Source organism: Stegostoma tigrinum, chromosome 2 (assembly GCF_030684315.1).
Source record: "Stegostoma tigrinum isolate sSteTig4 chromosome 2, sSteTig4.hap1, whole genome shotgun sequence".
Lineage (NCBI taxonomy): Eukaryota > Metazoa > Chordata > Chondrichthyes > Orectolobiformes > Stegostomatidae > Stegostoma > Stegostoma tigrinum.
This window is the reverse complement of record NC_081355.1, coordinates 161,809,978-161,882,066: the sequence shown is the minus strand read 5'-3', so window position 1 is coordinate 161,882,066 and position 72,089 is coordinate 161,809,978. Positions and strand designations below refer to the sequence as shown.

At 46.6% G+C, this 72,089-nt stretch overlaps 2 protein-coding genes across 5 annotated transcripts in view; both read right to left on the bottom strand.

Moving 5' to 3' along the window:
* Positions 1 to 12,204, bottom strand: part of LOC125463111 (nuclear receptor-binding protein 2-like) — a 91,945-nt gene extending 79,741 nt beyond the window's left edge. For all 4 annotated transcript variants that reach the window (XM_059641004.1, XM_059641012.1, XM_059641014.1 and 1 more), the window contains exon 1: positions 12,001 to 12,204. In XM_059641004.1, coding sequence (XP_059496987.1) covers positions 12,001 to 12,138 — 138 coding nt within the window. In that variant the 5' untranslated portion in view covers positions 12,139 to 12,204. The remainder of the gene's footprint in view (positions 1 to 12,000) is intronic.
* Positions 12,205 to 37,735: 25,531 nt separating this feature from the next.
* LOC125466645 (plectin-like) lies at positions 37,736 to 69,212 on the bottom strand. Its single transcript, XM_048561447.2, has 2 exons — positions 69,088 to 69,212; positions 37,736 to 41,767 (listed from the first exon to the last, which is right to left on the bottom strand). Exon 2 carries the CDS (start codon positions 41,705 to 41,707, stop codon positions 37,772 to 37,774), a length of 3,936 nt encoding a protein of 1,311 aa, XP_048417404.2. The 5' UTR covers positions 41,708 to 41,767; positions 69,088 to 69,212; the 3' UTR covers positions 37,736 to 37,771.
* Positions 69,213 to 72,089: the final 2,877 nt, after the last annotated feature.

The window sequence follows — 72,089 nt, the reverse complement described above, 5'->3', positions numbered from 1 at the left end:
AGTGCCTGATTTTAACATCCCTAACAGGGACTGGGGCTCCCTTAGTGCCAGAGGCTTGGAAGGGACAGAATTTGTTCTGTGCATCTGGAAGCATTTCTTGAAGCAATCTGTAGGTAACTGAACTAGGGAAGGGGCCATGCTGTACCTTGTACTGGGGAACGAGCCCAAATATTCACTTGTGAACATATATAAATGATTTGGATGAAAATGTAGGAGGTCGAATTAACATATTTGCATATGACATGAAAATTGATGGAGTTGTGGATAGTGAGGAAGATTGTCAATGGATATAGCCGGGTATAGATTTGTTGGAGAAATGGCAGAGGTTGTTTAATCCAGACACGTGTGAGATAATGCATCTTGGGCAGTCAAATGCAAGAGGAAAGGATTCAATAAATAGCAGGACCCTGTGGAGCATTGATACACAGAAGGATCTTGGGGCGTAAGTCTACACCCCTGAAAGTGGCAACACAAGTGGATATGGTGGTAAAGAAGGTGTATGCTTGTCTTCATCAATCAGGGAATTGAGTATAAAAACTGGCTTACAAGTTGGGGGAGGTGATGCCTGGTGGTATTACTGGTAGAACACCAAGCTGGAGACCTTGGTAATGTTCTGAGAACCTGGGTTTGAATCTTACCATGGTAGATAGTGGAATTTGAATTCAATAAACATGTGGAATTAGGAGTTTAACGATGACTCTGAAAGCATTGTCAATTGGTAGGAGATAAACAACCCATCTGGGTCACTAATGTCCATTAGGGAAGAAAACTGCCATCCTCACCTGAAGTGGTCTACATGTGACTCCAGACCCACAGCAATGTGACTGGGTAATTAGGGATGGGCAATAGATGCTGCCTGGCCAGTGATACCCTTATCCCCTGAAAGAATATTGCAGCTGTATAAAAATGTACATGGGCCACATTTGGAGAAGAGTGTAGAGTTCTGGTCCTGGAAGAGGAAGCACTGGAGAAGGTACCTGGAAGCTGCCTGGATTGGAGTGTGTTAGCTGTAAGGAGAGGGTGAACAAACGTGGATTGTCACCTGATAAAATTATGAGAGGCATGGATAGGGTGGGTAGTCAGAGTCTTTTTCCCAGGGTGGAAATGTCAATTATTAGGGGAAATAGGTTTAAGGTGAGGTGCGGGGGGGGGAGTTTAAAGGGGATGTGGAGGTGCCAGTGTTAGACTGGGCTGAACAAAGTCAGAAATTACACAACAACAGGTTATAGTCCAACAGATTTATTTAAAAACACAGGCTTTCAGAGCCTCAGCACACAGATGGTGGTAGGTACCTGGAATGTGCTACCAGAAGGGGTGGTAAAAGCAGAGGCAATAGGAAAGTTTAAGAGGCATTTAGGCTGAGGGATGAAGAGGTAGTGAATAGAAGGATAGGGACCATATGCAGGACAATAGGATTAGTTTAGAATGGTGTAGACATGGTGGGCTGAACGGCCTGTTCTATTATCCCCACTTCCTGGATGTGTGCTCTCTATCAATACTAAATAAGCTCGACACCATCCAGGAGAAAGCAGCTGCCTGGGCACCTTCAGGCTAACATTTAACTTCAGATATTTAAAGAAATTTAGTTCTAACATCTGCCGCAGTGAAATTCCACTGAGCGTGGAAATGTTCAAAGGGGCACTTGAAGAGTCCAGCATGGAGTCAGTGGCTATGTACGGCGATATTGGGACTGTGGGGGTCTAAGGGGGTTGAAGGATTTATCCAGGGGGCCTGTGAGAAGCTGGGGGTCAACAGGTTTTGTGTTGTTGGGAGAGGGTTGCTCTCTGCAGATGGTTTCAGAGCCTGTGTCCAGGCTCTGGATCAGGGATCACCCAGGGTGAAGGAACATACTGGCATTTTCTGTCGTCAGTCAGTAGGAGGTTTTGAGCTTACTGAGTCGGGGACAGGACACTGACCTTCAGCGACACAAGCACTGCCTCCCATTCTGAGTCTCTCTCTCTCTCGCTCTCTCTGGGGGGGCTTGATTCAAACTCCTTTCTTCCAGAGCACATTACCCAAGCATCTGCATGCAGAGGGCCTGAACAGCCTGATTCTGCATTGTCAAAGGCTGGAAGCGGTGCAGGTGAAATTATGTTCTCACATATTTATAGTTACTGGCAAGAGTAAGTAAGGCGAGTGTTGGTCTCTAAAGAATGAGAATATAACATAGAACATAGAACATAGACCAGTACAGCACAGTACAGGCCCTTCGGCCCACAATGTTGTGCTGAACTTTTACCCTAAACTAAGGTCTATCTAACCTCCACCCCTACCTTATACTATCAGCCATATGCCTGTCTAATAGCTGCTTAAATGCCCCTAATGAGGCTGTCTCCACTACACTCTCCGGCAATGCATTCCACACCCCGACCACTCTCTGAGTAAAGAACCTACCTCTGACGTCTCCCCGATATCTACCTCCACTCAATTTAAAACTATGTCCCCTCGTAATCGCTACCTCCACCCGAGGAAAAAGTCTCTGGCTGCCCAATCTATCTATACCCCTGATCATTTTGTAAACCTCTATCAAGCCACCTCTCATATCCTTCGTCACTCTAAAGAGAAAAGCCCTAGCTCTCTCAACCTTTCCCCGTAAGACCTTCTCTCCATTCCAGGTAACATCCCGATAAAATAGAAGTTAACAGCAGATAACAAGGAAATGGGGGACGAAAAGAACAAATATTTTCCTTCTGACTTCACTACAGAAGGTACTGAGGTGATAACTTTGGAAGAGGGAATGAATCAAGGGAGTACTTAATGAATGGCAGGACACTGGGAAGCTCAGGAGGACAGAAGGATCTTGGACTGTTTATCCAGAGATCCCTGAAGGAGACATGACAGATTAATAGTTCAGATGGAAAACAGGAGTTTATCAGTCCAAGCATTGATTGTGAGAGCAAGTAGGTTATGTTGGAGTGTAAAGGTCACAGCCAGGGCACTGTGTGCAGCTCTGGTCAGTGCACTGTCGGAGGGGTCTGATTGCACTGGAGGGGATACAGAGGAGATTCACCAGGATGTTGCCTGGGACGGAACATTTCAGCATAAACAGACGCTGGGCAAGCTCAGGTTGTTTTCTTTGGGGTAGAGAAGGTTGAGAGGGGACCTGATTATGAGGGGCATGGATGGGAGGGATAGGAAGCAGATGTTCCCCTTAGTTTAAGGCCAATAACAAGGGGTCATAATTTTAAAGTGAAGGGCAGGAGTTTCAGGGCATAGAATTTGAGCAAAAAGGCTTTTCACCCAGAGGAGAGTAAGGGTCTGGAATGCACTGCCTCGGAGGGGAGTTGAGGCAGGAAACCTCACAATTTGTAAAAAGTGCCTGCATAGGCAATTGCGATGTAATAACTTTCAAGACTATGGGCGTAGTGTGGGAAAGAGGGAAGAATAGATTTAGCATTACTTTAGTGGTACAAATCTGATGGGCTGAAAGGCATCTTCTGTACTTTTTGATTCTATGACTGTAGGATTCAAAAACCATTCCAGTACAGGCTGTACATCAGGTGGGCAAGAGAGAGGAGATAACAAGGTGTAGAGCTGGATGAACATAGCAGGCCAAGCAGCATCAAAGGAGCAGGAAGGCTGACGTTTTGGGCCTAGACCAGAGAGGAACTGGGTGAATCAGAAGGGAAGTGGACCATAACAAACTGATGAAGCTCCAGGTCTAGAAGGACTCCATCATCGGGTTTTAAAAGAGCTGCTAATGAGGGAGTAAATTCTTCGGGAACAATTTTCTGAAAATTCACTCAATTCTGGAAAAGTTCAATCAGATTGGAAAGGAGCAAATACAGTAACAGAGATCGAGTCTGTGTCAACCGAAAACAACAGCCTCAGTATTCCAAGATAATAAAATGTGAGGCTGGATGAACACAGCAGGCCAAGCAGCATCTCAGGAGCACAAAAGCTGACGTTTCGGGCCTAGACCCTTCATCAGAGAGGGGGATGGGGGGAGGGAACTGGAATAAATAGGGAGAGAGGGGGAGGCGGACCGAAGATGGAGAGTAAAGAAGATAGGTGGAGAAGGTGTGGGTGGGGAGGTAGGGAGGGGATAGGTCAGTCCAGGGAAGACGGACAGGTCAAGGAGGTGGGATGAGGTTAGTAGGTAGCTGGGGGTGCGGCTTGGGGTGGGAGGAAGGGATGGGTGAGAGGAAGAACCGGTTAGGGAGGCAGAGACAGGTTGGACTGGTTTTGGGATGCAGTGGGTGGGGGGGAAGAGCTGGGCTGGTTGTGTGGTGCAGTGGGGGGAGGGGATGAACTGGGCTGGTTTAGGGATGCAGTAGGGGAAGGGGAGATTTTGAAACTGGTGAAGTCCACATTGATACCATATGGCTGCAGGGTTCCCAGGCGGAATATGAGTTGCTGTTCCTGCAACCTTCGGGTGGCATCATTGTGGCAGTGCAGGAGGCCCATGATGGACATGTCATCAAGAGAATGGGAGGGGGAGTGGAAATGGTTTGCGACTGGGAGGTGCAGTTGTTTGTTGCGAACTGAGCGGAGGTGTTCTGCAAAGCGGTCCCCAAGCCTCCGCTTGGTTTCCCCAATGTAGAGAAAGCCGCACCGGGTACAGTGGATGCAGTATACCACATTGGCAGATGTGCAGGTGAACCTCTGCTTAATGTGGAATGTCATCTTGGGGCCTGGGATGGGGGTGAGGGAGGAGGTGTGGGGACAAGTGTAGCATTTCCTGCGGTTGCAGGGGAAGGTGCCGGGTGTGGTGGGGTTGGAGGGCAGTGTGGAGCGAACAAGGGAGTCACGGAGAGAGTGGTCTCTCCGGAAAGCAGACAGGGGTGGGGATGGAAAAATGTCTTGGGTGGTGGGGTCGGATTGTAAATGGCGGAAGTGTCGGAGGATAATGCGTTGTATCCGGAGGTTGGTAGGGTGGTGTGTGAGAACGAGGGGGATCCTCTTGGGGCGGTTGTGGCGGGGGCGGGGTGTGAGGGATGTGTCGCGGGAAATGCGGGAGACGCGGTCAAGGGCGTTCTCAATCACCGTGGGGGGGAAGTTGCGGTCCTTAAAGAACTTGGACATCTGGGATGTGCGGGAGTGGAATGTCTTATCATGGGAGCAGATGCGGCGGAGGCGGAGGAATTGGGAATAGGGGATGGAATTTTTGCAGGAGGGTGGGTGGGAGGAGGTGTATTCTAGGTAGCTGTGGGAGTCGGTGGGCTTGAAATGGACATCAGTTACAAGCTGGTTGCCTGAGATGGAGACTGAGAGGTCCAGGAAGGTGAGGGATGTGCTGGAGATGGCCCAGGTGAACTGAAGGTTGGGGTGGAAGGTGTTGGTGAAGTGGATGAACTGTTCGAGCTCCTCTGGGGAGCAAGAGGCGGCGCCGATACAGTCATCAATGTACCGGAGGAAGAGGTGGGGTTTGGGGCCTGTGTAGGTGCGGAAGATGGACTGTTCCACGTAACCTACAAAGAGGCAGGTATAGCTGGGGCCCATGCGGGTGCCCATGGCCACCCCCTTAGTCTGTAGGAAGTGGGAGGAGTCAAAAGAGAAGTTGTTGAGTGTGAGGACGAGTTCCGCTAGGCGGATGAGAGTGTCGGTGGAGGGGGCCACAGCTACCTAGAATACACCTCCTCCCACCCACCCTCCTGCAAAAATTCCATCCCCTATTCCCAATTCCTCCGCCTCCGCCGCATCTGCTCCCATGATAAGACATTCCACTCCCGCACATCCCAGATGTCCAAGTTCTTTAAGGACCGCAACTTCCCCCCCACGGTGATTGAGAACGCCCTTGACCGCGTCTCCCGCATTTCCCGCGACACATCCCTCACACCCCGCCCCCGCCACAACCGCCCCAAGAGGATCCCCCTCGTTCTCACACACCACCCTACCAACCTCCGGATACAACGCATTATCCTCCGACACTTCCGCCATTTACAATCCGACCCCACCACCCAAGACATTTTTCCATCCCCTCCCCTGTCTGCTTTCCGGAGAGACCACTCTCTCCGTGACTCCCTTGTTCGCTCCACACTGCCCTCCAACCCCACCACACCCGGCACCTTCCCCTGCAACCGCAGGAAATGCTACACTTGTCCCCACACCTCCTCCCTCACCCCCATCCCAGGCCCCAAGATGACATTCCACATTAAGCAGAGGTTCACCTGCACATCTGCCAATGTGGTATACTGCATCCACTGTACCCGGTGCGGCTTTCTCTACATTGGGGAAACCAAGCGGAGGCTTGGGGACCGCTTTGCAGAACACCTCCGCTCAGTTCGCAACAAACAACTGCACCTCCCAGTCGCAAACCATTTCCACTCCCCCTCCCATTCTCTTGATGACATGTCCATCATGGGCCTCCTGCACTGCCACAATGATGCCACCCGAAGGTTGCAGGAACAGCAACTCATATTCCGCCTGGGAACCCTGCAGCCATATGGTATCAATGTGGACTTCACCAGTTTCAAAATCTCCCCTTCCCCCACTGCATCCCTAAACCAGCCCAGTTCATCCCCTCCCCCCACTGCACCACACAACCAGCCCAGCTCTTCCCCCCCACCCACTGCATCCCAAAACCAGTCCAACCTGTCTCTGCCTCCCTAACCGGTTCTTCCTCTCACCCATCCCTTCCTCCCACCCCAAGCCGCACCCCCAGCTACCTACTAACCTCATCCCACCTCCTTGACCTGTCCGTCTTCCCTGGACTGACCTATCCCCTCCCTACCTCCCCACCCACACCTTCTCCACCTATCTTCTTTACTCTCCATCTTCGGTCCGCCTCCCCCTCTCTCCCTATTTATTCCAGTTCCCTCCCCCCATCCCCCTCTCTGATGAAGGGTCTAGGCCCGAAACGTCAGCTTTTGTGCTCCTGAGATGCTGCTTGGCCTGCTGTGTTCATCCAGCCTCACATTTTATTATCTTGGAATCTCCAGCATCTGCAGTTCCCATTATCTCTGATACTATTTTAGCCTCAGTATTCCAATCCCATTTTCCAGCACATGACCCATCGCCTTGTTTAGCTTGGCATCACAGTGCAAATCTAAACACTTCCTACAGGTAGTGAGCTCCAGACACTTCCCAACTCTTTGGGTGAAAACATTTATCCTCACGTCCCCACTAAACCTCCTGCCCCTTCCCGTAAATCATAGCACCCCACACCGCACACCTCCCCCTCCCTAGTCATTCATCCCTCTTTCCTGTCTGCCCTGTCTGTGACCCTCATAATTTTATCCATCTCAATCACATCCCCTCTCAGTCTCCTCTGCTCAGGAAAACGACCCCAGTTTGTCCAGTCTCTCTTCATCACTGAAACTCTCCAATCCAGGAGACACCCTGGTAAATCTCCCTCTGCACCCCCTCCAGTGCTATCACACCCCTCTGATAGCATGGGTTCCAGAACTGCACACAATACTCCAGCTGTGGCTTAACTGATGTTTTGTACAGTTCCAGGATAACATCACTGCTCCTTAAACTTATCCCTCAGCTAATAAAAGCGTCTAGGCCTGAAACGTCAGCTTTTGTGCTCCTGAGATGCTGCTTGGCCTGCTGTGTTCGTCCAGCCTCACATTTTATTATCTTGGAATCTCCAGCATCTGCAGTTCCCATTATCTCTGATATCATATCCTTCTTCACTTTATCCACTTGCCCTGAGACCAGAAGGGACTGTTGTACATGCACACCAGGGTCCCTCTGATCCTTGGGGCTTCTCAGGGTCCTGCTGTTCATCATGTGTTCCCTTGCCTTGTCTGTCCTGCCAACGTGCATCATCACCTCACATTTATCCGGATTGAATCCCATTGGATACTGACCAGTCCATCCATACCCTCCTGTAATCTAACACTGTCCTCCTCACTATTTACCTCCCCATCCATTCATCTATCACCAATGAACTTATTAATCAACCCTACTACATTCAGTCTAAATCATTTACACAAACCCCAGCACTTACCCCAGTGACTGGACACAGGCTTCCAGCCTCAGAAACACCCTTCAACCATCATCTCCTGCTTCCTGCTGCTCAGCCAATTGTGAAACCAATTTGCTAAATTTCCTTAGCTCCCACAGGCTCTTACCTTTGAGTCTCCCATGTGGGGCCTGATCAGAAGCCTTGCTGAAATCCAAGCAGAAAACATCGAATGTTGCTGAACATTGACCAAAGAGAGGTTTGAAGTATATAAAGAACAGACTGGACAGTGAAGGTTAACCAGATCAGCCTTTGAAGGAAGAGCAGATTTGAGGGGCAGAATGGCCTATTCCTAATTAGAGTTATACGATCATAGGGATATACAGCATGGAAACAGACCCTTTGGCCCAACTCGTCCATGCCGACCAGATATCCTCATATTCCCATCCAGCTGCCTGTTAAATATTGTCATTGTACCGGCCTCCACCACTTCCTCAGGCAGCTCATTCCGTACACACACCACCCTCTGTGTGAAAAAGTTCTGATCCCTTTTGAATCTTTCCCCTTTTACCTTAAACCCTCTAATTTTGGACTCCCCCACTCTGGAGAAAAGACCTTAGCTATTCACCCTATCCATGACCCTCACGATTTTAAACCCCTATAAGGTCTCCCGCTTCCTCCAACACTCCAGGGAAAATAGCTACAGCCTATTCAGCCCCTCCCTGTAGCTCAAACCCTCCAATCCTGGCCACATCTTTGTAAATCTTTTCTGAACCCTTTCAAGTTTCACAACATCTTTCCTGTAGAAGGGAGACCAGAATTGCACACTGAATTCCAAAAGTGGCCTAACCAATGTCCTGTACAGCTGCAACATGACCTCCCAACTCCTATACTCAACACACTGACCAATAAGACAAGTGGACCTGATCCCTTCCTCACCGCCCTGTCTACCTGTGAATCCACTTACAAGGAACTATGAACCTGCCCCCCGAGGTCTCTGTGTTCAGCAACTACCCCCAGGGCCTTATTATCAAGTGTATCCATCCTGCCCTGATATACCTTTCCAAAATGCAGCACCTCATTTATCTAAATTAAACTCCATCTACCATTCCTCAGCCCATTGGCCCAACAGATTAAGGTCCCGTTGTACTCTGGGGTAACCGCCTTTACTGTCCACTACACCACTAATTTTGGCATCATCTGCAAAGTTACTAACCCTAACTCCTATGTTCACATCCAAATCATTTATATCAATGACAAAAAGCAGTGAACTCAGCTCTGAAATAATGGGAACTGCAGATGCTGTAGAATCCAAGATAATAAAGTGTGAAGCTGGATGAACACAGCAGGCCCAGCAGCATCTCAGGAGCACCTCTCTGATGAAGGGTCTTGGCCCGAAACGTCAGCTTTTGTGCTGCTGAGATGCTGCTTGGCCTGCTGTGTTCATCCAGCTTCACACTTTATTAACTCAGCTCTGATCCTTTTGGCACACCACTGGTCACAGGCCTCCAATCTGAAAAGCAACCCTCCACCACCACCCTCTGCCTTCTACCTTCGAGCCAGTTCTATATCCAAATGGCTCATTCTCCCTGTATTCCATGTGACCTAAACCTTGCTATCCAGTCTACCATGAGGAACTTTGTCAAATGCCTTACTAATATCTGTATAGATCATGTCCAATGCTCTGCTCTCATCAATCCACTTCATTACTTCTTCAAAAAGCTCAATCTAGTTAATGAGACATAATCTCCCATGCACAGAGCCATGCTGACTATCCTAATAAGTCCTTGCATTTCCAAATCCATGTAAATCCTGTCCCAAAGGAATCCCCCCAACAACTTACCCACCACCGATGTCAGCCTCACCGGTCTGTCATTCCCTGGCTTTTCCTTACCCCCGCCTTTCTTAAATAGAGGCAACACGTCAGCTAAACTCCAGTCTTTCACAACCTCACCTATAGATATTGGTGATACAAATATCTCAGCGAGGGACCCAGCAATCACTTACATAGCTTCCCACAGAGTTTTAGGGTACACCTGATCACGTTTATCAGCTCAAATCACCATGCTGACCAGGTCTTGCCGCATGTGTGTGGAAGATATAACCAGGATTTAAACTTTAAGGGCATTGAAATGGTCATTGGACAAGCATATGGACGTACATGGAATAGTGTAGGTTAGATGGGCTTGAGATTGGTATGACAGGTCGGCGCAACATCGAGGGCCGAAGGGCCTGTTCTGTGCTGTAACGTTCGATGTTCCAAATGTGGTCACATTTGTTGTGCCTGTGTGAGTGCAGGCTGGTTCTGTGCAGCTTGTTCCACACGGCTGTCTGTATGCCCTGTCCTTGACAGTTGCTGCTAAACCTGGTTGATCCTCTGCCAAACTGTCTTTGCAGTCTCCCCTCCACCCCATCACAGTGACAGCAGTCTCTGTGTTGAAGTATTAAACATGATTACAGTAATCACGGGGGCAGCACCACTCTGGGTCACAACCTTGATTCAGAGTCAGGGTCAACCCTCAGAATCCAGGCAGCCAGGATCAAATGCAAACAGTAGTCAATGTTTATAAGCTGCTTTCCCATGTTCAAACATTGCTCTGAGGTTTCACCACCAGTTTGAGTAAAGTGCAACGCCAAACACAAACCACTTCTGCAAATAACCAAAGGGCTTGGTTAAAAAGGTAGCTTTCAAGGAGTGTCTTAACGGAAAGGTGAGAAGTGAAGGGATTTCAGGAGAATTCTGGAGCTCAGACACCAGGAGCTGATGGCATGGCATGACTGGCAGAACAAAGGCATTTGTGGGGGTGAGCTAGAGACCGGAATTGGAGGGGCACAGGGATCTTGGAGGATTGTGGGGCTGTCGGAGCTTGCAGGAATAGGGAGAAGTGATGGCATGGAGGAACAAGAAATGGCAATGCAAATATAAATATTGAAGTGTTGCCAAACAGAGAACTGATGGCAGGCTGCGAGCGCACTATGTGAGGGTAGGCAACAATTTCAGATGATCCCAAGTTTACATGGAAACAGAGAATGAACAAAGAGAGAAATGTATCCAGTAAGATCCTGGCTGCATGTGAGGGGAATGGTCTGTGTGAGTGTCGATATGTCCAGGATATTGCCAGCTAATGAGCATTTAAATAAAAGCAAGGTAAGGGATGCTGGCAATCTTCCCCAACACTTTGTGTTTTTATGCATTATTTATTTTGCATTGTTGAAATAATTATCAATGATGTGACTGTTCTGTCCTTTGCATTATTTTATGGCATGTAAATGGTTTGCTGAGGAACAATGTGTTTTGTGGTAGCACTAACATGGAAGGAGGAATGTTTTTCTGACTGAGGAGCTGCAGGATGGGAAATTCATTCAAGACAGATTTGTTGGGATCAACAATCTGCAAATGATATAAATCTGTCTCTATGTACCTCTATAGATGGGGGGCTTGACTTATGAAAGCAAATTGTGCAGTTTAGGTCAATGCTCTTATTTTTATAAATTAGAAGAATGACAGGAGATCTAACGGAGAGATAGAAGATGCTAAAGGGGATTGACAAAGTAAATGTGTGGCAACGTGTAACGAGAGGTCAAAGTCTGAGGATAATGGCTCCCAGATTTAAAACAGAGTTAAGGAGAATTGACTTCTCATGTTGTAAACTGCTAGAGCTGACAGAGAGAAGGGGGTCCCCTAGTGAGTTTGTTTATACCATAAAGATGTCTCCTTCACTCCAGACTGCAGGATGATAACAGTGTCAAGAGGCCTACCTGTGAGTGTTCAGGCATACCCCTCAGACTGGAGCTCAGCCTGGGGCAGGACATTAATGTGTATCAGACGGTGAGTGTGCATGCACACTTATCTATCAGCATGTGCACACTGATTACAGAATGAATGTATTAGAGTACGTGTTGATGTGTGTTAGCGAGTGCATTCCTCCTCTCTCTTTCCCCTTCCCTCTCTTTCTCTCCCTCCATCTCTCCCTCCCTGCACACTCCCTACGGTCAATCTCCCCCTCCCTCCCTCACTCTCCCCTGCTCAATCCCTCCCTTCTCCCTCCGGTTACTTTACTGTTCTCTTCATTTCTGCACTGACTCTCTCCCTCTCAATCCCTCACTCCGTCTACGCCTCTAACTCCCACGGTCTCTCTCTGGCTGACCTGCTCGGGCCGTTTCTGCCAGCGGCCGCACGGACTCTCCTCCAGGATCTCGGCTTCCTCCTCCTCCTCCTCCTCCTCGCTGTCCTGCCCCAGCTTCCCAGCCACAGGCTCCGTGCTGCCTCTCTCCGCCTGAGACATTGCATCTGCTCCCGGGATCCGCCTGTTACTGACATACCCAGCCACAGGGATCCACCCACACGCTGATCTACTCGCTCAGCCGCACTCAATGTCACCCGATCACAGGGAGGAATCTAATGCGGCAGTGAACCAGTGGGAGATGTGATCGCTTCAGCAGATCGCAGCCAGGCTATCCCGATTTGTCACTGGAGCAGCAAGACCGGATCCCACTGTGTGATCAAGTCACTGTGGGATCAGAGGTGTTTTACTCTCAGTTTCACAGGGGATCAGCCGGAGAGTGGATACCTCCAGCTGATGTAATGTCACCTCTCAGTGGAACAGTGTACCGTTCATCCTGTCCACACGCAAAGGGTCTGTGAACTTGAACAAAATCCTCTCATTTGCCTGCGCTGTTGGCCCAGGCTGGCAGAATGCACTGACTGGGTTTCTGCACCCAACAAACATCACTGCTTATTGCAAACAGGTAACAGTCTGACTGTAGGCCAGCCCAGGTCCCTGCTACTCTGAGGCACGGAGTCAGCCAGCTGCCCTTTTTCAACCTGCCCTTTCTGCTAGACCCACAATAACCTTAGGGATGGAATTCCAGGATTTTGGCTCAGCCGCCCCACACCAAGGGAACAGCAAAATATTTCCAAGTTGGGTTGATGAGTGGCTTGGAGGGGAGGTTGCAGGGTGTGGTGTTCCCATGTATCTGCACCCTGTGGCAGGTGGAGTTTAATTCAGATAAATGTGAGGTGTTGCATTTTGGAAAGGCACATCAGGGCAGGACTTCCACATTTCATGCTAAGGTCCTGGGGAGTGTTTGTGACATCAGTGGTGGGGAAGCTACTGGAGAAGAGACTGAGGGATAGGATCTATTCCCATTTGGAAGAAAATGGGCTTATCAGTAATAGGCAACATGGTTTTGTGCAGGGAAGATCATGTCTTACCAACTTGATAGAATTCTTTGAGGACGTGACAAAGTTGATTGAGGGAAAGGCTGTAGATATCATATACATGGACTTCAGTAAGGCGTTTGATAAGGTTCCCCATGGCAGGCTGATGGAGAAAGTGGAGTCGCATGGGGTCCAGGGTGTGCTAGCTCGATGGATAAAAAACTGGCTAGGCAACAGGAGACCGAGGGTAGTATTAGAAGGGAGTTTCTCAAATTGGAGACCTGTGACCAGTGGTGTTCCACAGGGATCTGTGCTGGGACCACTGTTGTTTGTGATATATGTAAATGATCTGGAGGAAGGTACAGATGATCTGATCAGCAAGTTTGCAGATGATATAAGATTGGTGGAGTAGCAAATAGTGAAGGGGACTGTCGGAGAATGCAGCAGAATATAGATAGATTGGAGAGTTGAGCGGAGAAATTTGCAGAGGAGGTTCACCAGGATGTTGCCTGGTATGGAGGGTGCTAGCTATGAAGAAAGGTTGAATAGATTAGGATTATTTTCATTAGAAAGATGGAGATTGAGGGGAAACCTGATTGAGGTCTACAAAATCATGAGGGGTATAGACAGGGTGGATAGCAAGAAGCTTTTTCCCAGAGTGGGGGTCTCAATTACTAGGGGTCATGAGTTCAAAGTGAGAGGAGGAAAGTTTAAGGGAGATATGCATGGAAAGTTCTTTACACAGAGGGTGGTGGGTGCCTGGAACACGTTGCCAGCGGAGGTGGTAGACGCAGACACGATAGTGTCTTTTAAGATGTATCTGGACAGGTACATGGATGGGCAGGGAGCAAAGGGATATAGAACCTTAGAAAATAGATGACAGGTTTAGACAGAGCATCTCGATCGGCACAGGCTTGGAGGGCCGAAGGGCTTGTTCCTGTGCTGTAATTTTTTTTGTACTTTGTTCTTCTTTGAAATGGCAGATGGAGTTCAATCCGGGCAAATGTGAGGTGATGCATTTTGGAAGATCAAATTCAAGGGCGAACTATACAGTAAATGGAAAAGTCCTGGGGAAAATGATGAACAGAGAGATCTGGGTGTTCAGGTCCATTGTTCCCTGAAGGTGACAACGCAGGTCAATAGGGTGGTCAAGAAGGCATATGGCATGCTTTCCTTCATCGGACGGGGTATTGAGTACAAGAGTTGGCAGGTCATGTTGCAGTTGTATAGGACTTTGGTTCGGCCACATTTGGAGTACTGTGTGCAGTTCTGGTCGCCACATCACCAAAAGGATGTGGATGCTTTGGATGGGTGCAGAGGAGGTTCACCAGGACATTGCCTGGTATGGAGGGTGCTAGCTATGAAGAGAGGTTGAGTAGATTAGGATTATTTTCATTAGAAAGACAGAGATTGAGGGGGGACCTGATTGAGGTCTACAAAATCATGAGGGGTATAGACTCGTTGGATAGCAAGAAGCTTTTTCCCAGAGTGGGGGCATCAATTACTAGGGGTCATGAGTTCAAATTGAGAGGAGGAAAGTTTAAGGGAGATATGCGTGGAAAGTTCTTTACACAGAGGGTGGTGGGTGCCTGGAACGCATTGCCAGCGGAGGTGGTAGACGCAGACATGTTAGCATCATTGAAGATGTATCTAGACAGATACATGAATGGGCGGGGAGCAGAGGGATACAGATCCTTGGAAAATAGGTGACAGGTTTAGATAGTGAATCTGGGTCAGCTCAGGCTTGGAGGGCTGAAGGGCCTGTTCCTGTGCTGTAATTTTCTTTATTCTTTGTTCTTTGTTTTTTTGTTGCTGAACAGAGATACCTTGGAGTGCAAGTTCCTTGAAAGTGGAGTCGCACCTAGTCAGGGTAGTGAAGAAGACATGTGCTACACTGCCTTTATTGGTCTGTGCATTGAGTATAGCAGTTGGGAGGTCATGTCATGGCTGTACAGGATGTTGATGACGCCACTTCTGGAATACTGTGTGCTATAAGAAGGGTGTTGTGAAACTTGAAAGGGTTCAAAAAAGACAGGAGGATGGTGCCAGGGTTGGAAAGTTTTCAGCTACAGGGAGAGGCTGGATAGGCTGGGGCTATTTTCCCCGGAGGGTCCGAGGCTGAGGGGTGGCCTTATCGAGGTTTATAGAGGAGCATGCATTGGGTGAATAGTCAAGGTCTTTTCCCAGGGTAGTGGGGTGCAAAAACCAAGCAGCGTAGGTTTAAGGTGAGAGGAGAATGATTTTCACGCAGAGGGTGGTGCGTGTATGGAATGAGCTGCCCGAGGAAGTGGTGGAGGCTGGTACAGTTACAGCATTTAACAGGCATCTGGAGTCATACGTGGCATGTAGGAAGATGGTTGTGTTTGATGTAGGTCCCAGACTGATCCCTCTGGTCCACTGCTAATCACAGGTTTCCACTCAGAAAAACAACCACCAGCCATGCAGTTCCCATTATCTCTGATACTATTTGAACCATCACCTTTTGTCTCTTTTCTGTGAGCCCAGTTTAGATCCAGTTTGCCAACTTGCCGCGGATCCCATGGGCTCTTACCGCTTGGACCAGCCTTCCATGCGGGACCTTGTCAAAGGCCCTACTGCAGTCCACGTAAAACACATCGACTGCACTATCCTCATCAACATATTCCGTCACCTTCTCAAACACACAGACTCAAACTTAGTCAGTCAGGGTCTCTCTCCAACAAACCTCTGCTGACTAGCCTTGATCAATGCCGGCCTTTTCACCTATTGTTATCGGATCCTTCGGAATCTTCTCCAATGATTTCCCTGTCACTGATGTCAGACTAATTGGTCTGCAATTACCTGGCCGATTCCTGCTCTCTTTGTGAACAAAGGAGCCACATTAGCCATCCTCCAGTCATCGTGGCAATTTACCTTTAACCAGCAAAGCCTTAAATGTCTCTGCTCCAGGCCCCAGCAATCTCCTCCCTTGCCTCCAAAAGCTCCCTGGGGTGCATCTCCTCAGGCCCTGGGGATTGATGCACTTTTATGGCTCCTTAAACATTTATTCCTCTGACTTATTAATCGTAACATGATTTAGAACCTCACCGTCCCAAATTATGGGCTTCAGATCGGTATGACAGGTCAGCACAACATCGAGGGTAGAAGGGCCTGTACTGTGCTGTAATGTTCTATGTTCTATGTTCTATGAAATCCCTGGCTATAATGTCTTTCACCTCTGCGAAAACAGGTGAGAAATACTCCCTTAAAACCTCACCTACATCCACTGCCTACATGCGCAGACTGCCCCTTTTGCCTGTTTCCATGGTAATCTTCTTAATCTTACCATATTTATAAAATGCCTTGGGATTTCCTTAATCCTGTTTAGCAAAGATATTTTGTGGCCCCTCTTCTCCCTCCTCATTTCTTTCATCAGCAACTTGCTACACTCTCTGTACTAAGATAACAAAGTGTGAAGCTGGATGAACACAGCAGGCGAAGCAGCATCTCAGGAGCACAAAAGCTGACGTTTCGGGCCTAGACCCTTCATCAGAGAGGGGGATGGGGAGAGGGTTCTGGAATAACATAGAACATTACAGCACAGTACAGGCCCTTCGGCCCTCGATGTTGTGCCGACCTGTCATACCGATCTCAAGCCCATCTAACCTACTCTATTCCATGTACGTCCATATGCTTATCTTAAATAGGGAGAGAGGGGGAGACGAAGACGGAGAGAAAAGAAGATTGGTGGAGAGGAGAGTATAGGTGGGGAGGTGGGGAGGGGATAGGTCAGTCCAGGGAAGACGGACATTTCAAGGAGGTGGGATGAGGTTAGTAGGTAGGAAATGGAGGTGCGGCTTGATGGGGGAGGAAGGGATGGGTGAGAGGAAGAACAGGTTAGGGAGGCAGAGACAATCTGGACTGGTTTTGGGATGCAGTGGGTGGAGGGGAAGAGCTGGGCTGGTTGTGTGGTGCAGTGGGGGGAGGGGATGAACTGGGCTGGTTTTGGGATGCGGTGGGGGAAGGGGAGATTTTGAAGCTGGTGAAGTCCACATTGATACCATTGGGCTGCAGGGTTCCCAAGCGGAATATGAGTCGCTGTTCCTGCAACCTTCGGGTGGCATCATTGTGGCACTGCAGGAGGCCCATGATGGACATGTCATCTAAAGAATGGGAGGGGGAGTTGAAATGGTTCGCGACTGGGAGGTGCAGTTGTTTGTTGCGAACTGAGCGGAGGTGTTCTGCAAAGCGGTCCCCAAGCGTCCTCTTGGTTTCCCCAATGTAGAGGAAGCCACACCGGGTACAGTGGATGCAGTATACCACATTGGCAGATGTGCAGGTGAACCTCTGCTTAATGTGGAATGTCATCTTGGGGCCTGGGATAGGGGTGTGGGGGGAAGTGTGCGGGCAAGTGTAGCACTTCCTGTGGTTGCAGGGGAAGGTGCCGGGTGTGGTGGGGTTGGAGGGGAGTGTGGAGCGAACAAGGGAGTCACGGAGAGAGTGGTCTCTCTGGAAGGCAGACAAGGGTGGGGATGGAAAAATGTCTTGGGTGGTGGGATCGGATTGTAGATGGCGGAAGTGTCGGAGGATGATGCGTTGTATCCGGAGGTTGGTGGGGTGGTATGTGAGGACGAGGGGGATTCTCTTAGGGCGGTTGTTGCAGGGGAGGGGTGTGAGGGATGTGTTGCAGGAAATGCGGGAGACGCGGTCAACGGCGCTCTCGACCACTGTGGGGGGAAAGTTGCGGTCCTTGAACAACTTGGACATCTGGGATGTGCAGGAGTGGAATGCCTCATCCTGGGAGCAGATGCGGCGGAGGCAGAGGAATTGGGAATAGGGGATGGAATTTTTGCAGGAGGGTGGGTGGGAGGAGGTGTATTCTAGGTAGCTGTGGGAGTCTGTAGGCTTGAAATGGACATCAGTTACTGGCTGGTTGCCTGAGATGGAGACTGAGAGGTCCAGGAAGGTGAGGGATGTGCTGGAAATGGCCCAGGTGAACTTGAGGTTGGTGTGGAAGGTGTTGGTGAAGTGGATGAACTGTTCGAGCTCCTCTGGGGAGCAAGAGGCGGCGCCGATACAGTCATCAATGTACCGGAGGAAGAGGTGGGGTTTGGGGCTTGTGTAGGTGCGGAAGAGGGACGGTTCCACGTAACCTACGAAGAGGCAGGCATAGCTGGGGCCCATGCGGGTGCCCATGGCCACCCCCTTTGTCTGTAGGAAGTGGGAGGAGTCAAAAGAGAAGTTGTTGTGGGTGAGGACGAGTTCGGCTAGGCGGATGAGGGTGTCGGTGGAGGGGGACTGGTCAGGCCTGCGGGACAGGAAGAAACGGAGGGCCTTGAGGTCATCTGCATGAGGAATACAGGTGTATAGGGACTGGACGTCCATGGTGAAAATGAGGTGTTGGGGGCCAGGGAATTGGAAGTCCTGGAGGAGGTGGAGGGTGTGGGTGGTGTCACGGACGTAGGTAGGGAGTTCCTAGACCAAAGGGGAGAAAATGGAGTCCAGATAGGTGGAGGTGAGTTCGGTGGGGCAGGAACAGGCTGAGGCAATGGGTCGACCAGGGCAGGCAGATTTGTGGTTGTTGGGAAGGAGATAGAAATGGGCCGTGCGGGGTTGGGGAACAATGAGGTTGGAGGCTGTGGTTGGGAGGTCTCCTGAGGTGATGAGGTTGTGAGTGGTGTTGGAGATGATGGTTTGGTGCTTGGGGTTGGGGTCATGATCGAGGGGGCGGTAGGAGGTGGTGTCAGAGAGTTGGCGTCTGGCCTCGGCGATGTAGAGGTCAGTGCGCCATACTACTGCTGTGCCACCCTTGTCTGCGGGTTTGATGGTGAGGTTGGGGTTGGAGCAGAGGGAGCGGAGGGCAGCCCGTTCTGCGGGAGAGAGGTTGGAGTGGGTGAGAGGGGTGGAGAGGTTGAGGCGGTTAATGTCTCGACGGCAGTTGGAGATGAAGAGGTCGAGGGAGGGTAGGAGGCCTGGGGGTGGTGTCCAGGAGGAGGACTTGTGTTGGAAGAGGGTGAAGGGGTCAGTGGAGGGAGGGTTAGGTTCCCGGTTGAAGAAGTAGGCATGGAGGCGAAGACGGCGGAAAAACTGCTCTATGTCCAATCGTGACTGGTATTCGTTGATGTGTGGTTGTAGGGGGACAAAGGTGAGCCCCTTACTGTGGACTGACCGTTCGTCCTCAGTCAGTGGGAGGTCTGGGGGGAAGGTGAAGATGTGGCAGGGCTCAGTGTGGCTGTAATCACTGGGGTTGCTGGCTGTGGAGGCTGTGGGCGGGGCGATGAGGTCGACGGCTGTGGGCGGGTTCGGTCGGCGTCAACCGTGGGCGGGGTTGCGTCGGCCGTGGGCGGGGCTCCGTCGGAGGTGGGAGGAGCGGGGTGGGCGGTAGCAGCTGCTGCGGTTCGGGTGGTGTGTGAGGTGTTGTCGCTGGAAGTGGAGCCGGTGACTGCAGCAGCGGGTCCCCGAAGTACTTCTCTGTTTTTAATGTGCTGTACCTGACATATTTTTCCTTCTTTTTTTAAAAATCAAGCTCCCAATATCTCTTAACATCCAAGGTTCCTGGACTAGCAGGCTTTGCCATTCACTCGTACAGGAACATGCTGACCCTGAATTCTCACTATACTATTAAAAAACTCTCACTTTCCAAATGCAGACTTACAAGCAAATAACTGTTGTCAGTTAGTATTAGCTAGACCCTGTCTAATGATATTGAGATTGGCTTTCCCATTTTTAGTCACTTCCCTGCTGGACTGTCCTTATCCTTTTCCATTGACTTGAAATTTACAGGATTATGATCACAGACCCCAAAATGTTTGCCACTGAAAATTCAACCACTTGAGCTGCTTCATTCCCTAGGATTAGGTCTAGCACTGCTCCATCTCTAGAAGGACCGTCTACATACTGGCACAGAAAGCTCTCTTGGATGTACTTTAAAGAACCCACCCTGTCTAATCATTTCACACTAAGGCAAGATAACAAAGTGTGGAGCTGGATGAACACAACAGGCCAAGCAGCATCTCAGGAGCACAAAAGCAATTTTTCGGGCCTAGACCCTTCATCAGAGAGGTGGTCCTCTGATGCTGCTTGGCCTGCTGTGTTCATCCAGCTCCACACTTTGTTAGTGATAATGGGAACTGCAGATGCTGGAGAATCCAAGATAATAAAATGTGAGGCTGGATGAACACAGCAGGCCCAGCAGCATCTCAGGAGCACAAGAGCTGATGTTTTGGGCCTAGACACCCTCTCTGATGAAGGGTTTAGGCCCGAAACGTCAGCTTTTCTGCTCCTGAGATGCTGCTGGGCCTGCTGTGTTCATCCAGCCTCACATTTTATTATCCACACTTTGTTATCTTGGATTCTCCAGCATCTGCACTTCCCATTATCTCTGATGACACTAAGGAAATCCTGTTAATGTTAACAAAATTGAAATATCCTCCAGCTATAACCCTATTTCTCTCACACCTCTCTGTGATTTGCCTTCATATCTGCTCCTGTATCTCCATCTGGCTGTTTGGATGCCTGTAGTATAATCCCAGCAAAGTAATCACCCCTTTTCTATTTCTAACCGCTACCCAGAAAATCTCATTTGAAGAACCTTCAAGAACATAGTCCTTTGAAATTGCAGTGATGGTTTCCTTTATCAATGATACAAGGCCCCACCTCTCTTGCAGCCCCACCGCCACTCCTGAAGCTTCTATAATCTGGAATGTTGAGCTGCCAGTCCTGTCCTTCCTTCAACAATGTCTCAGTAATTGTAACAATATCATATTCCTACATGCTGATCAACACTCTTAAGTTCATCCACCTTACCTGTCTGGCTCCTTGCATTAAAATAGACTTGTGCTCCAGAACTTGCTGCTCCTGCGATCCGAGCCAAAACTGTTCCAGTACAGTTACAGCACTGGCATCTATCCAACAATGTGGTAAATTGCCCAGGTCTGCCCTGTGCACAAGAAGCAGGATAAATCCAACCCGGCCAGTTACCGCCCCATTAGCCTCCTCTTGATCATCAGTAAAGTGTTGGAAGGTGTCAGTAACAGGGCTGTCAAGCAGCACAGCTGAAGAATACAGTTGAGAGAAACCTCTTTTAAATATTTAATATCCAAATTAAATAGCCAGGGCATTGAGCAGGTGTTTAGTGTCGGTCTTCACAGTGAAGGAAATGAATGACCTGCCAGTAATTGGTGACAAGGAGACGAAGGTAGGTGAGGACCTAGGAACGATTGGTATCACTGAAGAGGTCATGTTGGACAAGCTCATGGGACTAAAGGTAGACAAGCCCCCTGGTCCCGATGGAATGCATCCCAGGCGACTAAAAGAGATGGCAGGGGAAATAGCAAATGCGCTCGTGGTAATTTACCAAAATTCGCTGGACTCTGGCGCAGTTCCAGCAGATTGGAAAACAGCAAATGTGAGGTGACTGTTTAAACAAAGTGTTAGACAAAAGGCAGTTAAGTATAGGCCTGTTAGCTTAACTTCGGTAGTGGGGAAAATGCTTGAATCTATCATCAAGGAAGAAATAGTAAGACATCTGGATAGAAATTGGGCAGAAGCAGCATGAGGGCAGGCACAGCTTGGGTTCATGAAGGGCAGGTCATGTTTAACCAACTTGCTGAAATTCTATGAAGACATTACGAATGTGGTAGACAACAGGGACCCAGTAGATATAGCATACTTGGATTTCCAAAAGGCATTCGACAAGGTGCAGCACAAAAGTCTGCTACATAAGGTAAAGGTGCACAGTGTTGCAGGCAATGTATAGAAGATTGGTAAGGTTACAGGAAGCAAAGAGTGGGGATAAATGGGTGTTTTTCTGGATGGCGATCAGTGGCTAGTGGTCTGCCTCAGGGATCAGTGTTGAGACCATAATTGTTTACAATTTACATCGATGATTTAGAATTGGGACCAAGTGTAAGTTCACAGATCACACTAAGATGAGTGGTAGAGCAAAGAGTGCAGAGGGAGATGGATAGGCTGAGTGAGTGGGGCAGGGTCTAGCAGGTGGTGCACAATGTTGGTAGATGTGAGGTCATCCATTTTGGTAGAATAACAATAAATGGACTATTATTTACATTGTGAAAAATTGCAGCATGTTGCTGTGCAGAGGGACTGGTGCGTGAATTGTTAAAAGTTAGTTTGCATGTACAACAGGTAAATTAGATTCCCTACAGTGTGGAAACAGGCCCTCCCATTGAAGCATCCCACCCAGACCCATCCCCCTATAACACACATACCCCTGAACACTACGGGCAATTTGGCATGGCTAATCCACCTAGCCTGCACATCTTTGGACTGTGGGAGGAAACCGGAGCATCCGGAGGAAACCCAGACAGACACGGGGAGAATGTGCAAACTCCACACAGACAGTCGCCGAAGGCGGGAATTGAACCCGGGTCCCTGGCGCTGTGAGGCTGCAGTGCTAACCGCTGAACTAACATGCCACCCTAAAGGCAATTAAGGCAAATGGAATATTATCCTTCATTGCTAGAGAGATAGAGTTTAAAAACAGGGAGGATATGCTGCAGCTGTATAGGGTCCTGGTGAGGCCACACCTGGAGTACTGTGTGCGGTTTTGGTCTCCTTACTCGAGAAGAGCTATACTAGCACTGGAGGGGGTGCCGAGGAGGTTCACTAGGTTGATTGGAATTGAGAAGGTTGGATCATGAGGAGATTTTGAGTAGAAAGGGACTGTATTCATTGGAATTTAGAAGAACGAGGGAGGATCTTACAGAAACACATAAAATTATGAAGGGAATCAGTAAGATAGAAGTGGGGAGGTTATTTCCACTGGTGGATGAGACCAGAACTAGGGAGATAGCCTCAAAATAAGAGGCAGCAGATTTAGGACCGACCTGAAGTTAAAAATCTTCACCTAAAGAGTTGTGAATCTGTGGAATTCCTTACCCGGTGAAGCAGTGGAGGCTATCTCGTTGAATGTTTGTAAGGAAAAGGTTGGTAGATCTTTGGACAGTAAAGGAATAAGGGTTATGGTGAGAGGGTGGGTAAGTGGCACTGAGGCAGTGGAAACATCCACTTTGAAAGGAACTTGGGAATTTACAAATACAAATTCAGGAATTCACTTATACATATTAATATGTGAAACCTTCTAACTGACGAAAGATTTAACAGCATCTGAGGTTTGTTTAATACATCCTCCTCAATGGTGTGACCCTTTGATTTTTTACTGACAACTTCTGTGTGTGATACCACTTCTCTCACTAACACCTGAAGGAAGCGTGAGGCTAATAGAGATCAAAGGGGAAATCTGTGTGTGGAGCCAGACAACGTGGGTGAGGTTTTAAATAAATAATTTTCATCTGTATTCATAAAGGAAAAAGTCTTGTAGCTGGAGATTTCATGTGGGGCGGTGAGGTTCTAGATCATGTTACGATTAATAAGTCAGAGGAATAAATGTTTAAGGGAGCATAAAAGTACATCAATCCCCAGGGCCTGAGGAGATGCACCCCAGGGAGCTTTTGGAGGCGAGGGAGGAGATTGCTGGGGCCTGGAGCAGAGACATTTAAGGCTTTGCTGGTTAAAGGTAAATTGCCACGATGACTGGAGGATGGCTAATGTGGCTCCTTTGTTCACAAAGAGAGCAGGAATCGGCCAGGTAATTGCAGACCAATTAGTCTGACATCAGTGACAGGGAAATCATTGGAGAAGATTCCGAAGGATCCGATAACAATAGTTGTAAAGGCCGGCATTGATCAAGGCTAGTCAGCAGAGGTTTGTTGGAGAGAGACCCTGTCTGACTAATTTAGAACATAGAACATAGAACGGTACAGTACAGTACAGTACTGCGAGAAGTGTAGTAGATAAGGCAGATGAACGTAGGGCTTGGATTAGTACCTTGCATTATGATGTTACTCCAATACTGAGACTTGGGAAGGGCAAGATTGGCCACTAGATGTCCCAGGATATAGATGCTTCAGGCAGGATAGAGACAGAGGTAAAAGGGGTGAAGTTGCATTACTGGTCAAAGAGGATATCACAGCTCTGCTGAAGGAGAGCTCTATAGGGAGGAACATAGAACATAGAACATAGAAAAGTATAGTACAGGCCTTTCGGCCCACAATGTTGTGCCGTGGAATAATCCTAATCCAAAATTAAATTAACCTAACCTACATTCCCCTCAATTCACTGCTGTCCATGTGCATGTTCCCCTGTCCAAGAAGGGGAGTAGAGACAACCCTGGTAATTATAGACCAGTGAGCCTTACATCAGTTGTTGGTAAAGTGTTGGAAAAGGTTATAAGGGATAGGATTTATAATCATCTAGAAAAGAATAAATTGATTAAGGATAGTCAGCACGGTTTTGTGAAGGGAAGGTCGTGTCTCACAAACCTTATTGAGTTCTTTGAGAAGGTGACCAAACAGGTAGATGAGAGTAAACCGGTTAATGTGGTGTATATGGATTTCAGCAAGGCGCTCGATAAGGTTCCCCACAATAGGCTATTGTACAAAATGCGGAGGAATGGAATTGTGGGAGATATAGCAGTTTGGATCGGAAATTGGCTTGCTGAAAGAAGACAGAGGGTGGTGGGTGATGGGAAATGTTCATCCTGAAGACCAGTTACTAGTGGTGTACCGCAAGGGTCGGTGTTGGGTCCACTGCTGTTTGTCATTTTTATAAATGACCTGGATGAGGGCGTAGAAGGATGGGTTAGTAAATTTGCAGACGACACTAAGGTCGGTGGAGTTGTGGATAGTGACGAAGGATGCTGTAGGTTGCAGAGAGACATAGATAAGCTGCAGAGCTGGGCTGAGAGGTCATTGAAAGTTGCCACCCAGGTTGACAGGGCTGTTAAGAAGGCATACAGTGTTTTAGCTTTTATTAAAAGAGGGATCGAGTTCTGGAACCAAGAGGTTATGGTGTAGCTGTAAAAAACTCTGGTGCGGCTGCACTTGGAGTATTGTGTACAGTTCTGCTCACCGCATTATAAGAAGGATGTGGAAGCTTTGGAAAGGTTGCAGAGGAGATTTACTGGGATGTTGCCTGGTATGGAGGGAAGGTCTTACGAGCAAAGGCTGAGGGACTTGAGGCTGTTTTCATTAGAGAAGAAGTTGAGAGGTGACTTAACTGAGACTTATAAAATAATCAGAGGTTTAGATAGGGTGGATAGGGAGAGTCTTCTTCCTAGGTTGGTGACAGCGAGCACAAGGGGGCATAGCTTTAAATTGAGGGGTGAAAGATATAGGACAGATGTCAGAGGTAGTTTCTTTACTCAGAGAGTATAAGGGAATGGAACGCTTTGCCTGCAACGGTAGTAGATTCGCCAACTTTAGGTACATTGAAGTCGTCATTGGATAAGCATATGGACGTACATGGAATAGTGTAGGTTAGATGGGCTTGAGATCGGTATGACAGGTCAGCACAACATCGAGGGCCGAAGGGCCTGTACTGTGCTGTAATGTTCTATGTTCTATGTCCAGCAGTCGCTTAAATGTCACTAATGACTCCACTTCCACGACTACCACTGGTAAACTATTCCATGCGCTCACAACTCTCTGGGTGAAGAACCTCCCTCTGATGTCTCCTCTATACCTTCCTCCTAACACCTTAAAACTATGACCCCTCGTGGCAGTCAATCCTGCCCTGGGGAAAAGTCTCTGGCTGTCGACTCTATCCATGCTTCTCATTACCTTGTACACCTCATCAGGCCACCTCTCTTCCTCCTTCTCTCCAGAGAGAAAAGTCTGAGCTCAGTCAACCTCTCCTCATAAGACAAGCCCTCCAGTCCAGGCAGCATCCTGGTAAACCTCCTTTGCACCCTCTCCAAAGCCTCCACATCTTTCCTATAATAGGCCGACAGGAACTGGAGACAATATTCCAAGTGTGGCCTCACCAGGGTTTTGTAGAGCTGCAGCATAACTTCGCGGCTCTTAAACTTGATCCCCCTGTCAATGAAAGCTAAAACACCACATGCTTTCTTAACAACCTTATCCACCTGGATGGCAACGTTGAGGGAGCTATGCACTGAACACCAAGATCCCGCTGTTCCTCCACAGTGCCAAGAATCCTGCCTTTAATCCTATATTCAGCATTTAAATTCAATCTTCCAAAAAGCATCTCTTCGCATTTATCCAGATTGAACTCTATCTGCCATTTCTCAGCCCAGTTCTGCATACAGTCAATGTCTCGCTGAAGCCTGCAATAGCCCTCGATACCATCAACGGCACCTCCAACCTTTGTGTCATCAGCAAACATACTAACCCACCCCTCAACCTCCTCATCCAAGTCATTTATAAAAACTACAAAGAGAGAGGCCCAAGAACAGAGCCCTGTGGGACACCATTCAGCACTGACCTCCAGGCAGAATACTTACCATCTACAATCACTCTCTGCCTCCTGTCAGCCAACCAATTCTGAATCCAGACAGCCAAACCACCCTGTATCCCATACCTCCTGACTTTATGAATGAGCCTGCTGTGGGGAACCTTATCAAATGCCTTGCTGAAGTCCATGTACACCACATCCACTGCTCGACCCTCGTCAACCTGTCTCGTGACTTCCTCAAAGAACTCAATAAGATTTGTGAGGCATGACCTGCCCCTCACAAAGCCATGCTGACTCCCTTTAATCACACTATGCTTTTCCAAATAGTCATAAATCCTATCCCTCAGAATTCTTTCCAAAACCTTACTGACCACAGGCGTAAGACTGACTGGTCTATAATTTCCAGGGATTTCCCTATTCCCTTTCTTGAAAAGAGGAACAACATTTGCCTCCCTCCAATCTTCCGGTACGACTTCCATGGAGAGTGAGGAAGCAAAGATCTTCACCAGCGGCTTAGCAACCTCCTTTCTCGCTTCCCGGAGCAGCCTAGGATAAATGTGGTCTGGCCCTGGGGACTTATCAATCTTAATGTTTGCCAAAATTTCCAGCACATCACCTTCCTCAATCTTGATCTGTTCAAGCCTGTTTTCCTGCTCCTCAAAGCTCTCATTCACAACTAGGTCCCTTTCCTTAGTGAAAACCGAAGCAAAAAACTCATTTAGGGCTTCCTCTATCTACTCAGAGCAGTGAGGCAATATGGGCAGGCCTCAGAAATAGGAAGGATGCAGTAACAATGCTGGGGCTGTACTACAGGCCTCCCAACAGCGAGCATGAGATAGAGGCACAAATATGTAAATGGATTATGGGAAGGTGTAGGAGAAACAGGGTGGTGGTGATGGAAGATTTTAATTTTCCCTACATTAACTGGGATTCACTCAGTGTTAGGGGTTTAGATGGAGCAGAATTTGTAAGCAACATCCAGGAGGGTTTTATGGAGCAGTATGTAAATAGTCCAACTCAGGAAGGGGCCGTACTGAACCTGGTGTTGGGGATTGAGTCCGGTCAGGTGGTTGAAGTTTCAGTAGGAGATTACTTTGGGAATAGTGATCACAATTCCGTAAGGTTTAGAATACTGTTGGACAAAGATGAGACTGTTCCTGAAGGAAGAGTGCTAAGCTGGGGGAAGGCCAACTGTAGCAAAATTCAGCAGGAGCTGGGGAATGTGGATTGGCAGCAGCTGTTTGATGGTAAATCCACATTTGATATGTGGGAGGCTTTTAAGGAGAGGTTAATTAGCGTGCAGGAGAGACATGTTCCTGTGAAAATGAGGAATAGAAAAGGCAAGATTAGGGAACCATGGACGACAGGTGAAATTGTGAGACGAGCAAAGAGGAAAAGGAAGAGGTTTTCACTCAGGAAAAGGAGAATATTGTCGAGGAGAAGACTGATTTAGGGGCTCTTAGAATTGAAAGGATTGAGGTTAGTAAGGAGGAGGTGTTATCAATTCTAGAAGGTGTGAAGGTAGATAAATCCCCTGGGCCAGATGGGATTTTTCTGAGGATTCTCTGGGAGGCTACGGAGGAGGTGGTGGAGCCTTTGGCCTTCATCTTTGAGTCCTCATTGTCTCCAGGTTTAGTACCAGAGGACTGGAGGATGGCAAATGTTGTGCCCTTGTTCAAAGAGGGCAGTAGAGATGACCCAGGTAATTATAAACCCAGTGAGCCTTACGTCTGTTGTAGGAAAAGTTTTGGAAAGGATTATAAGAGATAGGATTTATAATCATCTAGCAAGCAACAATTTGATTGGGGATAGCCAACATAGATTCATCAAAGGCAGGTCGTGTCTCACAAACCTCACTGAGTTTTTTGCGAAGGTTACCAAGCATGTTGATGAGGGAAGGGCAGTTGACATGGTGTACATGGGCTTCAGTAAAGCCTTTGAGAAGGTTCCGCATGGTAGGCTATTGGAGGAAATACGGAGGCACGGGTTTGAGGGAGATTTAGCAGTTTGGATTAGAAACTGGCTTTCGGTAAGAAGGCAACGACTGGCGGTTGATGGAAAATATTCAGCCTGGAGTCTGGTCACGAGTGGCCTACCTCAAGGATCTAATTTGGGACCACTGCTGTTTGAAATTTCCATAAATGACTTGGACACAGGCATTGGTGGATGGGTTATTAAGTTTGCAGATGACACTAAAGTGGGTGGAGTGGCAGACAGTGTGGAAGAATGTTGCAGGTTGCAGGGAGACTTGGATAAACTGCAGAATTGGGCTGAAAAGTGGCAAATGGAGTTAAAACGGATAAATGCAGCTTCAAAAAATGTGGACTTCACCAGCTTCAAAAGCCTCCTGCAGTGCCACAATGATGCCAGCTGAAGGTTGCAAGAACAGCAACTCATATTCCGCTTGGGAACCCTGCAGCCCAATGGTATCAATGTGGACTTCACCAGCTTCAAAATCTCCCCTTCCCCCACCGCATCCCAAAACCAGCCCAGTTCGTCCCCTCCCCCCACTGCACCACACAACCAGCCCAGCTCTTCCCCTCCACCCACTGCATCCCAAAACCAGTCCAACCTGTCTCTGCCTCCCTAACCTGTTCTTCCTCTCACCCATCCCTTCCTCCCACCCCAAGCCGCACCTCCATCTCCTACCTACTAACCTCATCCCACCTCCTTGACCTGTCCGTCTTCCCTGGACTGACCTATCCCCTCCCTACCTCCCCACCTATACTCTCCTCTCCACCTATCTTCTTTTCTCTCCATCTTTGGTCCGCCTCCCCCTCTCTCCCTATTTATTCCAGAACCCTCACCCCATCCCCATCTCTGACGAAGGATCTAGGCCCGAAACGTCAGCTTTTGTGCTCCTGAGATGCTGCTGGGCCTGCTGTGTTCATCCAGCCTCACATTTCATTATCTTGGATTCTCCAGCATCTGCAGTTCCCATTATCACTAAATGTGAGGTGATTCACTTTGGGGGGAGTAATAGGAAGGCAGAACACCGGGTCCATGGAAAGATTCCTGGTAGTGTGGGTGTGCAGAGGAATCTTGGTGTCCATGTACATAGATCCCTGAAAGTTGCCACCCAGGTTAATAGTGCTGTTAAAAAGGCTTATGGTGTGTTAGGTTTTATTGGTCAAGGGATTGAGTTCCAGACCCGCGATGTCATGCTGCAACTGTACAAAACGCTAGCGTGACCTCACTTGGAATATTGGGTGCAGCTCTGGTCACCCCATTACAGGAAGGATGTGGAAGCATTGGAAAAGGTGCAGAGGAGATGTACCAGGATGTTGCCTGGTCTGGAGCGCAGGGCCTATGAAGAATGGCTGAGGGACTTGGGTCTGTTCTCAATGGAGAGAAGGAGGCTAAGAGGGGATTTAATAGAGACATACGGGATGATCAGAGGATTAGATAGGGTGGACAGTGAGAGTCTTTTTCTGAGGATGATGACTTCAGCTTGTACAAGGGGGCATAGCTACAAATTGAGGGGTGATAGATTTAAGACAGATGGCAGAGGCAGATTCTTCACTCAGACAGTGGTAAGGGCGTGGAACGCCCTGCCTGTCAATGTAGTTAACTCAGCCACATTATGGGCATTTAAACAGTCCTTGGATAAGCACATGGATAATGATGGAATAGTGTAGGGGGAGGGGCTTAGATTAGTTCACAGGTCAGTGCAAAATCGAGGGCCGAAGGGCCTGTTCTGCGCTGTATTGTTCTATGTTCTGTGTTCTAAAAGGAGGCATACATAGAGGCATACATAAGGCCTAGGTGATTGAAAACAGTCGAAGCTTTGGAAGAATATCGGGAAAGTAGGACCAATCTGAAACAAGGGATTAAGAGGGCTAGAAGGGGGCATGAAATATCTTTAGCACATAGGGTTAAGAAAAATCCCAATGCCTTTTATTCATACATAAGGAGCAAGAGGGTATCTAGAGAAAGGGTTGGCCCACTCAAGGACAAAGAAGGGAAGTTATGTGAGGAGTCAGAGAAAATGACTGAGATTCTTAATGAGTACTTTGCATCGGTATTCACTGAGGAGAGGGACATGATGGATGTTGAGGTCAGGGATAGATGTTTGATTACTCTAGGTCAAGTCGGGATAAGCAGGGGGAAGTGTTGGGTATTCTAAAAGGCATTAGGGTAGACAAGTCCCCAGGTCCGGATGTGTTGTCCCAATCAAAGTGGTGTCCTTCCTCATCTGTATGTAAGGATACTAGTGATAGTGGGTCATGTCGTTTTGTGGCTAGTTGATGTTCATGTATCCTAGTGGCTAGCTTTCTGCCTGTTTGTCCAATGTTTGTCACTACAAGGACACCACTTTGATTGGGACAACACATCCATCCTAGGACAAGCCAAACAGAGACACGCACGAGAATTCCTAGAAGCATGGCATTCCAACCGGAACTCCATCAACAAACACATTGATTTGGAGCCAATCTACCATCCTCTGAGAAAAGGAACAGGAAATGACATCACCAACACAGGAAATGACATCACCAACCCAAGGAAACCTAAACAGATAAATAGAAAGCGGGACATAACACCAGCGCTTCGTCGGAGGCTCACTGATGATGTTACCTAGAATGGTGACAAAACGTCTGAAAACTAACCTTCCAGCTCAGTGGGCAAACTTACATCCAGACTCTAAAGTATCTGACTCCACTACCACTGCCGGCAGCACATTCCACACGCCCACCACTCTCTGTGTGAAGGACCTACCTCTGACATCTCCCCTACACCTTCCTCCAATCACCTTAACATTATGGCCCCTCATAATAGTCATTTCCACCCTGGGAAAAAGTCCCTGACTACCCACTCTATCTATGTCTCTCATCATCTTGTACACTTCTATCAAGTCACCTCTCATCCTTCTTTGCTCCGATGAGAAAAGCCCTTGCTCCCTCAACCTTTCCTCATAAGACCTGCCCTCCAGACCAGGCAGAACCCTGGAAAATCTCCTCTGCAACCGTTCCAAATTTAATTCAGTTTTATGAGAAGGTGACTGAATATATTGATGAGGATCGTGCTGTTGATATGGTTTACGTGGACTTTGGTCCAGCCTTTGACAAGGTCCCACATGGAAGTATACAAGATGGGCTGAAGGGCTAAACCTGTTGATGATATTTCACAGCTGCAAGACCTTGATTGATTCCCGTGAACATTCCTGTATGGACTGAAACCAGCACAATCAATGTGTTTTCTGTGCGTGGCTATTAGTCACACTGTATAACAGACAGTATTTTGATCCAAGTCGCTGGATCTCACCTTGGACTGGGATCATAGAAAGTGTCAGGAACAACCTCAGCCTCCAGACCAGCCACTGATCGAGGGGTCCCAGACGTGCAGAAGGGTGTGAACATAAAACATAGAACATTACAGCACAATGCATGCCCTTCGGCCCTCGATGTTGTGCCGACCTGTCATACCAATTGAAGCCCACCTAACCTACACTATTCCATGTACGTCCATTTGCTTATCCAATGGTGACTTAAATGTACCTAAAGTTGGCGAATCTACTACCGTTGCAGGCAAAGCGTTCCATTCCCTTACTACTCTGAGTAAAGAAACTACCTCTGACATCTGTCCTATATCTTTCACCCCTCAATTTAAAGCTATGCCCCCTCGTGCTCGCCGTCACCATCCTCGGAAAAAGGCTCTCCCTATCCACCCTATCAACCCTCTGATTATCTTATCTGTTTCAATTAAGTCACCTCTCAACCTTCTTCTCTCTAACGAAAACAGCCTCAAGTTCCTCAGCCTTTCCTCGTAAGACCTTCCCTCCATACCAGGCAACATCCTAGTAAATCTCCTCTGCACCCTTTCCAAAGCTTCCACATCCTTCTTATAATGCGGTGACCAGAAATGTACACAATACTGCAAGTGCAGCCGCACCAGAGTTTTGTACAGCTTCACCATAACCTCTTGGTTCCGGAACTCGATCCCTCTATTAATAAAAGCTAAAACACTGTATGCCTTTTTCACAGCCCTGTCAACCTGGGTGGCAACTTTCAAGGATCTGTGTACATGGACACCGAGATCTCTCTGCTCATCTACACTACTAAGACTCTTACCATTAGCCCTGTACTTTGCCTTCTGGTTACTCCTACCAAAGTGCATCACCTCACACTTGCCTGCATTAAACTCCATTTGCCACCTCTCAGCCCAGCTCTGCAGCTTATCTCTGTCTCTCTGTAACCTACAACATCCTTCGTCACTTTCCACAACTCCACCGACCTTAGTGTCGTCTGCAAATTTACTAACCCATCCTTCTACGCCCTCATCCAAGTCATTTATAAAAATGACAAACAGCAGTGGACCCAACACCGACCCTTGTGGTACACCACTAGTAACTGGTATCCAGGAAGAACATTTTCCATCAACTACCACCCTCTGTCTTCTTTCAGCAAGCCGAATTCCGATCCAAACTGCTATATCTCCCACAATCCTATTCCTCTGCATTTTGTTGCCTGATTTTATTTCCTCTCTTTTTCATCCTTTTTATTTACTTAATAAATGTTCCTTTTTTTATTACTGCTCAATAAATGTCCATATTTTAGCAAATTGCTGTTGTCGAGCCTTCTCTTAACTACATTTAACCAAATTAGAAAAGAACCTTTTGGATACTCCCTGTGATGACTCCGTGAAGTCATTATTTTCCCATGAAGATGTAATTCGGGAACAAGTGTAGGCAGAAGGAAAAGTAACGTCTAAGGTTTTGGTGTAGACCTGTAGCTCGGTCTGTGGGTGTTGAGGTTGGTTGGCTCGCCGAGCTGGTTTGTAGGTTTGCAGGTGTTTCGTTACCGTGCTTGGTAACATTCTGGTCCTCCGGAGGCCTTCCGTATTCCAGAGTGGAATGCAGCAGACTCTGGATTTGGGTCTGTAGCTAATTTGTTAGCATAATTAGGACCCTCAAAAAGAATGGGAGATAGCTATAACTGGAAAATGAGGTACCTGGAGACCAGGTTGCTGTTCTGTGCTTATGCAATGAACCTTGTTGAATGGTTAACTCTTCGTTGTCTGGATTGAATGCACCTTTCTTTGTTGGTTGCAAAATGTCATTCCGTACAATTTTGTGTGTTGTTATTCCACGGAGCTTGAGATCTGGGGATACATTGAAGTTTTAGTTTGCATTTTGGGAATGTGTCGTGATTTGAAAGTGTGGTGTGTGCTTGTATCAGTGTGCACCATGAATAGTTAATGTAATGACCTTTTAAGCAACCATCAGTGGTTGTGTAAAGCAGAAATTTGCAAAATATTGATTCAAAAATTTGGCTTGTAAAGCTTGGTAAAAATTTACCTTTTGGAATTGGCTCCATGTTGTGGTTGGGCTTGGGCAGATTTTAATCCTAGAAATTACCATGTTTGGAATTTCAATTTCTGGCCGAAATGAATTTTCAAATGCTGATTTAACATCAGTGAATCTTTAATTCCAGATGATAAGATTGACTCATTGTTAATATCCAAGTGATTGGGGCATTGGAATGTTGAAAATCCAACTCCCTGTGAGCAAGGAGTTTTGGAAAGACAAATTCAACGAAGGGGTGGACTTTTCCTTCCTTTAAGGAGGAGAGATGGGTGATGTATTTACTTGCAGGAGCTTATACCCCACCTCCCTTTTTGAATCCGTCCTACGTTAATATTAGTTAACTCATTCTGCTTGATGTGGAATGATGGAGCTTGTTTGTTTCTTTAGAATTTGGAGATACTGAATGCTGAACCCATTTGCAGAATTTCACCGTTGCAACACAATGATGAATGAGGCACCCTCAACCCATCAAGCCATTCATCAATGACAGTTTTTCAGGGGAAGTACTCTGGAAATATTAATTGTAGTGAATGTCAGGAATCTTGAAACCACTGAGCCTGGGTACAGGTAAGCATTTCACTGCAATAACTATATTAAGACTCAAGCGTCCTGGTATTCTAAAACATTTAATTGAATAGCTGCCTGAAATTTTAAAGGAATTCTGAGAAATGATAAAGTGCGTGCACATGTCTCAATGGTTTCAATGCATGAAAATGATTAGTGGCTTCAAGGGAGTAAACAGAATATTGAATTTAGACAAATTTACATAGAGATATGTCAAATATCTAGAATGAGTTATCAAGTTTAAAAAAATTTGGGTCATCTGAGAAGAAGAACAAACAAAGTTTATTGTGCCTGAATCATGCAGAAATGTTTGACTTTAGTTCTAAAATTTTATAAGATTATGTTCCAGGGACTACAAATCTACAAATCTACAGATCTCTGGAATTAGATATGGTGGTTCTAGTTCAGTTGCAAAATTGAATAAGACAAAATAATTAAGGGTGGAGGCTGGTGGCAGAAGACAAAACAAACTTAGAATAATGTGTTAAAGCAGCAATTCAGGTTAAAATGTTACAGTAGTGCAAAGGAAGTACACATGAGAGCACAAAACTAACAGGTTTCTCCTGGTGATGTTTGTGACCTTGTTTTTCCCAATAAGAGAATCGATTTGTTGATCAAGCCACTACCCAATGCATCAGTACCGTACGTGGAGAGATAAGTACAAGCTGATAGATCATTTAGGAGTGCAGAATGCATGATATGGTCTTGGGATACTGATGTAATTGTGCAAGAATGAATGTTACCTCAGAGGTAACAAACATGAGACGGTAAAAAGTATGCACTGAAGAACGGGTCTCAGACATATATACCTACTCGATGAAAGAATTTGTGTAAAAACATAGACGCTAACGCATAAACCATAGAGAAACTGACTTTAAAAAATGCAAGTAATATTAGTTAAAGGGATGTACAAAGAATTACTATCAAAACAAACAGTGTGATTGGCTATTAGGTCAAAATGTTATAGGAATGAATGAGACTGGGCTCTGAGGGAGTAATGGTAGACTGCGTGAAAGGGCCCATTAGATGACATACAGATAACCTGTCTTGAGTGTTTGTATGTTGCATGTACCACAGTGTTTAATCCAGTAGGTAATATTGTAAAGTGTTAGGACACTTAGTGCACGTGAAAGAAGTTTGAGCTAAGACTCAGGTGGTGTCGGAGTCTGTGCTAAGGGAATCTCAGCGAAAATAAAAGGTGGGAAACATAAGTTGAAGGTATAGGCTTATGAACGCTACAGCTGTATTGTTTAACACCATGTATATTCTAGCTCAAAGGGGGTACCTGCATATAGAGGTAGTTACCAATCTATCATACAATCATTCACAAGACTGGTGAGGAAGGTAATATATGGAAGAAGTATCCTCAAGACAGATACAGATGAGAGAGCTGGAGAAATTTTGAGTCCATGTATGATGTTATTTTACTGTAACTGGGTGAGGGGATCTGTGGATAGGGAACTGGAGGATTTAAAAAAAAACAAATTAAGGAACATGAATCAGGAATGTACTGAATTTTACTGTAAATAGATTAACTGAAAAAAAAGTAGTTGATTGGCCTCCTCCTGCTCCTATTGTCTATGTTTCTATGATATTCTGGTTGTTTCAGGTGGCATGACTTACTGATTCCATCACAGCCTTTGCTGTGGGGTATGTATATTTAAGGGTTAACAAAGTGTGGAGCTGGATGGACACAACAGGTCAAGCAGCATCTTAGGAACACAAAAGCTGACATTTCATCAGAAAATAGGGAGGGGGAGAGGGTTCTGAAATAAATATCTGAACTGCATTTTCTCCCCCTTGGTCCAGGAACTCCCTACCGACATCCGTGACACTACCAATGCCATCCACCTCCTCCAAAATTTCCAATTCGAAGGTTCCCAACACCTCATTTTCACCATGGATGTCCAGACGCTATACACCCGCATTCCCCATGCAGATAGCCTAAAGGTCCTCCGCTTCTTCCTGTCCCACAGACCCGACCAGTCCTCCTCCAGTGACACTCTCATCTGCCTAGCCGAACTCATCCTCACCCTAAACAACTTCTCTTTTGATTCCTCCCACTTCCTAAAGACAAAGTGGGTGGCCATGGATACCTGCATGGGCCCAAGCTATGCCTGCCTCTTTGCAGGTTATGTGGAACAGTCCCTCTACCATGCCTACACTGGCCCGAAACTCCACTCTTCCTCCACTGTATTGGTGCCGCCTCGTGCTCCCACAAGGAGCTCGAACAGTTTATCCCCTTCACCAACACCTTCCAACCCAACCTTAAGTTCACCTGGACTATCTCTAACACCTCCCTCACCTTCCTGGACCTCTCTGTCTCTATCTCAGGCAACCATCTAGAAACCAATATCCATTTCAAACTCACCAACTCCCACAGCTACCTAGAATACACCTCTTCCCACCCACCCTCCTGCAACAATGCTATCCCCTATACCCAATTCCTTCGCCTCTGCCGCATCTGCTCCCAGGATGAAATATTCCACTCCCGTACATCTCAGATGTCCTAGTTTTTCAAGGACCGCAACTACACCCCTCAGTGGTCGAGAATGCCCTCGACCGTGTCTCCTGCAACTCATCCCTCACGCCCTGTCCCTGCAATAACCACCAGAAAGGAACCCCCCTCGTCCTCACGTACCACCCCACCAACCTCCGGATCCAACGCATCATCCTCCGACACTTCCACCATCTACAATTCGACCCCACCACCAAAGACATTTTTCCATCCCCACCCTTGTCTGCTTTCCGGAGGGACCACTCTAAGACGTGACTCCCTTTTCCGCTCCACTCTCCCCTCCTGCCCCACCACACCCAGCACTTCTCCTGCAATCGCAGGAAGTACTACACTTGCCCCCACACCTCCTCCCTCACCCTCAACCCAGGCCCCAAGATGACATTCCACATCAAGCAGATGTTCACCTGCATATCTGCCAATGTGGTATATTGTATCCATTGTACCCGTTGTGGCTTCCTCTACATTGGGGAAACCCCCAAGTGGAGAATTGGGGACCGCTTTGCAGAACACCTCCGCTCGGTTCGCAATAAACAACTGCACCTCCCAGTCGCAAATCATTTTAACTCCCCCTCCCATTCCTTAGACGACATGTCCATCCTCGGCCTCCTGCAGTGCCACAACAATACCACCTGAAGGTTGCAGGAACAGCAACTCATATTCCACTTGCTGAAGTCACCCATGACTACAACCCTGTGACTTCTGCACCTTTCCAGTAACTGCCTCCCAATCCGCTCCCCCACTTCTCTGCAACTATTAGGGGGTCTGTAAAAAAAAAAACCCAACAAAGTGACTGCTCCTTTCTTGTTCCTGACCTCAACCCAAACTGACTCTGTAGACATATCATTCTCGAACTGCCTTTCAGTAGCTGCTATACTCGCCCTGACTAGCAATGCCATTCCCCTGCCTCTTTTTCCACCCTCCCTATTTCTTTTAAAGCATCTAAATCCGGGAACTTCCAACAACCATTCCTCTCCCTGAGTTACCCAAGTTCCTGTCAGCCTAGTTTACCCTACAAGAGGAAGGATTGGACATCTCAAAGTTATCCTTTCAATGCTGATATTCTGAGGGAAGTGAAAACCATAATAAACCAAAGTATGAATGATATCCAGTTTGAAGAATTTTCATCTTTATTTAATTTGTTTACTTTTTAAGTAGCAAGAGACAGAGGCCAGTCTCTGGGTCTTTAACACATCGCTCCATCAGCTGCAGGTAGGTCAGGTTCTGCTTAGTATTCGGGTCAAAGAATCCTTTGGTGTCATCCCCAGCATCGGACAAAATCTTGTTCATCTCCGCATCAAACATTCCTCGTTGATAGGCCACATCGACAGGCAGTCGGTGACTGTGCACGGGGTCAATGATACCCCCTGTGGCAATCTGTGCCTCAAGGAGACGGATCCCATGATCTTTCACAATGAGATCCTTCTTCAGTGCCTGAAACAAGGAGATCACATTCCCTGTGTAGGGATCTTTGTAGCCAGTCACAGCTCTTTCTGCAGACAGCAGTTTTTGATGCAGATCTGCACTAACAAGCTTTTCCTTTACTGCCTCATCGACAGTGAACTTTGCATTTTTCACTGGATCAATAAGGAATCCAGTGGCTGCCTGTGCTTCCAACAGGATCAAGGCTGTTCCTGGCATCAGAAGACCCTTCTTCATTGCCTGGTGGATACTCATCTTCTCGTTGGTTGACTCTACAAGGATCCCAGCAATGCTGGCTGATCCCTGGAGATACATTTTCACTGATTCCAACTCACTAACATCTTGCACAGTCTTTTTCCCTGTCTGCAGATCCTGAAGTGTTTGTTCATCAATGATCTTAGACTCCACCAATTCTTCAACAGTAATTTCTGATCGGTAACCTGAAAAGGTGATTAGTGTTTCTGTCTGTGTTTGAGTTTCCTCAATGATCGTGCGGATGAGTCTGACAATTGTCTCCATCTCAATCTCCTTGTTTCTGTATTTCTCTCTCAGTTCGTTTCTCTTCTCTTCAGTGAATAGTTTGGAATGAAGGAAGCGCCAGACAGGAAAGCACACTATTTCCTTTTTCAATGCTGTTTCCACCTCTTCAGCAGTGAGAAGCTGTGGAACTGCACATGTGACCATATTGGAAGTACTCAAAGTGACTGTTTCTGTTTGAGTTTGCTCAATAGTTGTGGTGATAATCTTGATGATGGTCTTCATATTGATCTCGTTCCTCTTGTACTTTGCAATCAGATCATTCCTCTTTTCTTCAGAGAAATACTCTAAATGGAGCAGTTCCCACACTGAGACAGTCTTGCCTTTGAATAGACCACATGTCATAGTTATTACCTCCTCTCTAAAAGCTCTTTCAATTTCTACCATGTTGTAACTCTGCTGAGCCTTTACACCCTTGTCTGTGATTTTTAACAGACAGAGGCCAGTCTCTGGGTCTTTAACACATCGCTCCATCAGCTGCAGGTAGGTCAGGTTCTGCTTAGTATTTGGGTCAAAGAATCCTTTGGTGTCATCCCCAGCATCGGACAAAATCTTGTTCATCTCCGCATCAAACATTCCTCGTTGATAGGCCACATCGACAGGCAGTCGGTGACTGTGCACGGGGTCAATGATACCCCCTGTGGCAATCTGTGCCTCAAGGAGACGGATCCCATGATCTTTCACAATGAGATCCTTCTTCACTGCCTGAAACAAGGAGATCACATTCCCTGTGTAGGGATCTTTGTAGCCAGTCACAGCTCTTTCTGCAGACAGCAATTTCTGATGCAGATCTGCACTTACAAGTTTTTCCTTTACTGCCTCATCGACAGTGAACTTTGCATTTTTCACTGGATCAATAAGGAATCCAGTGGCTGCCTGTGCTTCCAACAGGATCAAGGCTGTTCCTCGCATCAGAAGACCCTTCTTCATTGCCTGGTGGATACTCATCTTCTCATTGGTTGATTCCACAAGGATCCCAGCAATGCTGCTGTCACCCTCGAGGTATTTCTGTACAGAGGACTTCTTCAGAAGATCTGTAACCGTCAAGTTCCCTGTTTGGACTTCTTCAAATGTCTGGCAATCGATGATTTCAGAGTTCAATAACTCCGTGAGGGAGATTTTCTTTCTGAAGCCATCGACAGTAACGTTTGTCTGAGTTCTGTGTTCTCTCTCTTCAATAATGGTGATAATAATCCTAATGATCTGTTCAATTGTTAATTTTTTGGAGGTGAATTCTTGGACAATCTCTCTTCGTTTCCTGTCTGTGATATAATCTGAGTTGAGACATTCCCAGATTGACATGGTTCTTCCTTTGAATTTCCCCTTTGTGATGGAGATTGTGTGTTTTTGGAAGGCAAAGATTGTTTGATTGTCTATATAACCCAAGACCCTCAGACACAATAGGCAGAGCCCAGTTTCTGGCTCCATCACACATCGCTCCATCAGCTGCAGGTAGGTCAAGTTATCTTTAGTGTTGGGGTCAAAGAATCCTTTGGTGTCATCACTGGGGTCAGAGAGAATCTTGTTCATCTTCTCATCAAACAGTCCTCGTTGATAGGCCACATCGACAGGCAGTCGGTGACTGTTCACAGGGTCAATGATACCTCCTGTGGCAATCTGTGCCTCAAGGAGACGGATCCCATGATCTTTCACAATGAGATCCTTCTTCAGTGCCTGAAACAAGGAGATCACATTCCCTGTGTAGGGATCTTTGTAGCCAGTCACAGCTCTTTCTGCAGACAGCAGTTTTTGATGCAGATCTGCACTAACAAGTTTTTCCTTTATTGCCTCATCGACAGTGAACTTTGCATTTTTCACTGGATCAATAAGGAATCCAGTGGCTGCCTGTGCTTCCAACAGGATCAAGGCTGTTCCTGGCATCAGAAGACCCTTCTTCATTGCCTGGTGGATACTCATCTTCTCGTTGGTTGACTCTACAAAGACCCCAGCAATGCTACAGGTTCCTGTCAGGTATCTGTTCACTGACTGCAACTGTAAAACCTCCTCTGTAGTGATGAGTCCTTTATCGAGGTTTTGGAACAAATTCTCATTGATGATGTTGCTTTGCAATAACTGCTGAGCAGACACTTTGCGCCTCAGACCATGGAACATTATTTCCTTTTTCTTTCTCTCTGTTTGTTCAATGGTTGTGGTCACATTGGTGATTATTGTCTCAATTGTGCATACTCCGGTTCTGACCTTTTCAACAAACTCCCTAGTTTGATCTTCAGTAAAGTATTCAGAATTGATGATTTCCCAAAGAGTCACCTCCCGACCTCTGAATCTGCCATATTTTAATGAAACCAAAGTCTTTTTGAAGAATTCCTTGAATTTTTCATCAATGTGAAGCTGGATTCCCTTCACCACCTTGTCTGTAACAATCAACAGACACAATCCAGTCTTCGGGTCACTCACACATCTCTGCTTCAACTCCAGAAAACTGAGGTTCTCCTGTGTGTTGGGGTCAAAGAACCCTCTGGTGTCATCACTGGGGTCAGAGAGTATCTTGTTCATCTCCTCATCAAATATCCCTCGCTGGTAGGCAGCACTTACAGAAATACGTCGACCAGAGAGGGGATCAATGATGCCCCCTGTTGCTATCTGTGCTTCCAGTAAACGAAGTCCATGTGATTGTACAACCAAGTCTTTCTTCAATGCCTCGAACAGGGAGATTAGGTCCCCAGTGTAAGGGTCTTTAAACCCTACAGCTGCCTTTTCTGCAGACACTAGGTTATCATATACATCTGTCCCAATGATTCCTTCCTGAAGAGCCTCATCCACAGACAATTTTTGTTCGGTCACTGGGTCAATGATGAAGCCTGTAGCTGCTTGTGCTTCTAACAGCAACAGTGCTGTTCCTGGGTTCAATAATCCCTTCACTTTAGCTTGGTAAATGGTCATCTTCTCATTGGTTGAATGAACAAGGAGGCCAGCAATACTGCACTCACCTTTCTGAAACATGGTGAAGCCTTGTTTTTGGGAGAGGTTCATTCCAGGGCCACTGTTCTTGGCTGCCATCTCCAGTGACTGTTGACTCTGGTCAGTTGTGCTCACAAAGGAACAAGCCTCGCTGACTGGACCCGACACTTTTCCATTCTGCTCACAATTCACATCCTCCATTGTCTCCAAATGAGGGATTTATCTGCAGGTGTTATGATGCTATCTGTGAGATTGCCGACACTTTAAAGACATGAAAATATTGTTAAGGGAGTCAGCCTGGTATTCAATCTCTTGAACTGGGAACTATTTATAATCTTATGACTACATAACCAATCAACTATTGCATACCATATTCACCTTTCAAATTTTTTCATGGGACATGAATGTTGCTGGGAAAACCAGTGTTTAATGCCCATCGCTAGTTGCTTTGAACTGAATGACTTGCAGGGGCATAGAACATAGAATATTACAGAGCAGTACAGGCCCTTCAGCCCTCGATGTTGTGCCGACCTGTGAAACCAAACTGAAGCCTATCTAACCTACACTATTCTATTATTATCCATATGTTTATCCAATGACCATTTCAATGCCCTAAAACTTGGCAAGTCTACTACTGTTGCAGGCAGGGCATTCCACGCCCTAACTACTCTCTGAGTAAAGAACCTTTACAGTTCAGGATCATGAACTATATTCAGCATGGATTTGGGAGGGGTAAATCATGCCTCACAAATCTTATTGAATTCTTTGAAAAGGTGATCAAACACATGGATGAAGGTAGAGCAGTGGATGTGGTATACGTGGATTTAAGTAAGACGTTTGATAAGGTTCCCCATGGGAAGCTCATGCAGAAAGTAAGGAGGCATGCAATAGGGGGAATTGTGGCAGTTTGGATTCAGAATTAGCTGACCCTTAGAAGACAAAGGGTGGTAGGGGCCAGAACGTACTCAACATGGTGCTCAGTTATGAGTGGTGTACCACAAGAATCTGTTCTGGATCTTCTTCTATTTGTGATTTTTGCAAACGATTTGGATGTAGAAGTGGAAGGATGGATTAGTAAGTTCAGGGACGAAACAAAGGTGGGTCACGTTGTGGACAGGGCGGAGTGCTGTTCTAGGTTACAAAGGGGCATTGATAGGATGCAGAGCTGGGCTGAGAAGTGGCAGATGGTTTTTTACCCTGAAAAGTGTGAGGTGATTCATTTTGGAAGGACAAACTTGAAAGCAGAATACAGGGATAACGGAAAGATTCTTGGTAGTGTGGAGGAGCAGAAGGATCTTGGGGTTCATGTCCACAGTTCCCTGAAAGCTGCCACCCAGGTGGATGGAGTTATTAAGAAGACATATGCTGTGTTAGCTTTCATTAATAGAGGGATTGAATTCAACAGCCTTGAAGTTATGCTCCAGCTATAAAAAGCCTGGTTCGGCCACGTCTGGAGTATTGCGTCCAGTTCTGGTCACTTCATTACAGGAAAGATGTGGACATGTTGGAAAAGGTGCAGAGGAGATTTACCAGGATGTTGCCTGAAATGGAGGGAAGATCCTATGAGGAAAGGTTGAGAGAGCTAGGGCTTTTCTCTTTAGAATGACGAAGGATGAGAGGTGACATGACAGAGGTGTACAAAATGATCAGAGGTCTGGATAGAGAAGACAGCCAGAGACATTTTCCTATGGTGGAGGCAGCTATTATGAGGAGGCATAGTTTTAAAGTGAGTGGAAGTAGATATAGTGGAGACGTCAGGGGTAGGTTCTTTACTCAGAGAGTGGTAGGAGTGTGGAATGCACGGCTGGAGAGGATTGTGGAGTCGGCCTCATTAGAGGCATTTAAGCGGCTATTAGATAGGCATATGGCTGACAGTATAAGGTAGGGGTGGAGGTTAGATAGACCTTAGGTTTAAAGTAAAAGTTTGGCACAACCTTTGGGCCGAAGGGCCTGTACTGTTCTATCTTCTGTGTTCTAATGCATTGCTGTGGGTCTGGAGTAACATACACTTTTTATTCATTCACAGGATGTGGTTGTTGTTGGCTGGGCTGACATTTAATGTCCTTCCTTAATTGCACTGGAGAATGTGGTGGGGAGCTGCCTTCTTGAAACACTGCTGTCTGTGTAGACCCACCATGCCATTAGGGAAGGAGTTCCAGGATTTTTATCCAGTGACAGTGAAAGAATGATGTAAACTTTAACCAGAGCAGGTCAGAAGCTAAGAATACTGTAGTGAGTAACTCCCCTCCTGACTCCCCAAAGCCTGTCCACAAGGCACAGGTCAGGAGTGTGATGGAATACTCCCCACTTGCCTGGATGAGTGCAGCCCCAACAGCACTCAAGAAGCCTGATACCATCCAGGACAAAGCAGCCACTTGACTGACGCTACATTCACAAGCATCCACTCCCTGCACCACCGATGCTCAGTAGCAGCAGTGTCTACTGTCTGCAAGATGCTCTGCAGAAACTCACCAAAAATCCTCAGACAGCAGCTTCCAAACCCATGACCACTTCCATCTGAAGAACAGGGGCTGCAGATACATGGGAACACCACCCCCGACAAGATCCCCTCTAAGCCACTCACCATCCTGACTAGGATGCAGTCTTCCTAATCTCTGACCTACTCCAGTCAACGGTATCACCGTTCCTTCACTGTCACTGGGTCATAATCCTGGAATTCCCTCCCTAATGGCATTGTGGCTCAACCTACAGCACATGGACTGCACCGGTTTGAGAAGGCAGCTCATCACCACCTTCTCAAGGGGCAACTAGGGATGGGTAATAAATGCTGACCCAGCCAGTGACATCATATCTCTGAATGAAATTTTTTAAAAATATCTGACAATAAACTCAGGATTGGTGTCTGGAGCCATATACATGGGATTTACCCAGACACTGACTTAGGATTAACCAGTGTCAATGAACTAAGTGCCTCAACACCCCACTGCCATTTATCACTGAACACAGCAACACCCACAAAACATACCCACCCATCTGACTTTCCAGGGCAGCATGGTGGCTCAGTGGTTAGCACTGCTGCCTCATAGCGCCAGGAACCTGGGTTCAATTCCACACTCGGGCAACTGTCTGTGTGGAGTTTGCACATTCTCCCCGTGTCTGTGTGGGTTTCCTCTGGGTGCTCTGGTTTCCTCCCACAGTCCAAAGATGTGCAGGCTAGGTGGATTGGCCATGCTAAGTTGCCCAAATTGTTCAGGGGTGTGTAGATTAGGTGGGTTACAGGGGAAAGGGGTAGGGAAGGGTCTGTTTGAGATGCTCTTCAGAGGGTCAGTGTGGACTTGTTGGACTGAATGGCCTGTTACCACACTGTAGGGATTCTATGTGACAGAGGATGTTTCCTCATGTGGTGCAATCTAGAATGAGAAGTCACAGTTTTAGGAGAAGAGCTGACAGATTTAAAACAGAGATTTCTTGCCCAGAGGGTAGTTCAGAGCCAACCATATTGCTGTGGGTCTGGAATCACATGTAGGCCAGACCAGGTAAGGATGGCAGTTTCTCTCAGACGATTGTGAATCTGTGGAATTCACTGCCCCAGAGTTCAGTGGATGCTGGAACGTTGAGTAAATTTCAGGAGGAGATAGAAAGGTTTTTAATTAGTAATGGGTTGAAAGGTTTTGAGGGCAGGCAGGAAAGTGGAGTTGAGGCTGAGACAAGATCAGTCATTTTAGATAGTGGAGCAGGGTCAGGGGAGCTGAATGGCATCCTCCTGCTCCTAGCTCTTCTGTTTGACCTGACAGAATATTGCCCCCAACCAGACTAAAAACCAACCTCAACCTGACCGATTACCACCGAATGTTTTAAATGATGTGACAGGTTTAACAGCTTATTTGTTTACAGGAGTGATTGTCGTAAAAACCAACCTCAACCTGGCCGATTACCACCGAATGTTTTAAATGATGTGACAGGTTTAACAGCTTATTTGTTTACAGGAGTGATTGTTGTAAAATGGGGATGAAATGTCCTTTATTCCTCCTGTACATTTACACATGGTGCGAGCACATAGCTGACACTGCTGTCCTGGCTGGAAATGAGCAGTTTCTCAGGACAATTTGCCCAGTGTTTCCCCTTGACCAGGAGAACAGTGCTTTTCCGGGGATTGTGAAGATGGTGAGGGTTGAAGGCTGCCTGGAGGACTGGTGAAATATGAGTCTGGAATATTAATTACTGCACCATGCCTAGTTTTTCTGAGAATTAAGGGTGGGTATGTAACTGAACAATCAGACTCTTTGTCACTTGTAAAGGGCTGATAAGGAGAAAGGAAAAAAACAGGAACAAGAATTTCTGGAAAACAATTACCACAAGTGCCAGTTGTCTGCTGATACGTTGATGTTATCAGTGAGATGCACAAACAACATTTATATCACCACATTTATCATGAGCCTCACACTCACATCGTAATGGACTTTTCACTCAGTCGGAAGGTTCTGTGTGGCCTACAAGGTGAAGCTGGCAAGACCCCAGCCTGTGAGGGCATAAAGTAGTCAGAAGGCAATGGCCTAGTCGTACTTTCATAAGTCTATTAATTCAGAAGCTCAGCGAATGTTCCAGGGACCAGGGTTCAAATCCTGCTGCGGCAGATAGTTAAGTCTAAATTCAGTTAAAAAGTCTGGAATTAAAAGTCTAACAATGACCATGAAACAATTGTTGGGGAAAATCTGATCTGGGTCACTAATGTCCTTTAGGGAAGGAAACTGCCATCCTTACCTGGTCTGGCCTACATGTGACTCCAGACCCATAGCAATATGGTTGGCTCTAAACTACCCTCTGGGCAGTAAATGCATGAGTGAATAAATTTTAAACACTTTTGAGGGAAGTTCAGGTGATTATCAGCACAGTTTATGAAGACGGGACCTCGCTGCCCAAATCTACCTGTTTGCTTTGTCAAGAAGGAACATGAGGATTGATAAATTCTCTGGCCCAGATGGGATATTACCGAAGGTTAGCAGGGGCAGCGAGGGACGAGATTGTTGTCCCTTTGGCAAAGATCTTTGCATCCTCACTGTCCACTGAAGTTGTACCAGAAGATTGGAGGGTGGCAAATGTTATTCCCTTGTTCAAGAAAGTGTATAGAGATAATCCTATAAATTACAGACCAGTCAGTCTCACTTCTGTGGTGGGCAAATTACTGAAGAGGATTCTAAGAGTTAGTGTTTATGATTATTTGGAAAAGCACAGTTTGATTAGAAATAATCAGCATGGCTTTGTGAAGGGCAGCCTTATTGAATTCTTTTTAAGGGTGTGATAAAACACGTGGGTGAAGGTAGAGCAGTGGATGTGCTGTATATGGATTTTAGCAAGATATTTGATAAGGTTCCCCATGGTAGGCTCATTCACAAAATAAGGAGGCATGGGATTCAAGGAAATTTGGCTGTCTTGATACAAGACAGTATGCAGAGCTAGGCAAAGAAGTGGCAGATGGAATTCAACCCAGAAAAGTGCAAAGTGATTCATTTTGGAAGGTCAAATTTGAATGCAGAATACAGGGTTAACGGTAGGATTCTTGGTTGTGTAGAGGAACAGAGGGATCTTGGGGTCCATGCCCATAAATCCCTCAAAGTTGCCATCCAAGTTGATAGGGTTGTTCAGAAGGCGTATGGTGTGTTGGCTTTCATTGGCAGGGGGATTGAGTTTAAGAGCCGCGAGGTTATGCTGCAGCTCTATAAAACTCTGGTTAGACCACACTTGGAATATTGAATTCAGTTCTAGTTGCCTCATTACAGGAAAGATGTGGAAGCTTTAGAGAAGGTGCAGAGGAGATTTACCAGAATGCTGCCTGGACTGGAGGGCAGGTCTTTGAGGAAGGGTTGAGGGGCCTAGGGCTTTTCCCATTGGAGCGAAGAAGGATGAGAGGTGACTTGATGGAGGTTTACCAAATGATGAGAGACATAGATAGAGTAGATAGTCAGAGACTTTATCCCAGGGCTGAAATAACTATTACGAGGGGGCATAATTTTAAGGTGATTGGAGGAAGGTATAGGGGAGATATCAGACATAGGTTCTTTACACAGAGAGTGGTGGGTTGTGGAATGCGCTGCCGGCAGTTGTGAGTGGAGTCAGATACATTAGGGACATTTAAGCGACTCTTGGATAGGCACACGGATAATAGTACAATGTCGAGGATGCAGGGTAGTTTGATCTTAGAGTAGCATAACAGGCCGGTACAACATTGTGGGCCAAGGTGCCTGTGCTGTGCTGTGCTGTACTGTTCTATGTTCTCTATGAAGAAGAGTTTCTTAAACCCTGGCCACCCTCTCAGGAAGGGTAGAGAACTGCAGCTTTGATTTGGTCACTGGAGAAGAGTTCATGGCCATGGTTTCGTTGGAAAAGACACAGAGAAGGTGTTTCCATTTGTGATTTGAGATCAGACCTTGATGCTGTCAATACAAAACACAGTCATTAATAAAACTGTTCATGAATTTAGGATAACAAAGTGTGGAGCTGGATGAACACAGCAGGCCAAGCAGCATCTTAGAAGCAGAAAAGCTGACGTTTTGGGCCTAGACCCTTTATTCACGAATTTAAGAGATTCCTCTTTCTCCAGAGAGTGAGCCAAACGGGAAACTTCCTCCGAGAAGTACTCAAGACGATCATTGAAGAGGAAAGCTGGATTAACACGAGGAGAAAGGGATAGGAAGACAGAACAATAGGATGTGAAGAAAAGTGAGTAAGAGGAGACTTGCGTAGGGCAGAAGCACCAATATAGAGCAGCTGGGCTGAATAGTCTGCACAGTTGATTTCCAAGTTAGTGCAGCAAAAGGAACAGGCAAATTAGGAACTGCAATGACCAGAAACTAAGTTTGCTAAGTATTTTTTTATTGAATTATAGAATTCATAGTGTGGAAGCAGACCATTCAGCCCATCAAGTCCACACCAACTGCATTTCACCTAGACCCACCTCATTCATGGAACCCCACATTCCCAACATATCTGCAGGAATGTTGGATCAGGGCTACTGAAGTGATGACTGAGCTGCAGGCACTGCAGTGCATCAGGGAAGCGGGTAACTAGCTGTACCATTCGTTCCTGGAGGGAATCACAGTCCTTTGCACAGGTCCATCTGATTTGATCAGGGACAGCAAGGTGTGAAGAGGATAAGGGAATGCACTCAAGGACTTTAAGTGACCATGGGCTGGGCAAGTTTGAACGAAGGCTAGACAGTGTGAACAAAGGCTGGAGTACAGGGGCAGATTGCCAAAAGTTCTCAGCCTGAAGTAATTAAATCCAGGGATTACATAAAGTTCAGGCAGCATCAGAGAAGCAGGAAAGTTGACGTTTTGGCCTGAGACATTTCTTCAGAAATTGGGAGGGGTAAGGGAGCTGGGAAATAAATAGGCCAATGGCCTAAATATGGAATTTACCAGTTTTAAAATATCCACATCCCTGGCCACATCCCATGACCAACCCTCCCTCTCATCCCCGCCTCCTTGACCTGACACAACCTGTCTATCTTTTCTCCCACCCATCTGCTCCTCCCACCTCACGAACCAATCCTGACCACTGCCTACCTGCATTCACCTATCACCATCCCACCTACCTTCCCCAGTCCCACCCGTCCTCTCTCCATTTATTTCTGAGCTCCCTCTCCCCACTACCCCCCAACCCCCCCAAATTTCTGAAGAAGGTTCTAGGCCTGAAATGCCAGCTTTCCTGCTCCTCCGATGCTGCCTGACCTGCTGTGCTCCTCCAGCTCTGCACCTTGTTATCTGACACCAGCATCTGTAGTTCCTACTATCTCTATAACAGAAAGTTTGGTGCCATTAGTTGGTAACCCAGATTCTGTGATTGCAGATCAGACACTTTTAGTACCAGCCTGATGACTGAGTGCCAATCTGAAATAATGCTGTGACAGTCTCTGTTGAATACAGTTCCTGAAGTATTCCCAATCACAGGAGATTAGCCTCACCCTGTATTGTAAGGGTAAGAGCAGAGTGAGCCAGACCTAATCCTCTGATCTTAATCTGAAGTGTATTTACATTGTCAGGGTGCAGAGATCATCACGATTTCTATCGAAGGGATCTTGTGCAATGAATAAATACAGACAAGGAGTTATTAGTCTGATGCACCAGAGCTGAAGAGTGAGGGTGGGGGCGTATGGATTAAACCCTCTCAATGGACAGAAGGTCTTCAACTCATGAGGTAACAGTACTGTTGGAGGGGGGTGCAGTCCAGTCATTCTCTGTGAGGTTAATAACCCCTGTTTCTATCTAAGTGAAGAGCAGGGAGAATCTTCTCAGTGTCCTGGTCAAGAAAAGTCATTGAAACAACATTTGAAAAAAAGGACAGATTATCTGGGCATTATCACATTGCTGTTTGTGGGATCCTGCTGAGCACACTAGTGAGCTGCCCAATTTTCTTTCAGTCAACAATGTCTATTCTCTGAAATCTGCTTCATCAGCAATCGACTGCTTTGAACCATACTGAGGATATGAAAGGTACTATAATAGTGCACCCACAAAAGGCTGGAATGAAAGGAGTCCAGAGATCTGAGGGGAATGGTGCAAGAATGGATAACAGACTTAGGGAGTAGCAAGACTATGCAATGATGAGCAAACCAGAATGAGAATCTGAAAATGAGTGATGACCTCAATGTTCCACTGAGCTCCACCTGAATAGGACACTGAGAGTGAGCCAGAACAATATCGATCAATGCGCTGAACATTTAAACTAATGTGGCAGGGGGATGGGAACCAAATATTGGACAGAAAAGAGGTAGAAACGAAAGCCTGTAGGGAACTAGATAATGGAGTCAGTGTGACTAGAGGGAAGAGTAGTCGTGGAGCAGATGATGAACACAAAGGGACAGGTGGTCTGAGGTGCATTTGTTTTAATGTGAGAAGTGTAGTAGACAAGGCAGATGAACTTAGGGCTTGGATCGGTACCTGGAGGTATGATGTTATTGCTAATACTGAGACTTGGTTGAGGGAAGGGCATGACTGGCAACTAGTTGTCCCAGGATATCGATGCTTCAGACGGGATAGAGAGGGAGGTAAAAGGGGTGGAGGAATTGCAGTAATGGTCAAAGACGATATCACAGCTGCACTGAAGGAGGGCCCCATGGAAGACTCAAGCAGTGAGGCAATATGGGTAGAACTCAGAAACAGGAAGGATGCAGTAACAATGTTGGGGCTGTACTACAGGCCTTCCAACAGCGAGCGTGAGATAGAGGCACAAATATGTAAACAGATAATGGAAAGGTGTAGGAGAAACAGGGTGGTGGTGATGGGAGATTTTAATTTTCCCAACATTGGCTGGGATTCACTCAGTGTTAGGGGTCAAGATGGAGCAGAATTTGTAAGGTGTGTCCAGGAGGGTTTTCTAGAGCAGAATGTATGTAGTCCAACTCGGGAAGGGGCCATACTGGACCTGGTGCTGGGGAATGAACCCGGTCAGGTGGTTGATATTACAGTAGGGGACTACTTTGGAAATAGCGACCACAATTCTGTAAGTTTTACTCATGGACAAGGATAGGACTGGTCCTCAAGGAAGAGTACTAAACTGGGGGAAGGCCAACTATACCAAGATTCGGCAGGATCTTTGAAACATATAAAATAAACAGAGGGTTAGATAGGGTGGATAGGGAGAGCCCTTTTCCTACGATGGTGATGGCGAGCACGAGGGGGCATAGCTTTAAATTGGGGGGTGAAAGATACAGGACAGATGTCAGAGGTAGTTTCTTTACTCAGAGAGCAGTAAGGGAATGGAACACTTTGCCTGCAACGGTTGTAGATTCGCCAACTTTAGGTACATTTAAGTCGACATTGGGTAAGCGTATGGACGTACATGGAAAAGTCCTAGGGAAAATTGATGAACAGAGAGATCTGGGTGTTCAGGTCCATTGTTCCCTGAAGGTGACAACACAGGTCAACAGGGTGGTCAAGAAGGCATACGGCATGCTTTCCTTCATTGGACGGGGTATTGAGTACTGGAGTTGGCAGGTCCTGTTGCAGTTGTATAGGACTTTGGTTCAGCCACATTTGGAGTACTGTGTGCAGTTCTGGTCGCCACATTACCAAAAGGATGTGGATGCTTTGGAGAGGGTGCAGAGGAGGTTCACCAGGATGTTGCCTGGTATGGAGGGTGCTAGCTATGAAGAGAGGTTGAGTAGATTCGGATTATTTTCATTAGAAAGATGGAGATTGAGGGGGGACCTGATTGAGGTCTACAAAATCATGAGGGGTTTCGACAGGGTGGATAGCAAAAAGCTTTTTCCCAGAGTGGGGGATTCGATTACCAGGGGTCATGAGTTCAAAGTGAGAGGAGGAAAGTTTAAGGGAGATATGTGTGGAAAGTTCTTTACGCAGAGGGTGGTGGGTGCCTAGAACGCGTTGCCAGCAGAGGTGGTAGACGCAGCCACGTTAGCGTCTTTTAAGATATATCTGGACAGGTACATAGATGGGCAGGGAGCAAATGGACATAGGCCGTTAGAAAATAGATGATAGGTTAGACAGAGGGTCTTGATTGGCGCAGGCTTGGAGGTCCGAAGGGCCTGTTCCTGTGCTGTAGGTTTCTTTGTTCTTTGTTCTTGTAAATCACTCATCATGAGACTCCAGGAACCACTGCGCTGACACAGCTTGCTTCACTGCCTGTATCTGTCCCAATGCACTGACACCTCCCACTTCACTGCCTGTACCTGCCACACCGCATCCCAAAACCAACCCAGCTCACCCCTGCCTCCCTTGCCTGTTCTTCCTCTCACCTATCCCCTCCTCCCATTTCAAGCCGCACCTCCATGTCCCACCTACTAACCTCATCCCGCCCCCTTAACCTGTCCGTCCTCCCTGGCCTGAACTATCCCCTCCCGACCTCCCCACCTATACTCTCCTCTATCCATCTTCGGTCCGCCTCCCCCTTTCTCCCTAATTATTTCAGAATCCTCTCTCCATTTCCCCTTTTCTGATGAATGCTCTAGGCCCGAAACGTCAGCTTTTGTGCTCCTAAGATGCTGCTTGGCCTGCTGTGTTGATCCAGCTCCACACTTTGTTATCTCGGATTCTCCAACATCTGCAGCTCTGATTATCTCTGATCATAATGCAATGTTAGCATTCGTTTCAAGACGGCTGGAAGACAACAGCAGAGATGTACAGCTGAAGCTGTATAAGGCTCCGGTCAGACTGCATTTGGAATGTTGAGTGCCGGTTTGGGCCCAGTATCTATGGGAGGATATGCTAGTGTTGGAGAGGGTCAACAGGAGGTTTACAAGATGATCCCAGAAATGGGGCGAGAGGGGGAAGATTTAAGAAGGACCTGAGAGACACCCTCTTCACACAGAGAGTGGTGCGTACATGTAGTGGGGTACTAGAGAAAGTGGTTGAGGCAGGTACAACAGAAACATTTAAAAAAAACATTTGGATACAGACATGGATGGGAAGGGTTTAGAGAGATATGGACCAAATGTGGGCAATTTGGAACTCGGTGAGTGGGCACCATGATCAGCGAGACTGGTAGGAGAGACTAGAACTCGAGGACACTGCCTTGGAGTGAAGGAACGATCATTTCGACCTGAAATGAGGATGAATTTCTTCAGCCAGAGGGTGTGACTCTGTGAAATTTATTGCCGCAGAAAGCTGTGGAGGCCATGTCACTGAGTGTATTTAAGACAGAGATAGATAGGCGCTTGATTAGCAAGGGGATCAAGGGTTATGGAGAGAAGGCAGGAGAATGGGGTTGAGAAACATCAACAGTGACTGAATGGCAGAATACACTCAACAGGCTAAATGGTCTAATTCTGCTCCAGAGTAGACCACTCCATCTGGAGATCCTCTGCTCCCACTGTTCCTTTTTCTCTCTTTTTTAGCAGTCCCAGAGCAGAGCGAGGGAGAAGTGAGTCCCAGTGTAGCACGAGGGGGAAGTGAGTCCCGGTGCAGCGCGAGGGGGAAGTGAGTCACAGAGCAGGATTCTAAACAAAGCCTCACACCAAACATACATTGTCTGCCCTAAAATGTCAGTTCTGAAGAAGGGTCACCGGACCGGAAACGTTAATTCTGTTTTCTCCTTCACAGATGCTGCCAGACCGACTGAGCTTTTCCAGCAACCTTGTTTTTGTTCCTAATTTACAGCATCTGCAGTGCTTTTGGGTTTTTTTTCTAACATGTCACCTCTTCTTTACACTTATACAACCTTTACTTCTCTCAGGATGGTGACTTGAAAAGAATTCAAGGTTTTACACATACATTATTAATCAATTAAAACCTTCTAACTGATTAAAGATTTAACAGAATTTTAGGTTTGTTTAATACATACTCATCAGTGGCGTGACCGTTAGATCTTTTACTTATAAATTCTGTGTCTGATACTATCTCTATCACTAACACCTGAAGATGGAGCAAAGCTCCGAGAACCTGTGCTTTCAAATAAACCTGTTGGGCTATAACCTGGTGTCGTGTAATTTCTGTCCTTTTCTGCCCCAGTCCAACGCTGACACTTCCACATCAGGACTGGTTTAGTTTGGGAAACCTGGTTAACATGGGTCAGTTGGACCGAAAGGCCTACATCTGTGCTGATTGACTCAATGACTCTGACAATGACTCGATGGCAGAATGTGGTGGGAGATGGTAACGGGCTGCTGGAGAAGGTGGTTGAGGCAGAAACCCTGAATCTTTAAAAAGTACCTAAATGAGCACTTGAAGTATCATTATATTCAAGGCTATGGGCCTGGTGTGGGAAAGTGGGCCTGGTATAGATTTATAGCTGCTTTTGTTCATGCAGTTTGATGGGCTGAAGGGCCTCTATTGCACTGTATGATTTCATGGCGTAACCCACCTGGTTACATTCTGTGAAAACTGAAACAACTGTAGATGCTAGAAATCAGAAGCAAACAGAAATTGCCGGAATTCCTAGCAGGTCTGTCAGCATTTTAGAACAGTAATCAGAGTTCTGAGGAAGGATCACTGATCTCGAATGTGTTAACTATGATCCCTCCCCAGAGATGCTGCCAGACCTGCTGAGCTTTTCCAGCACAGTCTGGTTTTGTTCAACATTCTGTGCAATCTACTCACCAAAGTTATACATATCTGATAAGGGTCTGGTGGCCTGAACAGCACCCAGTGATGCAATATAACTTAAGGTGACTTTGCTCATTGTTATAAACATTTTGGCTTTTTAAATAAATAGCAACATTGCGTGTTGACAATTTACTTTGACTTTTATCATTTCTCTGATCAGACAAAGAAATCACTCTTATATCTGAAAATTCACTAAGAAGTGAATGTCTGGCTAGAGGAACCTCCTTTCAAATACATTTAAACCATCTAGGGAATTTTCATCTGGATAGCCACACAAACTCAAATTTCATTGTCGACAAAATCATGAGAGGTATATACAGGGTGCATAGCAAGAAGCTTTTTCCCAGAGTGGGGGACTCAATTACTAGGGGTCACGATTTCAAGGTGAGAAGGGAAAAGTTTAAGGGAGATATGCGTGGAAAGTTCTTTACGCAGAGGGCGGTGGGTGCCTGGAACGCGTTGCCAGTGGAGGTCGTAGAGGCAGGCACAACAGTGTGTTTTAAGATGTATCTAGACAAATACATGAATGGGCAGGGAGCAGAGGGATATAGATTCTTGGAAAATAGGTGACAGGTTTAGATAGTGAATCTGGATTGGCACAGGCTTGGAGGGCTGAAGAGCCTGTTCCTGTGCTGTAATTTTCTTTGTTATATAGATTCTTGGAAAATAGGTGACAGGTTTAGAGAGTGAATCTGGATTGGCACAGGCTTGGAGGGCTGAAGGGCCTGTTCCTGTGCTGTAATTTTCTTTGTTCTTCGTTCTTCACCTTCAGTGACTGATGCACAAGGGCATCCAGCTCTCGTTGCACCTCCCTATTCCCAATCTATCGCTATCCATCACAGCCCCCAGCTACTGTAAATTCCTCATTGTCTCTAACTGCCGCTCCAAACGATCCATGCAATCTCACAGGGTTCCCAACCAAATACACTTCCTGTAAGCATAATCATCAGTAACATGGAAACTCTCCCTAATCTTCCACATCCAACAGGAGCAGTACATCACCCTACTAGATCAATCTGAGTGTCTCCAACCGTAAACCTTGAATGAACCAGGAAATCTACCCCATACTGAAGACCAGACATGCAGCATTCAAGTCAGGTGACCTGGGATAATACAGAAAATCCAGATATGACCTTCACAAAGCCATCAGGGAGGCCAAGAGGCAGTACCAGACCAAGTTAGAGGCCCAGAACTACCAAACAGACTCACACTGTCGATAGCAAAGCCTAAACAACATTATGGGATAGAAAAGGAAACAGTGTAAGATAGTGGACAAAGACACATGACGTACTCAAAGCTTTCTATGTTTGATTTGAACGGAATACCAGTGGTGTGGAGATACCTGCCCTGACAACCCCAGACACACCGGTTTCCTCTATCGCTACGTCAGCAGTAAGATCAGTCTTGCTGGGAGTCAACCCAAGGAAAGTGACAGGCCTGGATGGTGTCCCCAGCCAAGCGGAGCAACTGGTACCGATATCTTTAACCTCTCCCTCCTACAGGCCATAGTCCCCACGGGCTTCAAGAAGACAACCATCAAATCTGTGCCTAAGAAAGCACATGCAATGTGCCTTAACAACTACCCTCCCAGTGGCTCTTACCTCTATAATCATGAAATGCTTCAACAGGCTGGTCATGGCCCCCATCAACTCCAGTCTCACATCCTACCTCAATCCTCCACAATTTGCCTACAGATGTAATAGGATCTACAGTGGACACCATTTTCCTAACCCTGCTCTCATCCCTGGAACATCTGGACGACAAAGACACCTAAGTCAGACTCCTGGTCACTGACTACATCTCTGTCTGACCTTGGTCTCAGCTCTGCCCTCTGCAACTGGATCCTCAGCTTTCTGACCCACAGGCCACAATCAGTGAGGATAGGTAACTGCACCTCTGCCACAAGAACACTCAGCACCCACTGGAGCCGTCCCAAGGATGGGTCCTCAGACCCCTACTGTATTCCCTGTACGGCCTGCACGCATATGGCTGTGCTGCCAAATTCCGAACGAACGCCATCTACAAGTTTGCTGACGACACCACCACAGTGGGATATATATCCAACAATGATGAGTCAAAATACAGAAGAGAGATAGAGGGCTCAGTGACGTAGTGTAATAATCTGTCTCTCAATGTTGGAAAAACTAAAGAACTGATCATTGACTTCAGAAAGAAAGAAGGAGAACATGTCCCCATCTACATCAACGCAACTGAGGTTGAGAATGTGAAGAGCATCAAGTTCTTCAGAGGGACGATAACCAATGACCTGTCCTAGGCTTCTCACATAGATACAACTGTGAAGGAGGCACAATAACCTCTTCTTCCCCAGCCAGCTCAGGAAATTTGCCATGTCCATAAGGTCCCTCACCAACTTCTACAGATGCACCACTGAAAGCACGCTGTCCGGGTGCATACCAGCCTGGTATGGCAACTGCCCTGCCCAGGATTGTGAGAAACTACAGAAGGTAGTGTACACAGCCCAGACCATCAAAGAAGCCCACCTTCTATCCATGGACTCTACTTACACAGCTCACTGTCACGAAAGACTGCCAATATCATCAAAGACCCATCATATCACAGCAATGATCTCCTACAACCTCTTCTATCAGGCTGCAGATACAGAAACCTGAACACATGCACAAACAAAATGTTGAATGGCCTGGGTAGAGTGGATGTTATGAAGATGTTTTCATTACCAGGAGAGACTAAAACCCGAGTAAAGGGAGGACCTTCTAGAACAGAGACAAGAAGAAACTTCTTCAGCCAGGGAGTGGTGAATCTATGGAATTCACTGCCACAGAAGGCTGTGAAGGCCAGGTCGTTGAGCATATTCAAGACGGAGACAGATAGGTTCTTGATTAGCAAGGGGATCAAGGGTTATGGGGAGGTGGCAGGAGAATGGGGTTGAGAAACTTACCAGGCATGATTGACTGGTAGAGCAGACTTGTTAGGCTGAATGGCCTATTTTCTGCTCCTATGTCATATGGTCTTATAGAAGCAACTCATCACATACCTCATCACTAAGGACTGACTTAAATCCTATTCAGCATCTCCTTGTACTTCAAACCCTCTCAAGTTTTATATGTGAGGTTTTCTTGCACTTCTGTTAATAGACTAAGTGCATACTCCACCTCAAATACACATCTAATCGATCCAGGGAGTGATGTTGAGGGGTATTTCTGTCACTGGAAGCCAGTGTCCAGTGGAGTCACACAGGATTGGTGTTGTTGCTCTTACTGTTTGTGGTTTATATAAATGATTTAGGAGGGTTTTGGTCAGTAAGTTTGAGGATAATATAAAAATTGGTAGGGAGGTAAATAGTGAGGAGGACAGTGTTAGATTACAGGAGGGTATGGATGGGCTGGTCAGTATCCAATGGGATTCAATCCGGATAAATGTGAGGTGATGATGCACGTTGGCAGGACAGACAAGGCAAGGGAACACATGATGAACAGCAGGACCCTGGGAAGCCCCAAGGATCAGAGGGACCCTGGTGTGCATGTACAACAGTCCCTTAAGGTCTCAGGGCAAGTGGATAAAGTGAAGAAGGATATGATATTCTTGCTTTTATTAGCTGAGGGATAAGTTTAAGGAGCAGAGATTTTAATGGAACTTTACGGTTAAGCCACAGCTGGAGTATTGTGTGCAGTTCTGGAACCCACACTATCAGAGGGGTGTGATAGCACTGGAGGGGGTGTAGAGGGAGATTTACCAGGGTGTTTCCTGGGCTGGAGAGTTTCAGTGATGAAGAGAGACTGGACAGACTTGAGTCGTTTTCCTTAAAACAGAACGCAGATTTGGTGGAGGGGGCATCATTGTCATGTATAAAATGTTGAGGGGCACAGACAGGGTAGATAGGAATAACGTTTCCCCTTGTTGGAACTCTAACCCTTCTGCAGAAAAGTTTTTTTTCACCCAGAGGGTGGTGGGAATTTGGGACTCACTGCCTGTGAGGGTGGGAGAGGCAAAAGCCCTCATCGCATTGAAGAAGTATTTAGATGTTCACTAGCACTGCCAAACCAAAGCTATAGGCCAAGTGCTGGAAAATAGGATTAGAATAGCTGGGTTATAATTGTTTCAGAGATAGTAGGAACTGCAGATGCTGGAGAATCTGAGATAACAAGGTGTAGAGCTGGATGAACACAGCAGGTCAGGCAGCATCAGACGAGCAGGAAGGCTGATGTTGCGAGCCTAGACCCTTCTTAAGAAAAACATTTTCTGAAGAAGGGTCTAGGCCTGAAACATCAGCCTTCCTGCTCCTCTGATGCTGCTTGGCCTGCTGTGTTCACTCAACTCTACACCTTGTTATCTTAGAATAGATGGGTGGATGTTTCGACTTACACAGACCTGATGGGCTGAAGGGCATTTACATGTGCTGTAGATGTCTGTGGCTATATATTCTCACAGCACCCATGGAGGAAAGGCACTCCCTACTGGGTGTGAAGTAGCAGACCTCATTAACATGACCACACCCCCTCCAAATACCAGAAACTATGATATAGAAACAGTCCCGTGTATACCCTCATAGTTCACAGACCTGAGCAGTCACAGTTAACTGTGTGTAAGCAATGCACCTCCTCAAGCACAGGTAACATGTGCCTTAATAGTGAGTGGTGAAGCAGCTCTTCAGCTGAATGGAATTCAAACAAGGTTATATCAATGAACACCTGGCACTTTGCATTCCACAGAAGAAACTCTCAAAGAACAAAACAATGTGTCCTGGGAGTATTTGATGGGGGACAGTATAGACACAGCTTTCCTCTGTATCTCTGATAATGGGAACTGCAGATGCTGGAGAATCCAAAGATAATGAAATGTGAGGCTGGATGAACACAGCAGGCCCAGCAGCATCTCAGGAGCACAAAAGCTGACATTTCGGGTCTAGGCCCGTCATCAGAGAGGGGGATGGGGTGGGGGTTCTGGAATAAATAGGGAGAGAGGGGGAGGCAGACCGAAGATGGAGAGAAAAGAAGATAGGTGGAGAGGAGAGTATAGGTGGGGAGGTAGGGAGGGGATAGGTCAGTCCAGGGAAGATGGACAGGTCAAGGAGGTGGGATGAAGTTAGTGGGTAGGAGATGGAGCTGCGGCTTGGGGTGGGAGGAAGGGATGGGTGAGAGGAAGAACAGGTTAGGGAGGCAGAGACAGGTTGGACTGGTTTTGGGATGCAGTGGGTGGAGGGGAAGAGCTGGGCTGGTTGTGTGGTGCAGTGGGGGGAGGGGACGAACTGGGCTGGTTTTGGGATGCGGTGGGGGAAGGGGAGATTTTGAAAATGGTGAAGTCCACATTGATACCATTGGGCTGCAGGGTTCCCAAGCGGAATATGAGTTGCTGTTCCTGCAACCTTCGGCTGGCATCATTGTGGCACTGCAGGAGGCCCATGATGGACATGTCATCTGAGCAATGGGAGGGTGAGTGGAAATGGTTTGCGACTGGGAGGTGCAGTTGTTTATTGCGAACCGAGCGGACGTGTTCTGCAAAGCGGTCCCCAAGCCTCCGCTTGGTTTCCCCAATGTAGAAGAAGCCACACGGGGTACAGTGGATGCAGTATACCACATTGGCAGATGTGCAGGTGAACCTCTGCTTAATGTGGAAAGTCATCTTGGGCCTGGGGACCTACTAACCTCATCCCACCTCCTTGACCTGTCCGTCTTCCCTGGACTGACTTATCCCCTCCCTACCTCTCCACCTATACTCTCCTCTCCACCTATCTTCTTTTCTCTCCATCTTCGGTCCGCCTCCCCCTCTCTCCCTATTTATTCCAGAACCCCCACCCCATCCCCCTCTCTGATGAAGGGTCTAGGCCCGAAACATCAGCTGTTGTGCTCCTGAGATGCTGCTGGGCCTGCTGTGTTCATCCAGCCTCACATTTCATTATCTTCCTCTATATCTCACCCAGTTTCTGGGAGTGTTTTATAGGAATGATGTAGAGAGAGCTTTACGCCATATTTAACTCCATTCTGTAAAATACAGACCCAGAGTCCTCAAGAGTTTGTATGACATAGCCTTCATCCCTGGGTACATTCTTGTAAACCTCCTGTAGACCTCCTCCAGCACCACCATTCTTTCCTTGGATATGGGAACCAAAAATGCTCATAATATTCCAGACGTGATCTAACCAGAGCTTTATACAACCTCGGCAGTACGTCCCTGCTTTTGTATGCTGTGCCTGCCCTGATATGGAAATATAGAGCATGCTTTACCCGGTACCTAACCCCATGCTGCCCCTGCCCTTGAAGTGTCCAAAAGGGGCAGTCTTAGATGGAGCTTTATTCTGTGTCTAACACCATGCTGTCCCTGTTCCTTGGAGTGTTTGATGGGGGTGGGGGGCAATGTAGAGGGAGCTTTACTCTGTATTAGGTCCCTTTTAAATCTTTCCCCTCTCAATTTAAGCTTATTTCCTCTAGTTTGTACTTCCCAATCCAGGGGAAAAGACCTTGGCTATTTACCCTATCCATTCCCCTAATGAATTCATAAGCCTCCAGAAGGTCATTGCTCAGCTTCCAATGCTCTAGGGAAAATAGCTCCAGCCTATTCAGCTTCTCCCTGTAGATCAAACTTCCCAACCCTGGCAATATCCTTGTAAACTTTTTTCTGAACTCTCTCAAGTTTAACATTTTCTTTTAGAAGAGAGATCAGAATTGAACACAGTTTTCTAAAAGTGATCTAACCAATATGAAATGACCTCCCAACTCCTATACTCAATGCACTGACCAATGAAAGCAAGATTACCAAAACATCTTTTTCACTATCCTACCTACCTGTGACACCACTTTCAAGGAACTATGAACCTGCACCCCAAGGGCTCACTGTTCAGCAACATTCCCCAGATACTTAATATTAAAGTGCATAAGTCCTGCCCTGATTTGCCTTCCCAAAATGCAACACCTCACATTTATCTAAATTTGCTTCTGAGACTTTATAAAGCTCTAGTTATGCCCCATTTAGAATACTGTGTCCAATTTTGGGCCCACACCTCAGGAAGGACATACTAGCCCTGGAGCGTGTCCAGCGGAGATTCACACAGATGATCTCTGGAATGGTAGGTTTAACATATGATAAACGGCTAAGGATCCTGGGATTGTACTCATTAGAGTTTAGAAGGTTGAGGGGAGATCTAATAGAAACTTACCAGAGAATGCATGGCTTAGAAAGGGTGGACCCTGGGAAGTTATTTCCATTAGGCAGGGAGACTAGGACCCGTGGGCACAGCCTTAAAATTAGAGGGGGTAAATTTAAAACAGAAATGAGACGACGTTTCTTCAGCCAGAGAGTGGTGCGCTTGTGGAATTCATTGCCACGGAGTGCAGTGGAGGCCGGGATGTTAGATGCCCCTAAGGCAGAGATCGACAAATTCTTGATCTCACAAGGAATCAAGGGCTACGGGGAGAGTGCAGGGAAGTGGAGTTGAAATGCCCATCATATAGAACATAGAACATAGAACATTACAGCACAGTACAGGCCCTTCGGCCCTCGATGTTGTGCCAACCTGTCAGACTGATCTCAAGCCCATCTAACCTACACTATTCCATGTACATCCATATGCTTATTCAATCACGACTTAAATGTACCTAAAGTTGGTGAATCTACTACCGTTACAGGCAAAGTGTTCCATTCCCTTACTACTCTCTGAGTAAAGAAACTACCTCTGACATCTGTCCTATATCTTTCATCCCTCAATTTAAAGCTATGTCCCCTCGTGCTTGCCGTCACCATCCTAGGAAAAAGGCTCTCCCTATCCACCCTATCTAACCCTCTGATTATTTTGTATGTTTCAATTAAGTCACCTCTCAACCTTCTTCTCTCTAATGAAAACAGCCTCAAGTCCCTCAGCCTTTCCTCGTAAGACCTTCCCTCCATACCAGGCAACATCCTAGTAAATCTCCTCTGCACCCTTTCCAAAGCTTCCACATCCTTCTTATAATGCGGTGACCAGAACTGTACACAATACTCCAAGTGCGGCCGCACCAGAGTTTTGTACAGCTTCACCATAACCTCTTGGTTTCGGAACTCGATCCCTCTATTAATAAAAGCTAAAACACTGTATGCCTTCTTAACAGCCCTGTCAACCTGGGTGGCAACTTTCAAGGATCTGTCGTACATGGACACCGACATCAGCCATGATTTAAATGGCGGAGTGGACTTGATGGGCCGGATGGCCTTACTTCCACTCCTATGTCTCATGGTCTTAAACTCCAGCCGCCACCCCTCAGCCCATTGGCCCATCTAATCAAGGTCATGTTGTACTCTGAGATAGCAAAATGTTGAGCTGGATGAACACAGCAGGTCAGGCAGCATCTTAGGATCACAAAAGCTGACGTTTCGGCCCTAGACCCTTCATCAGAAAAGGGGGATGGGGAGAGGGTTCTGAAATAAATAGGGAGAGAGGGGGAGGCTGATCAAAGATGGATAGAGGAGAAGTTAGGTGGAGCGGACAAAAGGGTTGCAGTGGGAGAGAGATTCCCTGAGATGTGTCCGGAGGGAGGAGAGTAACTTCTTCAGGTTAGGCATCCCTGGAAGATGCTTCACAGTGCGTTTAAAATTGTATCAGAGATAATGGGGACTAAACCATTGTTATACCTTTACTGGAAAAAGTTTAGAGGGCTCTGTGCAATAAGATCTCACTCCGTCAGTCACTTGCCGTCTGGTGTGAGTTTTGCAAATGTTTTGTGCTCTGTGTTTGCAGTGCACATGGGGAGAGTTCTTGATTGGAGGAAGGACTCTCCTCCAGAATCCTGAGGATTAGAGAAAGTTAGCACAACTGACCCCATATCCCCAACTCTGCCCCATGCCATTCCCTGTGATTGAAATTGCATGTGCCTGTGCAAGTGACTGTGTGTGAGTGCATGTGTTTGTGTGAGCAGAGTGTGTGTGGGTGAGAGTATGTCCTTGTTTCTGTGTAGGTTTATGTGTGGGTGTCTGACATTGTATGTCAGTGTGTATGTGTCTGTGCCTGTGCACATGTAAGAGACTGTACATTGTGTATGAGTGACTGTGTATGGGTGAGTGTGCAAGTATGTGTATGAGTGTATTCATGTGTGTGAGACAGTGAGTGAATGTGTGTCCACATCTGTGTGCGTGAGAGTGAGTGTGTGTGAATGATTGAGTGATTGTGAGTGAGAAAGTGAATATGTGTATGAGTTTGTGTATGTGGCAGTGAATAAGCGTGTGTGAGAGAGTAGGTGAGGGTGTCAGAATGAGTGAGTGAGTTTGTGTGAAAGTGAGTGAATGAGCAAGAGAGTGAGTTTGTGTGTGAGAGTGAGGGCGTGTTAGAGATAGCGTATCTGTGAGAGTGAATGTGAGTGCATATGTGAGTGAGTGAGTATGCACAAGAGTGAGTTTGTGTGGGTGCAAGAGAGGGAATGAATGAGTTTGTGCTTGAGATTGACTCTGAGGGACTGAATGAGTGATTACATGTGAGAGTACGCCTGTGTAGGAAGTAGTGAATGTGTATGTGTGTGTATGCAAGAGTTAATGAGCGTGCAAAACAGTCTGCATGCCTGAGCGTGTGTCCGAGTGTCTGTGCATGAGAGTGTGTGTGTGTGTGTGTGTGTGTGTGTGTGTGTGTGTGTGTGTGTGTGTGTATGTGTGTGTGTGTGTGTGTGTGTGTGTGTGTGTGTGTGTGAGAGTATGTGTGTTTATGGTGGGTTGATGCTGAGAACTATTTCCTGAATCTCACTAAAATACAGCCTGAAGGGCAGCTCTGAATTATCAGGATTGTGTGGGAAGGTGTTGGGCGTGGTATAGAACATAGAACATAGAACAGTACAGCACAGAACAGGCCCTTCAGCCCACAATGTTGTGCTGACCATTGATCCTCATGTATGCACCCTCAAATTTCTGTGACCATATACATGTCCAGCAGTCTCTTAAATGACCCCAATGACCTTGCTTCCACAACTGCTGCTGGCAACGCATTCCATGCTCTCACAACTCTCTGCGTAAAGAACCTGCCTCTGACATCCCCTCTATACTTTCCACCAACCAGCTTAAAACTATGACCCCTCGTGCTAGCCATTTCTGCCCTGGGAAATAGTCTCTGGCTATCAACTCTATCTATGCCTCTCATTATCTTGTATACCTCAATTAGGTCCCCTCTCCTCCTCCTTTTCTCCAATGAAAAGAGACCGAGCTCAGTCAACCTCTCTTCATAAGATAAGCCCTCCAGTCCAGGCAGCATCCTGGTAAACCTCCTCTGAACCCTCTCCAAAGCATCCACATCTTTCCTATAATAGGGTGCCCAGAACTGGACGCAGTATTCCAAGTGTGGTCTAACCAAAGTTTTATAGAGCTGCAACAAGATCTCACGACTCTTAAACTCAAATCCCCCTGTTAATGAAAGCCAAAACACCATATGCTTTCTTAACAACCCTGTCCACTTGGGTGGCCATTTTAAGGGATCTATGTATCTGCACACCAAGATCCCTCTGTTCCTCCACACTGCCAAGAATCCTATCCTTAATCCTGTACTCAGCTTTCAAATTCGACCTTCCAAAATGCATCACCTCGCATTTATCCAGGTTGAACTCCATCTGCCACCTCTCAGCCCATCTCTGCATCCTGTCAATGTCCCGCTGCAGCCTACAACAGCCCTCTACACTGTCAACGACACCTCCGACCTTTGTGTCGTCTGCAAACTTGCTGACCCATCCTTCAATCCCCTCGTCCAAGTCATTAATAAAAATTACAAACAGTAGAGGCCCAAGGACAGAGCCCTGTGGAACTCCACTCACCACTGACTTCCAGGCAGAATATTTTCCTTCTACTACCACTCGCTGTCTTCTGTTGGCCAGCCAATTCTGTATCCAAGCAGCTAAGTTCCCCTGTATCCCATTCCTCCTGACCTTCTGAATGAGCCTACCATGGGGAACCTTATCAAATGCCTTACTGAAGTCCATATACACCACATCCACAGCTCGACCCTCATCAACTTTTCTAGTCACATCCTCAAAAAACTCGATAAGGTTTGTAAGGCATGACCTACCCCTCACAAAGCCGTGTTGACTGTATTTGATCAAGCCATGCTCTTCCAGATGGTCATAAATCTTATTCCTCAGAATCCTTTCTAACACCTTGCAGACGACAGACGTGAGACTTACCGGTCTGTAATTGCCGGGGATTTCCCTATTTCCTTTCTTGAAGAGAGGAATTACATTTGCCTCTCTCCAGTCCTCAGGTACGACTCCAGTGGAGAGCGAGGATGCAAAGATCTTCGCAAGTGGCGAAGCAATTGCATTTCTCGCTTCCCAAAGCAGCCGAGGACAAATCTGATCCGGGCCTGGCGACTTGTCAATCTTAATGTTTGACAAAATTTTCAGCACATCAGCTTCGTCTATCTCTATCCATTCCAGCATGCACACCTGCTCTTCAAAGGTTTCATTCACTACAAAGTTCGTTTCTGTCGTAAAGACAGAAGCAAAAAACGCATTTAGGGCTTCCCTACCTCCTCAGGCTCCACACACAAGTTCCCTATGCTATCCCTGATCGGCCCTACTCTTTCTTTGACCATTCTCTTATTCCTCACGTAAGTGTAAAATGCCTTTGTGTTTTGCCGGATTCCTTCTGCCAAGCCTTTCTCGTGCCCCCTCCTGGCTCTCCTCAGACCATTTTTGAGCTCCTTCCTTGCCTGCATGTAATCCTCTCTAGCTGAACTTGACCCTAGCTTCCTCCACCTTATGTAAGCTACCTTCTTCCTTTTCACTAGAAGCTCCACCGCTCTCGTCATCCAAGGTTCCCTAATCTTACCCCTTCTTGCCTGTCTCAGAGGGACATATTTACTCATCACTCCCAACAACTGTTCCTTAAACCGTCTCCACATGTCGATCGTTCCCTTACCATGGAACAACTGCTCCCAGTCCATGCTTCCTAACTCATGTCTAATCGCATCATAGTTTCCTCTTCCCCAATTAAATATCCTCCCATTCTGCCTAATCCTCTCCTTCTCCATAGCTATGTAGAATGTGAGGCAGTTATGGTCACTATCACCAAAATGCTCTCCCACCACAAGATCTGATACCTGCCCTGGCTCGTTTCCGAGCACCAAGTCTAGAATGGCCTCTCCCCTCGTCGGCCTGTCAACGTACTGCGTTAGGAAACCCTCCTGAACACACCTTACAAAAACAGCTCCATTCAAATCTTCTGCTCGAAGGAGGTTCCAATCAATATTAGGAAAGTTAAGGTCACCCATTACAACAACCCTACTGCGTGCACACTTTTCCAAAATCTGCCGACCTATGCTTTCTTCAATCTCCCTGCTGCTATTGGGGGGCCTGTAGTAAACCCCTAACGAGGTGACTACTCCCTTGCTGTTCCTAATTTCCACCCATACTGACTCAGTAGGCAGATCTTCCTCGACAAAGGAAGCTTCTGTAGCTGTGATACCCTCTCTGATTAGTAGTGCTACATCCCCTCCTCTTTTTCCCCCCTCCCTATTCTTTTTAAATGTTCTAAACCCTGGAACATCCAGCAACCATTCCTGCCCATGAGAAACCCATGTCTCTGTTATGGCCACAACATCATAGCACCAGGTACTGATCCATGCTCTAAGTTCATCACTTTTATTCCTGATACTCCTTGCATTAAAGCAAACACACTTTAACCGATCCCTTGGTTCCTTCCCAGGAAAATCCTTCCCACTAGCTGGTCTACCTCTTGCTACTGCCTCACCTGATCACTCCACTAATGATTTGCTCAACTGCATTATGAAACAATCCGTCAGCAGGTATTTTATCAGATGTGCAAAACCCAACACTGCGCAAGACCTGTTACCATGGAAAACCTCTGCATATCTGAGCAAGGTAAAAGTCCAGATTGATTTTGGCTGAGACTCCCAGTTTAAGGCAGTATCGCCCTCTGAAAAATGTATTTTTATCTTTTATTCATTCTGGGGATGTGGGAGTTGTATTCATCCCTAATCCCCATCTCCAATCACCTTGCTGTGTAAACTTTGTACTTTGTGGCTTGTTAGAGTATTAGCACAGCAGAAGCTGTAGAAATAAAGGAGCAGACAGAGGCAGACATAGGCAACAGCTGAAACTTATAGTCACCTTGTGCTTTCAGTGTAGTAGACATGTGCCAAAACATGTCTCAAATCAAAAGAAACACTGAGCAACCTAAGAGGATATCAGGCCAGTGAGCCGAAACATTGATCAGGAGTTGGTTTAATGACATATACAGTGAAAGAGGGGCAGTCTGGCAGAACAGAGGCAGTTTGGCAAAAGGTGGGGCAGTTTGGCAAAAGGGAGGCAGATTGGCAGAAGGTGGGCAGTTTGACAGAAATGGGGGCAGTTTGAAAAAGGGGGGCAGTTTGGCAGAAGGTGGGCAGTTTGACAGAAGTGGGGGCAGTTTGGCAGAAGTGGGGTAGTTTGGCAGAGAGAATTGAAACTAAGGGTGAGACTTTTAAAACAGAGGCTTTCTATAATGGGGACACTGCGATGTTACTGGCAGGGACTTGCTATGAATTAACATGTAGACAGCAGAGTTTTGAGAACCTAACACAGGACTGTGGGTGAACAGGTGGAAAGGCACTGGGATAGCCAAGTCTGGCAGAAGGAAGGGAAACAGTGAGAGTTTCAGTAGCTGATCAGCAGAGTCAAGGGCACAGTCAGGGACTACTACTGGAGGCAGTGTGGGGGGAGGTGGGACAAATAGATGGTTGTAGTGATGGTGTGAATTTGTGGATAGGAGTGTAATAGGACAGAACACCTGGTTGACAGATCAGTGCATACGGGGGACCGGTCAATGGACATGGCAGACTGGGCAGTGCGTGTGGAGAATAATTTGTTTTACCGAGAGAGTGGTAGAAACATGAAATGTGCTGCCTGAAGGAGTGGTGGAGGCAGGTATTATCACAACGTTCAAGAACCACTGGGATGAGTTCTTAAAATTCCAGAGCTTAGTAGGCTATGCACCAAGTGTAGGTAAATGGGATTAGCGTCATTTGAGGTTTGTTGATCAGCATAGACACGGTGAGTTGAAGAGCTGTATGACTATGACTGGTGAGTGGGTTTAGGGGACTGGGAAGAACAAATAGTCGATGTGAGATCTTTATCAGGGTTGGAGGGAGGTTTTAGCTAAGGAACAGAATGTCATTGGGCTCCTGCCTGATCTGATTAATAATGAAGACATATAAATCCCCAAAATCACGATGAGACAGACACGGAAGTGAGTCGAAACATTGAAATATGATTCAGGGAGAAGGAAGCTGATTTTTTCCCACACACTGAGGATCATAGAACATAGTCACAAAACCAAATGAAAATTATTTCCAAGATTACATCCCATCTAATCCCATTCTCCCTCTCAGTGCCTGCACTCTTTTAATATCCCAGCCAGTCTAATCCCAGTTCTCTTTATCCATTGCATGAGGTCACTGGTTTCTGTGCACCTCCTAGCTCCCTGAACACATCTGTGCTCTGAGGAATTCCTTGTATAATTCAGTTTCAGAGTGCTGTATGTAGCTTGACTCTCAATCACAAACTGTGCATCTCACACAGACACTGGCCTGAAGGAAACTGATGCACCAATAAAGAGTTAAACTTCACCTCAGTAGAGCACTTCTCCTACCTGTGAATGCTCAGTCCAGCTTCTCTCGTAGCCTGCTCCTCCTTCAAACAGTCTGGATAACTCTCACTTAGTTCTGTTCCTTTTTATAGCAGAGATTCCCCGCCCTGACACTCGAACAGTGTTGTTGTCAGCAGGTTTGTTTTCAATGTGAAATCAATGAATGGAGGCGGCACCAAGCCACAACTGCCCAAACTTGTCAGAGGTAAGGAATGGTGTTAGGCCAGTTGAAAAAAAAATCCCAGTGCAAGATGCTGCTTCCTTAGACTTAACCCCAAACATTAACCTTATCCTGAACACAATCACTACAACAAATCCACTCCACAAATCCTAACCTCAAAAACCTTAACACTAACCCCTCCTCAAACCTATAACTTAATTCACACCCTAAACCTATTTCCTTCCCAAACATGATCCTTATCCCCTCCCTAAATCCATACCCCCTTCCCAAAACCTGTACCTTCATCCATTGCCCAACCTGCGTCCGAAACCCCTCCCCAAATCTGAAACCGATTCAGTCATGACATTTAAAAATTGGGGAAATATTTGAAAATTATACACTTACAGAGCTATGGGAAATGAGCTAGAGTGCATGGGTTTTATTGGAAAGTTCTTTGAAAGAACAAGGTCAGTTCAATGGGCTGAATGGGTTAGGATTCTACATTGGGTGACACTCTGATTTCTATTTTAAAACAGATATGATCCTGAGGGGAGTGAGTTGACAGTTTGCAGAGGTGCTGGAGCATACCATGTCTCTGGGCAGAAATCAGGCAACATCTTTCAGTCTCACCGCAGAATCACAGAATCTCTACAGCATAGAAGCAAGCTATTTCGCCCATGGAGTGCACACTGACCCTCCAAACAGCATTCAACCCAGACCCATCCTCCTACCTATCCCTGTAACTCTGCATTTCCCATGGTTAATCCACCTAGCCTGCACATCCCTGGACTCTATGGACAATTTAGCATGGCCAGTTCACCTAATCTTTTTTATAGAATCCCTACAGTGTGGAAATAGGTCTTTTGGCCCAACAAGTCCACACCAATCCTTGCAGCATCCCACCCAAACCCATAACCTGCACACCCCTGAATACTGTGGGCAATTTAACATGGTCAATCCACTTGGCCTGCACATCTTTGGACAGTGGGAGGAAACCGGAGCACCGGGAGGAAACCCACGCAGACACAGGGAGAATGTGCAAACCCCACACAGACAGTCGCCCAGGGCTGGAATCAAACCTGGGTCCCTGGCGCTGTGAGGCTGCAATGCTAACCATTGAGCCACCGTGCCGCTTTTTAATCTGTATAATCTGTGGACTGTGGGAGGAAACCGGAGTATCCAGAGTAAACCCACGCAGGCACGGGAAGAATGTGCAAACTCCACACAAACAGTTGCCCTAGGGTGTTAGCTAGTGCCCATCCTTAATACCCTGAGGACTTGCCCAATCAAAAGCCTGACAAACAACCTGGTTTCACATTGTCAAAGAGAGACAGGCAGCATCCTTGCACTGAACCAGTTCAGAATTTACAAATCAGCAGTTTTCAGAAATATTTTAACACTCATAGATGCTGCCAGACCTGCTGATTTTCAACATCATTCTCTATATTTATTACAACATTTTGATTTGATTTATCATTGTCAAATGTTCCTGGGTACTGTGAAAAGTTTTATCTTACACACAGTATTGGCAGATAGAATAATAAAGATTCCTACAGCGTGGAAGCAGGCGATTTGACCCATCAAGTCCACACCAACCCTCTGAGCAGCATCTTATTCAGAACCATTCTATCCCTATAAGCATGCATTTCCCATGGCTAATCTACCTAACGTACACATCCCTGGACATTTTGGTCAATCCACCCTAACCCGCTCATCGTTGGACTCAAACCATACCCGATTACATCATACAAAGTGTATTAGGGTAACAGAACAGTGTGAGTAATATAATGTTACAGTTACACAGAAGGTGCACTAAGAGCGAGATCAACATTAAAATTTGAGAGGTCCATTCAGAAGTCTAATTACTGTGGGGAAGAAGCTGTTCTTGAATCTGTTGGTATGTGTGTTTAAGCTTTTGTATCTTCTGCCCAAAAGAAGAGGTTAGAACAGATTGTAATTGTGAAGGAAGGGGTCTTTGATTATGTTGGCTGCCCTTCCAAGGCAGCACCAAGTATAGACAGTCAGTGGATGAAAGTTTGACTTGTGTGATAAATTGGGCTATGTTCACAACTCTGTAGTTTCTTACAGTCTTGGGTACAGCAGTTGCCATTATAAGCAATGATGCAACCAGATACAATCCTCTCTATGGTGCATTTATAAAACTGGTAAGAGTCTTCATGGACATGCAGAATTTCCTTTGCCTCCCGAGGAAGAAGGGTAATTGTTGTGCCTCTTAACCATTGCATCAATGTTGTTGGGTCAGGACAGATTGTTGGTGATCGTCAATCCCAGGAACTTGACACTCTCAACCATCTCCACCTCAGCACCATTGATGTAGACAGGAGATAAAACTGGCAATAATCGTGTGTTACCAGTTCTGTTGAATTATTTTCCAAGTTGGCTCTTCTAACATATCAACTCGGATTTTTGACCAGGCACCAGGTACCAGGCGACAAGCTGCACTTATCAGATTGAAAGATGGACAGTTTTTCAGCAGTAACAATGTTGTTGAGTCCTCAACTGAAATGTCTGAGTCTAAGCCCCATTCCACAGATTGGTCACTGTACTTAAGGAAAGATGTTAACGCACCAGAAGCTGTTCAGAGAAGATTTACTGTACTAACAGAACTTCAGGAAAGTGAAGGGGCAGAGGTGAGTGTGGTGGCTTCATTAAAGAGAAGGTGCTGAGAGACTGAAAAGTCTGAAACCTGAGAGTTGTGAAGGAGATCGTTGAGGAGATAGTGGAGACATTAGTTATGATTGTTTCAGGAATCACTGGAGTCAGGAAGGGTCCCAAAGGACTGGAAAATGACTCATTGTAACGCTGGTGCTTAAAACGGAATAGA

What these genes read in the sequence shown, in the direction of transcription:
- LOC125466645 (XM_048561447.2), bottom strand. Translation starts at nt 41,707, where the DNA reads ATGGAGGATGTGAATTGTGAGCAGAATGGAAAAGTGTCGGGTCCAGTC.